We start from the raw sequence: 60,948 nt of genomic DNA, 5'->3' as shown, positions 1-60,948 counted from the left end.
CTTATGCCAAGGATACCACCATGTCTAACAGAGGAAGGATAGCTGCAGTTAAAACTGCTCAAGAAGGAAGAGGTCCTAAGATCTCAGATCTGCTTATTTTTGTGAACTTTGTTCCTGTCAGTTGCATACTTTGTAATAGGCTTTGCTTAATCTGTGTTTGGCTGCACGTTCCTAAAAAAAATTTACTGATAATTCCTTAAGCAGTGTTTGGTTGCACGCACTGAGAGTAATTCAGATAGAATTGGACAATGCCTAGATTCGAGATTGGACCCATAAATTCATCCCAACCCACATGCATGTGAGCTGGCAAAAACTCATCAAATGCGTGTAACATATTTGCCTGAGAAAATAACTTCTGTACATCTTAACAAGCTTGAAGTCACTCATGGAGTAGTTTCTCATCTGATAACAAGGGTACACGTCAGACTTTTCACATCTAAAGAGTGCAATTCTTGAGCTTATGCAGAAAATGTGCAGAAAACAATTCATGTTCAAAGAAAAATTCAAAGGTGAAAAAGGGAAGTATCTGCCACATATTATGGAGGGAAAGCAAATTTAAAATTTTAGTAGGAAAAAAAAAGCTAAGATACACCCATAAAGAGAGTAGCCAATAGCAAAGAATGGATTTATACTATATTCAGCTTCCAAAAGACGAGCACATTTCTTTTTCCACTTCTCCTCCCTGTTTTTGTGTCAAAGGATACCGGCACATTCCATTTACAAAATTTTATAAAAAAGAGCTATAAAATTTACAAAGAAATAAAGCAACAAAGAATAAATGTAATTAAGAAAAGAATAGAATAAAAACCTAGAGCAAGCTAGGACTGCCATGCATATATGATGCACTCGACTGATTGGTAAACGGTTCACCAAATGGGTTGGCAGTCATTCCCTGCTGTGGTGGATGGAATGAGTAAGGACTGTACATCATCGCCATTTGCTGCTGCTGCTGAGCCATTAAGGCCATTTGTACATTGGGTGGGGGAGCTATTCCATTTGACATAGCAAATGGATCACGTGCATCAAAGGGATTAGCCGCCCCAAGACCAACTCCATATGCTGGTTGCTGTTGTCTCCGTGTCTCTGCATCATCATAAAGACTATCCAACAAGAGTCTGTCGAATCCACCAGCCTGTTAACAAACAGAATGTCATCAGATAAAAAAGACCCAAGAGCAGCTAGTGTGCAAAATAACTTAATTTAAGGATACGATTTGGGTCAGTCTCAATTCCTCAGAGACTCAGTCTCATAGACCACGAAGAAGTCTAGAATTTTTAAATCTTAAGACTTGCTTAATTTCGGAGCTCTCAAATCTACATCACCCACTCTTCATTATCCAAATGCCAAATCCAGCCAATTTTTTTACTTGCCAACCATGACAAAGGATTCTTTAGGTTCTGCTTGTATCATGACCTTTATATATATATTATTCTTAATGGAAAACTGCACAAAAATGGCATCCTATCTTGTTTGGCGTCCATATGACATAGTCCACCAAACACCATATAAGACTGGCAAACACAATTATTCTATCCAAGATTTTGCCAAGTCCACCCAAGTCCATTTGTTAATCCCCCCTCCATGCAAATGATGAATTTGCCTGATGAGAAATTTGGAACCTCCTGAGTCTGGCCAAGCTCTGAACTTTTAAGTAAAGTCTTACAAGCTTCTGAAGCACAATGATTCATTGCTCATCTGTTCATCCTAATCGAGTATAAAACCCATAGACCTCACCGATAAGGGGAGGATGATCTAGCATAAGATGCCTAATAGCATAAAATGTGTAGGCATGTTTATTTGCCACCCTTGAGGTTATGATATAAAAGCCACGGTTGTTGACAGTTGAAACAGTACCATTTATGGTTTCATATTATTGACATCAAGTTAAAAAATGATGCAGGCAATCCTAGGAAAACTACCCTAGTATAGATGTAAACCGTTTTCTTTTTGTCCAACTTAATTTGACAAAAATAGATTGATTTCATGACAAGTTTGGCCCATATTTCCCTCATGTTGTGTCAATACTTTTAAAAGTTTCACGAAGGGAAAGAAACTGCTTACCAATTTACTTTCAGTCAAGCTGCTAGTGTTACTGGTATCTGTAGTAACCAATGCTAGCTCCCATCCTGTAGGATCTGACAAACTTCCTAAAAACCCATCAGATTTTGAAGCCTTTGTAACATCATCTACAACATTTCAAATAAGACATTGAGTCAACATGTATGAATTATATGTCAATACCGCAGATGGTGTGTGATGCCTAATTAATGTTTATAGACCAAGGCCCTAAGGATGCAAACCAGATGGCACTATGGCAAGAGCCAATGCATTGCTTTCTTCTATTAGTGCAGCATCAGGATTAATCTCATTCAGACCCTGCCAAAAAAAGGTTCACTGTAATTCCTTAAATATAAGAGAGAAAATCTCCTAGAGAAACTAGTGTTTACCAATAAATCTCCAGTATCAGGAGTTGGAACTGGCGGAGGAACATTCTCGTTGCTAGTTTGTGCAGTTTCCTCCTGGATCTCAACAACTGGACTCTTCTCAACTTCTACAGCTAGTTTTTGACTCTCAGGGGAGGCAACTTCTGGTTTGTAAGTTAACAAGTTCCTCTCCTGGTATTCCTGGTTGGGAAGAACTCAGAACATGAGAATGCAGCACTGAGAAAATACAGGAAAAATAAGAACCATGATAAGATAAGATCAGCATAGCTGTGAGAATCCATGAATTTAATAAACATAAAATCTTGTTCGCTTAGTACATAGTTAGGTTATTAACATATGTACATGTGCATCGTTCTCATTACTATTATCCTTGCAGCATTAAAAGATCAAACCTTTCTTTTCTGAAAGGCTATATAAGACTTTTCCATTGCTCACAGAGTCACTAATGTGATCTAGGACAAGCCCAAGATGAGTACACAGAAATTCACAAAAATTATAATTGGATCAATATAGTATAAAGGCTGCTCACTATGAAGGAATTTGTCTAGTTCAGGACCTTCCGTGACACTTGTTCCAAGTTATCAGAGCTTAAGCAAGCAGATTTCCATGATACAACCTTCAAAATGAGAGTTCTTTTAAGATTCGTACTTCACAGTCTGCCAGTTACTGACAACAAACGCCAGAAGGGGGGAACATCCTTCATCTCCATCCAGCAAGCAATACAATTCTTGCCATAAACACCAAGTTGTCAAGTACCAACTGCCCCCAAAAAATCAAATCTTTTCTCTTGTTGAACTTCGGTTTGCAGGTAACTATAGTTAATTTATAGCTTATTATGGGTCAAACCAGAAATCTACTGAACATGCAATGACCAGCCAGAGATCTAGACCATTGGACCGCTAACAAAAGCATGAGAAATTCTGCAACTGATAATTTTGTAGGTAACCCTAGGTCCTAGCTCATTGGCCATGGTAATTTCAACTCCCACGTTGAATAGAGCTCCAGTGACTGGTACAGCCTACTGACAGTTGCATGGTAAACAAAGTTCTAGGATATTTTTGCACATAAAGATATCCATCTGAAACCCTAACTAAATTATAAAAGCTTAAGCTCAACAGACAGGTTCATAATAATATAACATTTTTCCTCACATTAAAAGAAAAATTTACTCAACATACCTTAATTGCAAAAAAAATTCAAACAGGAATTAATAATAGAAAAGCTGAGAAAATAACAGAATCCAAGGAAAATTGCAAAAAAACAGCGAAAAAGAGAATGTGATGTGTTTATAAGGATAAAATGATAGAATGTTGGCTTACTCACATATGTATATAATTGTTTGAAATTCAAAAATTTTATATATGTGCCTGACAAGCTTAATGTTTCTTATTTGTCATTTCATGACCCAAGAACCCATGCCAGCTGCTTTCAATTCATGTAGCCATCATACTTCTGTCAAATATTTAATTGTCATAACTACAACAAGATACGTTGTTTACCTTTTCTGGTTTCAAAATCATTAGAAGAAAAAACAAAGTAGACAAGCCAAGAACATCACACTGACTTTACTCACACCAACACCACTTCAGTGACAACACTATTTGGCATCAATCCTGACAAATATAAAATAGTCACACAAACCACAATAGTATGAAAGGAACAATTTCCAAGCTGAGAGGTTGAGCTATATCCAGAGCAGAAAATGAAAAAACCTATTGTATTAGTATGTAATAAACATGCTTGCTACCGAATTAAGAAATTTCTGAGATGTTCATGCATGTATACACATGTATATCAATGCATCATAGGTAATATGAATATAAATATAAATAAACATACTTACCGGTCGCCAGGGATGTAAATGGAACAGACTCAGTTTAGATCTAGGCATTACTGAAACTGACCTAATCAGAGCTAGCCTAATCAGATCTGGCTTCAGTATTCAGAGTCAGAGGAAAAAAAACAATACCAAATCCGGATCCGATTAGTTAATCAGATATATTTTACAGTAATCAGCTCATCAGTCAGAGTCGGATTTGGAATTGGATTCAAATGAAAATGTGCACACAGAATCCAAAACCCATTATTATCCAGATTCAATCTGCTTTACCAAATCCGACTATCAACCAGGTTCAATTTTCTTTACCAGGTCCAAATCCGACTAATTGGATTTGGATTTGGTCGGATAACCAACTAATTGGATATCTGTTGACATCCCTGCCAGTCGTATAAATGAAATATGTCAGTGCATCATAGGTTAACCTTATAAATAGAACATACTCACCAATCGTTTACTTGAACCAGAGGCTGACCTAGGTGCTTCCCTTATATATTCTTCCATTGTTGCAAGAAATGAAGGAGGTGGCTGGAAAAATAAAAGGAAAATCAAATGAGTAAAAGTAAATCATAAGAAGGCATCTTAAAATGAACCATATATATGGACACAATACCTATAAAATTACAAAAGTATTCACATATAGAAGTATACTTAAATACATATGAATGCATGAACTGAAGAAAGTTTGTAAAACTATGCATGTGAACCTTTGCCCTCAAACCCAGATGAATGCCATTTGTAAATGTTAACCAGAGATAACCGTGTCATTCAGTTCCAATTTACAAGAAACAAATCATCATTAAATTGGAGAGAGAAGTTGTTTATTTTCCTAACTGAAAAAGAATAAGAGAAGAAGACATCAATGTTATTGATATTTTTGGACTAGTGAGATCCAATGAGTTCAAAAAATATTTGGTTCAAAACTTGATCCTGCAGAAATTCTTTTCCTTAAGTATAGGAATGATTATGCAGAAACAAGGATTTTATCACATGAAAAATGGGTAAGAAGTAAGAACTGTGATGAAATATAAAAACACAAGTAGATGCCTCTTATGAGCTTACAAGAACACAAGAGCACAATGACCACTTATGGGTCAATACAAGAGCACATACAAATAAGCCACTTATGGGCTGAATCACAAGTAAAAAATAAGGAATACTATTAAGAAAGAATGCTTGAGAAATCATAACTTGAGAGAAGGGGGAGATCCCCTTTATATACAATACACGGGTTCAATACAGCCATTGGGAGCAATGGCTAGAAATAGAGCCGTTAGGAGCTCCCAACAGCTCTATTTGGCTAATGACCAAATAGCGCTTATAGAAGGGAAATTACAAAAATCTAAAAATAAATAAAAAGGACAAATGTGCCCCTAATGGGCACAACCTATTACAGTGACTAAAATGACCAAAATACTCCTAACGGGTATAACCAATTACAATAATGTACACATAATATAATATATATACATATTTACTGTAATGAAAAGAGGCGGAAGCACCAATAGAGCAAAAGTCACTCCTTAAGAGTGACTACAAGAGCCAAGAACACAAACACCAAATGTGCACACACAAAAACTCACAAATATAGGAAATGACTTAAAGTCATAAGTTGGATTTATTGAAGAAAGGAAGAGAAGGGTGTAAAAACCCATACATTTAAGAGGGGAAGACCTCCTCTATTTATAGAGGAGGGAAGCACTAAAAGGAACCACAAGGGGGGCTCCCTTGTAGTCGTTGGGAGCCCCAACGACTACAAGTGTGGGGGCCCCTTGTGGTAATTACAAAAAGGAAAAATAAAGAAAAAAGAAAAAAAGGAAAAAGGGAAAAAGAGAAAAAATAAAAAAGAAAAAGATACATATGTGGTTTTACAAGAATACCCCTATCGGGTATTTATCTAAATGAGAAATAGTATATATATACATATATGTATATATATATATACTTATATATATACGGATGTATATATATAAGTATATATATATATATATATATATATATATATATATATATATATATATTTTAACACGCCCCCTCAAACTTTACGGGGAGAAGACCGAAAGTTTGCTAAGAAGGAACATAAATCGTGGAGTTGGAAACGCTTTGGTGAAGAAGTCAGCCAGCTGATATTCTGAAGAAACATATGGTAATGAGATAGTCCCTCTGAGATATTCGTCTTGAACATAATGACAATCCATCTCGATATGCTTTGTCCGTTCATGAAAGGTGTGATTGCTGGCAATGTATATCGCACTTTTGTTATCACTGCAGAGCTTGGTAGGAGTGGAAATGAGGACGCCCATGTCAGCAAGGAGACTTCTGAGCCATACGATTTCCATAGTTGTCATCGCCATAGCCCGATACTCAGCTTCAGTAGATGATAAGGAGACTTTCTGCTGCTTCTTGCATCTCTACGAGATGAGAGATTCACCTAAAAAGATACAAAGACCCGTAATTGAGATACGATCATTGGGATTGCCTCCCCAGTCAGCATCAGTAAAAGCAGTCAATTCAAGAGATGAGGAAGAGGATAAGAAGAGTCCCTTTGAGATGGTGTTTTTGATATATCGCACAATTCTCATTACGGCCGCCATATGAACCGTGGTAGGTGCGTGCTGGAACTGGCTTGCTGCATGAACCGCATGAGCTATGTCAGGACGGGTGATGGATAGATAAGTGAGGGATCCAATTAATTGACGGTAGGGAGTTGGATCTTCAAGAAGAACACCATCTTCAAGTCTAAGTTTTGCATTGATAACTTCGGGAGTCTCAACTTTCTTTTCATCAGATATTCCTGATTTGGTACAAATTTCAGCAGCTAACTTCATCTGAGATAAGATGTATCCACGTTCGGAATAAGCCACTTCAATACCTAAAAAATATCGCAAATAACCAAGGTCAGACATATCAAATGTATCTTTTAGCATAGACTTAACATCATTTACTCCCTTTTTGTCATTCCCAGTGATGATCATATCATCAACATACAATAGAAGCATAATAATGGAGTCACCTGTTCTTTTCACAAAAAGAGCAGTGTCAGTATAACAAGAAGAAAATCCTAAATTTATTAATACGTTACTAAACCTATCATACCAAGTTTTAGGTGCTTGCTTAAGACCATATAAAGCCTTTTTTAATTTCAAAATTTTTCCATTTAAATCCATACCTGGAGGTGGTTCCATATACACTTCTTCATTTAAATTACCATTCAAAAAGGCATTTTTAACATCAAGTTGAAAAATTGGCCATTTTTTAACTGCGGCTATAGCAATAAGAGCTCGAACACTAGTCATTCGAGCAACGGGGGCAAAGGTTTCATCATAATCTACCCCATACTCTTGGGCATATCCTTTGGCTACCAACCTAGCCTTATACTTTTCCAATGAACCATCACTCTTAGTTTTTACTTTAAAAACCCATCTACATCCGATGGGTTGCTTGCCATTGGGAGGATCAATGATTTCCCAAGTTTGTGCCTTTTTAAGAGCATTAAGTTCAAGTTGCATAGCTTCATTCCAATGAGCATATTGCTTAGCATCATTGTAATGAGATGGTTCATGAAAAGAGTGAAGAGCAAGAAGGCATGCTCGAAAGTTAGGCGAAAAAGAATCATAAGAAACAAATCTATTTGGTATTTTGGAAATCCGATTTGATCTTCTTTGAGAAGTCTCTTCGGTGAACTCATTTTGGGAAAATTTTTCAAGGGCACAAGGAGGATTCCTTTCATTCCTTCTAGAGTAGACTTGAATTTGTCTTGAAACATTTTCTTCAAAGTTTTGATCATCGTTTGGATGTTCAACAAGATCTTCACTAAGAGATTCATTAGAATCAATATGATCATCTATGATGTTTTCTTTAGGCAATAAGTCAAATAAGAATGAATAATCAATATTTTCATTCAGTTGGTGCGAAAAACCACTTTCCTCTTTAAGGAATGTGACATCTTTAGAGATATAAAGCTTATTTTTAAGTATGTCAAAACATCTATACCCTTTTTGTTTTTCGCCATATCCCAAAAAAATACATTCAATAGCCCTAGGGGAAAGTCTATCATTCTTGTGAGTTAAAACAAAACATTTACATCCAAAAATTCTTAGTCTTTTGTAATCGGGAGACATATTGTAAAGTTTTTCAAATGGAGAAAGATTTTTTAAAGAGGACGAAGGGGTTCTATTGATAAGATATGTAGAGGTTAGAACCGCTTCGGCCCAAAAGGATTTTGGAATGTTTCTTGAGATTAATAACGTTCTTGTAGTCTCTATTATGTGCCTATACTTTCTTTCCGCAAGTCCATTTTGTTGTGGAGTGTTGGGACAAGAACGTTGGTGGAAAATTCCATTTTCTTTTAAATAGTTTTGAAAATCATTGGACATATATTCGCCTCCCGAATCAGATCTAAGAATAGATAAATTTCCCAAAAATTGGTTTTTGACCATTGCATGAAATTCTTTAAAGAAGGAGAAAACTTCGGATTTGTGACTTAGGAAGTAAATCCACGTGAATCGAGTAAAATCATCAATAAATACCACATAATAAGAAAAACCTCCTTTAGACAAAATAGGGGAAGGTCCCCACACATCGGAATGAATAAGTTCAAATGGCCGAGTGGTAAAGTAACTTCTTTGTGGAAATGGAATAGCTTTAGATTTCCCAAAAATGCAATCTTTACAAGTCATGTGATTGTCTTTACAAGTATTGTTCAAAAACGGAAAAAGAGACATTTTTACAAAATTTGGATGGCCAAGTCTCTCATGCCATATTCCAATACTTTTGTCTTTTACAAGATTGCATGATGCCTTAGATGGGAGAGTCAAAAAATCCATAAAGTAGAGGTCACCCCTTCTATGGCCTTGCCCAATCAGCTTCCCTGACTGGAGATCCTGCACGGTGCAATCCTTAGGTGAGAAAGAGACTTGGCATCCATGATCGGTGATTTGAGATACGGAAAAAAGATTTAAATTTATTTTAGGAACGATTCTTACTTTAGGAACAAAGAAGTTTTTGAAATCAAGAGATCCAATACTTTCAATTTTTAGTGATGTACCATCGGCCGTTGAAACACAAGAAGATATAGGTTTGGAAAAAATATTTGAAAGAGAATTTTTATGAGATGTCATATGAAAAGAAGCACCGAAGTCTAGTATCCACATACCTGGAGGAGATGAAGAGTAGGCAATGGCGGCCCCGGATGTTGAAGGAGAAGTCTTGAGAAGATGTTGAAGAACTTCGGAGATGTGATTTAGAGTTTCTTTGATATCTCCTTCTTTGGTACTTTCTTCCTTCTTTGGAGAAGTTTCCCCAACCACGACAACTTTTCCTTTGAGTTTTGGACAAGCCGGTCTAATGTGACCCGGTTCATTACAATAATGGCATATTATTCCCCTTCTAGGCCCATTGATATTTTTGTTAAAGTGGGGAGGTCTATATGCTTTAACATTTGATCCGGGCCTATTAACGGCCAAAACTTCATCATTCCTAATGCTCAAGCCAAGTCGAGTTTCTTCTTGACATACCTCGGCAAGAGCATCTTCAATAGGTAGGGCTTTGCTTCTATGGAGAAGAGATGCCCTCACTTGTTCAAATTCCGGGCGAAGTCCATGAAGGAATTGAAAAAAGTGCTCCTTTTCAATTTGTTCTCTTCTTAGTTCAATGTCATGTGGAGCAACCCATTTGGGCTCAAGAAGGGCAAGCTCATCCCAAAGAGGAGTTAGAGAGCTAAAATAGTCCCGGACACTCATATCCATTTGTTTGGTGGAACGAATTTTTTCTTGGCAAAAGAATTGCCGAGCAAGATCCTTTTGGGTATACATACCCTTAAGAAAAAACCAAGCCTCATTGGCTCTTCTAAACTTGGCAATATTGGCACAATTTTTAAGATCTACGTTGTTCATAAACCATGCCAAGATTTTGGCATGGTTGCTTTCCCAATCCTCGATTTTGGATTGATGTTCATTAATGGCTTTGATGCGCTCATCGCCATCTAAAGCCTTTTCAACTTCATTTTCAATTTTGGTAAGAACAAGAGAGGGTTCGGGAGTAGTCCCCATAACAAAACCCCAAAGTTTCTTACCTCTTAGATGATTTTCCATAGCGGAGGCCCACATGAGATAGTTGGACCCATTTAGCTTGAAAGAGAGCTCCACTTTAGAGTCACGTTCCATCGGCACCAAATATACTTCCTTTCTTTAAAACTTTGAGAGGCACGCTTTCCAAGATGTCAAAAGAGAAGCCCAATCACCAACCGAGCTTTGATACCATGTAATGAAAAGAGGCGGAAGCACCAATAGAGCAAAAGTCACTCCTTAAGAGTGACTACAAGAGCCAAGAACACAAACACCAAATGTGCACACACAAAAACTCACAAATATAGGAAATGACTTAAAGTCATAAGTTGGATTTATTGAAGAAAGGAAGAGAAGGGTGTAAAAACCCATACATTTAAGAGGGGAAGACCTCCTCTATTTATAAAGGAGGGAAGCACTAAAAGGAACCACAAGGGGGGCTCCCTTGTAGTCGTTGGGAGCCCCAACGGTCAGAAATCTGACCGTTGGAGCCCCAACGACTACAAGTGTGGGGGCCCCTTGTGGTCATTACAAAAAGGAAAAATAAAGAAAAAAGAAAAAAAGGAAAAAGAGAAAAAAGAAAAAAGAAAAAGATACATATGTGGTTTTACAAGAATACCCCTATCGGGTATTTATCTAAATGAGAAATAGTATATATATACATATATGTATATATATATATATACTTATATATATACGGATGTATATATATATATATATAAGTATATATATATATATTTTAACAATTTACATGTATATATATATACATATACAAATATACAAGTATATATAGCTATATATACTTATATGTACATATTAACACTCTTCCTCAAACTTACGGTGTAATCACTGAAAGTTTGTCAAGTAATAAATGAAACCGGGGAGAAATAAGCACTTTGGTGAAGAAATCAACTAGCTGAAACTCTGATGCTACGTAAGGCAAGACTATAGTCTTCTTAAGATATTCTTCACAAACATAGTGACAATCCATCTCGATATGCCTAGTGCGTTCAAGAAATGTATGATTGCCAGCTATGTAGATGTCACTTGTGTTATCACAACACAACTTGGAAGGTGAAGGCATGTACACCTTGATATCTTCTAACAATTTTCTCAACCATACAATTTCTGATGTCATGGTAGTCATGGAACAATACTCAGCTTATGTTGACAATAAAAACACTTTCTGCTGCTTCTTACATTTTCAGGATACCAACAAATCACCTATAAAAATACAAGTGAAACATCTATCATTTGGATCTGCAATTAACTCAAGTGGAGAGGAAGAAGATAAGAAAAGTCCTTGAAAGACAAATTTTTGCAAATATCGAATAATCCCCATAACAACACTCATATGCATAGTGATAGGAGAATATTGAAACTAGCTGAATGTGTGTACGACAAGAGAGATGTCATGTTTGGTGATAATTAAGTTAATGCCCCAATTATCTATTGATAAGGAGTGGGGTCATCTAAGGGTGTGTCACCATTTATCTTTATTTTTGCATTGATCACTTTAGGAGTGTACCCTTTTTTATTTGTAATAACAGACCTATCAATGTTAGTAAAAAACTTCGATTGAGTTAAAAAATAACCATGTGCAAAGTATGCAACCTTAATCCCTAAAAAGTATATAAGAAAATTGAGATCGGTCATTTCAAAATTTTATTTTAAAACATTTTTAATAAAACTAACTCCCTGTTTGTCCCCTCTAGTGATGATCATATCGTAACATAAAGAAGGAGAATGATAATACTTGTATTAGATTTATTAACAAACATAGCAGCAGTGTTGTGAAAAGCGTTGAGGCGTAGCGAGGCGCTCCACCAAAATCTGAGGCCAGGCATAAAGCGTAAGCTTCAATTTTTTTTTAACTTAAAAAAACTATCTAAAATTATAAATAACTAAAAACATCTCTATTTATGAAGCAACAACCAACAAGAAATAAAAAAATCTCAAATAAATACTGAAAAATATGTGATTAACATGTAAAACTAACATTAATGCATTCACATTTTTATCAATTGTTGCAGAAAAAAACATTGACATCATGATATCTTCAAAATATAGTCAATATTGGTGACTGGTATTTGTATGTGTTCAACACCAAAACAACAGCCTAGTAGAAGTGCCCGCATCACATAGATTATATTAAATTTTTTATACCAATGTAAAAAGTGTACAAAAGACACTGATATGTAGAAAAAAACAATGGCATGAGCATCCTAAAATATTAGCAAATGGTTTGCCTCTTTGCTTATTTTTCTAAAATAACCGCGTTTGATGTCACCATTTTCTATAGCTACTATTATCTTGTAATATAGGGATGGGAATGAGTCGAGCAGCCTGTGGCTTGTCCAATTCAGCTAATTTTAAGATCTCATAAAAGGGGCTCGATTAGCCAAGCCACGAGCTGACCGTGAAGGGTTGTCAAGCTGAGCATGTGCAAAGGGAGCACAACTTCGCGAGTCAATTCTTAAACATATATATTATATATATATATTTACAAGATTCTTATGTCATGCACAATGTCGTAGAGCATTTGAATGGAGTATGTGGTTTGAAAAGGGGTGATCCAGCATGTCGATTCCTATTACTAACAATGCTAAAAGATACAATACTTTTCATATGAATCCAACTTGAGATCTACTTGTTGGCTCTGTTTGTCATGACTTCAAGCTCGGGTCAGCACCAACACCTGAGTCTGATCTCTAATTGGGTTTGACCCAAATGAACAAGGTTGAGCAAGCCAAGCTCGGCCTATGCAATCCTAACATGACCACCAAGATCACTCGACACTACTATGAATAGATACCAGCTCACTAACATCATCCAGTTCGTTCAAAAACAATCAAAACCACCTGGTTCCTGCCAACACCTGATGGCAACAAAGACTTAGTAGACCACATAGTTGCATGGATTGACACGGGCAACTCAAGCAAGCTGGTTGCAAGTTGACAGCACAACAATCTGCCAAAATTAGCCAAAATCAGTCACATTTCATAAGAATTTGGTGTTCTGCTCCTAATTGAATTGCTCCAATTCGGAAAACCTCCTTTTATGAGAGAGAGAGAGAGAGAGAGAGAGAGAGAGAATGAAAGGGGAAACAACATACCTGACCTCTAGGAGAGGGAGAGCGAGCGGGTGCAACAGTGGAAGTGGTGGTGACATGGGCGACGGTGGCAAAGGAGGAGCGTGAAGAGAGGGAGAGAAGGCGGGAGAACATAGCGTAAATGCCTCGACTTGGTTAAAACTGATTAAAAAAACCCTAATTTTTGGTCAAATGAGGGCTTTGACCCTCATTTGACTAAAACATTTGAGGCGTGTATGCCTTGGTTTGAGGCGTGCGCCTTAAGGTGCATAAGGCGCACGCCTCGGAGCTTTTGCGCGGCATAAAGCCCCTCGCCTTGAGGCGATGCACGTTTTTAATAACACTGCATAGCAGTGTTAGTATAACAAGATGTAAAACCAAATTTAAACATAACAAAACTGAATCTATCATACCAGGCCTTAGGGGCCTGTTTTAAGACATACAAGGTTTTACGAAGATGAAAATCCTTTCTTGCTGGAATTTCATATCCTGGTGGAGGATCCATATACACTTCTTTTAATTCACCATTTAAGAATGCATTTTTGACATCCATTTGATAAATGTCCTAATTTCTAATAGACCAATGAGGGTTCTAACCGAGGTCATCCTAACTAATGGCGCAAAGGTTTCATCATAGTCTATACCATATTCTTAAGAATAACCCTTGGTGACTAACCTAGCTTCATCACTCTTGATTTTAACTTTATAGACTCACATATAACCTAAGGACTTTTTTCTTACTGGTAGATCTTCTATTTTTCATGTGTTAGATTTGTCTAAGGCTTCAAAGCTCTGATTCATGGCATCTAACCATTCAAGATAACTTTTGGCTTGTTTGTAGGAATTGGGTTTGGAATAGGAAAGGATTTTAATTAGACATGCTCTATATTGAGTAAAAAATGAATCATAGGATACAAATCTATCTTGAGGTCTAGATTCCCTAGTTGATCTCTTAAGATTACTAGAATCTTGTGACTCAAGGTTAGAGTACTTATCTAAGGCATTAGGTTGAGTCTCATTGCCTCTTCTATAATGAAGGATAGGAGATTCACTTCTATCTATATCCTGATTCTTATTACCAGGAATATGAATAGGGAGTTCTTCATTCTAAATATCAATACTTAGAGAATCTTCCTTAGGAAGTAATTCAAATGAGAAAGAATAATTATTAGTTTTCTTAGGCATATTTTGGTCAAAAGAATTTTTCTTTTTCAAAAAAGTATTTTTTTTTGGAAATATAAAGTTTATCATTTTTGAGATCGTAACATCTAAAACCTTTTTAGGTTTCACCATACTCAATAAAAATACAGGGAATAGCCCGGGGAGATAATTTATCATTTTTGTTAGTGGGGACAAAACATTTACATCCAAAAGTTCTTAATCTAAAATAATCAGGAGAAATTTTGTAAGGTTTTTCAAGAGGAGTAATGTTCTGAAGCTTGACTGAAGGAAATCGATTTATAAGGTAAACATCGGTAAGTGCAGCTTCGTCCCAATATTCTTTCATGAACATTTTTCGAAATGAGCATTGTTCTAGTAGTTTCTACAGTATGCCTATGTTTTCTCTATGCAAAACTATTTTGTTCAGGAGTATAAGCACAAAATCTTTGGTGAACAATACCATTTAGCTCCAAATATTTTTTTAAAATCATTTGATATAAGCTTTGCCTAAGATAGCTATATTAGATTGAAATAAATTTTTGTCTAAGTTATGAAAAGATTTGATCTCAAATACTTTATTTTTGTACCTAAGAAAATAAATCTATGTCTACCAAGAATAGTCATCAACAAAGATCACATAATAAGCAAAGCTATCTTTAGAGATAACAGGTGTCAAACCCTATACATTTGAATGTATCAATTCAAATGATTTAAAAAAAGACTGTTCTTTCTTGAAAGGGAATGACCTTATTTTTCCAAGAATGCAATCAAATTTTTCATTACAAAATTTTATCAAATGGGGTACATTGGATAATTTAGATATGCTAGAATGACCTAGCCTTTAATGCCACAAAACTGTATCCAAATTTTGTACATTGAAACAAAAAGTAGTTTTTGGAAGAATCAATCGATCCATGCATTAGAGATCTCCTTCTCTATGACCTTATCCAATCTGCATCTCAGATTGAAGATCATATACCAAGCATTGGTTGGATGAAAAGAAATTCTACAATTATGATCGAAAACTTAAGAAACAAAGAAAAGCTTTAAATTGAGTTTTGGAACAAATCCAATTTTTGGTATAGAAAAATTTGAAGAGGTTATAAAGTCTCCAACTCCTTTTATTTTAAGAGAAGATCCATCCGCAATAAAAACATTTGATACACTTGAATTATTTTTCCATTCGGAGGAGAGCAAAGAGTTATTGGGGTCATACGGAAATATGCACCGAAGTCTAAAAGCCAAGAAATTTTACCCGAAGGAGAAGATGAGGAAACCATGACACTCGTGATAGAAGAAGATGAACCCTTGAGAAGCGGTTGTAGGGCCTCCACTACTTGAAACAAAGACATAGTTCTAAAAGATTTGGAATTTCTATTAGTTTCATTCTTGTCTTTATGTGATGAACCTACGTTCGTCGCTCTTCGCTCATCTCTTTCCTTAAAATTGGGGCAATAAGGCTTAATGTGTTATGATTTGCCACAATTATGGCAAATAATTTTCTTTCTCCCTTCATCGCTGCGTTGCCTCCCAAATTTAGATTTGATGAAATAAGGAGCCTTATATGTGTAAGTGTTGGCTCCGAGTTTTGAGATGGCCAACACATTATCCTTGGCTTCCTTGGGCTCGGACATGGTTTTCAATCTCATCTCTTCCAAACATACTTTGGCCAAGACTTCATGTAGAGGTGGTGACTCATCTTTGTTACGATGAGTAAAGTTCAAATTTGGGTCTAAGTCCTTGCATAAATTGAAAGAATTGCTCTTCTAAGATTTGGTTTTTCCTTATATGAACATCATTTGATGTGTCCCAAATAGGCTCAAATTTAGCCATTTGGTCCCAAAGTCTCTTTAGTGATCCATAGTCTATGTCACCTGTGAGTACGGGTGCGGGTATGGAGGGTACGACATGGCAATTTCAAAAAATATAAGTGTGGGGACTTGGCTAATATATAAAGAGAGAGAGAGAGAGTTTGCGTCAGGATTATATGGATCTATATTAAGATCAGAGTTACCAGAAGCTTCTTGGGTAGATGGCAAGCTCGCTTCCCGGAAACTCGCTTCGGAAGCACGATACTCCTTGCTTCAGAAACTTCATGGGAATCTCGATTCTCCCATGCTTCTTCTATGCTTCCCATACACATGGTCTATGCTTCCTATATGCTTTTCTAACATTTTTTCATGTTTTTCATGTATTTTCTCTCATGCTTTCACTCACTTTCCATGTACTTTCTTTAAATTGGTAGCCATCATTGCTAGATTTTAACAAAAATTTAACTCTTTTACTGAAAAATCATGAAATATAAGATTGATCAATTTTATTTTAGTTTTTATTTGTTTCTTGTTCGATTCCTATTCAGTTACCATATTGCTTCATTTTTTATTCATATCTTGCTTTTAAATTGATACTGTAATAACCTCAATTTTTGTAATTTATTTATTTAAATTTATTTGAAAATAACGAGTACTTTTCTAAATTTGGGCCTCGGATCCGTTACCGGATCCAGAAAAGAATGCATAAATAACCCACCATGGGGTATTAAAACTATACTTATAATAGTTAAATAAATAATTAATAGTATAAAAAAAAAGAAAAGAAAAGAAAAACCTAGTATTTAATGTTGGATCCGTGTTTGGATCCAAATGGATCCAACATATGGATCTAAGATCCATAAAATGGTCTTTATATCCATATTCATAATAAAACTAATAATATAATAATAAGAAGAATATATAAATAAAATTTAAATTTTTATTTATTTAATTATCCGAGGATCCACAGTTGGATCCATATAGTTGGGGGTCGGGTTACGGGCCTCGGGTCCGGACCCGAGCCGCGCCCCTGTAAGTTTTTTTTTTTTAAAGGCATGGGGGCAACCCGATAAGGGTTGCCCGATAAAACCCTAGCAAATCAGGAAAGAGGGGGGGTTACACAGGCGTAACCGAAACCCCACCCATCTCGGCAAGAAGGGGAGGGTTCGACGATAAATGGGAGGTGGAAGAGGGGGGTCTCACCCTCTTCCCTCATCTTTCTCTTTCTCCCTTCCCTCGTTTCTCTCTTTCCCCGTCTCTCTCTTTCTCTCTTCCCTCGTCCCTCTCTCTTTCGGTCTGAGAGGGAGTGCTTTGGGGAGGTGGAGGTCGCCGGAAAACAGCAGCCATCAACAGCCACCGTGGCTACGGTGGGTACCCCTGTCACAGCAGCCGCAAGGGACGCGACTGCAACCTTCGATCGTCGGAGAGTTCGCCGGAAAATTCTTCAAAAAAAAAGGTACGGGCTCTCTCTTTTGAAATCGGGTGAGAAAGGGGGTATAAACTGGATCTTATGTAAATTTTTTTGGGAAATCTCATTTTGATATTCTGTGGTTTTTGGCTTTCGGTGGGACGAATCACAGGGAGTTAAAGTGCGAGTTTTTCACATGCTAATATTTCACATGCTCCTTGAGAATAATTTATTTTCAGCAAGCAACGGAAGTTTCAAATCGAATGGGTTTAGGGTTTCAGGATGGCATTTTTGAAACCATTAAGAATCGGGTTCCTGGGTGAAAAAAAAATTGATTTTAAGTTGATCGGTGATTTAATATGAGTTTGGGTATGATTTGTCTTAGTTGGGAGTTTCGGATTTTAGGGTAGGATATGGATACATTAGTTTTTCTTGCTCTATGAGGTCCAAGTTTGCGGTTTAAACCTGTTTCCAGCTTAAGGGTATTCAGATTTTTTTATTATTCAGCATATTTCAATACATTTTTTTGAAATTCTGTTCAGACCATATAGTTCAATGGAAGCCTAAGATTTTATTTTGCTAAATGTTGGTGATTATACTTGTGTCTAGGGGTGGCAATCGGGTCGGGTTGGCGGGTCAGCATACCTCAACACGAACCCGACCCGTTTATTAAACGGGTCGACTGTGGCAAACACGAACCCGACCCATTTATTAAACGGGTCGGGTCAACACGACCCGTTTACACGACACGGGGACCCGTTTATTAAACAGGTCGACCCAATAACATAGACACGATAACCGATCCGAGTAACCCGACTGACTTTCAGATTGATGAGTTAAACTAAAAGTCTAAAACTGCCAATTGATGAAACAGAATGAAAAGAGCTGACAGAGTGAATGCATCAGGGTTCAGCTCTTCAAGCTGCATCTTTTTGAACAATTCAAATGCTCACCATCACCACTTTGTCAAAGACACCATCAGAAAACCCTTGTATAATGTTTCTTCACAAAGTGGTGCTAAAATTCCAACCATACCGCAGTACTGCAAGGTAGAATCAAGCAATGTCAAAACAGCCAATACTATTGATCTGTTTCAAATATGGAATATCCTAGCTAGTATAAAGATGCATTCTCCATATAAGTATAATACTAAAGACCTTATGTTTGATGTACCAATAAATGGTAACAGCCACAACAAAGGATCAGCCTGAAACAACATAAATAGTAATTCTTACTCACACTGATGAATGTGAAAAGGGGTGGGATATATAGCCGTGTGCTTCAAATGGTTTTTCCCTTTTATAAAGATGGAAGGCAACAACAAAATATTTAAACCAAAAACATGCCACCAACGATAGGTCTACCACTAAGCCCAAACAGGCTGTAGGTAAAAAACAACTTAATCTGATACATTGAGTAACCAAACTGGATAGGGCAGCAAGCGCAGATTAGCTTGAGAGCATACACTAAAAAACCATAAAAGAAACCCTCAAATTCCAGCCAAAACAACACCAACAAAAGGAAAAATGGAATTTTAGGAGGAAAAACTAAAACCCTACAAAAGCCTCAACCCAATTTGAGAGAAACCCCATGGATGTGCATCCTCCACAGTAAAAGATGCAGAGGCACTCGTAGCAGCCTGTTGTTGGTATTCCACTTGCTTGTGGACCTGTAAACGCAACTCAGCAACCCACAACGGAAGGAGGGAGAGTGGTGGATGCTGCAAGAAATAGAGAGAGAGACACCCAAAACAGAAGGAGGGAGAGCGGTGGATGATGTCGAGTGAGAAAGGGGTCTCGGACCTCTCGGCGTCTCGCAGCTCGCTATCGGCTGCGGCTAGGTAAGAAGGAGCGAGAACTGGAAAAGTGAAAATGCTAACTTTAGGGTTAGAATCATATATATAAAGTTATAAACGGGTTGCGGGTTGACGAGTTCGGGTAAACGGGTTGACCCGCCCGACTAACCCGTTTATTAAACGGGTCAGCCGGGTTGGCGGGTTGACATACCCCTAACACGAACCCGACCCGTTTAATAAACGGGTTAGGCGGGTCGACCCGTTTATTAAACGGGTTCATTTTTTCCAAACCCGAACCCGCCTAAGAGGCGGGTTGGCGGGTCGGGTTGGCGGGTCGTGTCAGGTTTTGCCACCCCTACTTGTGTCTAACCCGATTGGTTACTTGTGTGCATGTATTAGCTGCCTACTCTTTTTGTATTCAGACTATTTGATGAAAGGGTATTTGTTTCTTGCTTAGGGTTGATAACATAGTTCAGATGCAATCCAACAACTTAGAGTTCAATCAAGACATTGATAGAACAGTCAAACTTACATAATTATGTTTTTGTTTAGGAGGCTCATGGTATTATCATTTTATTCTCATACGAAAAGAGATCTGTTTCCATACCTTTTGTTGTATAACATATCTGATCCCAGGGCAGTCCAGGGATGTCTGGTTGATATGGGGCATGATTGTAGAGGTTGATAAAGACATGGGACCCAGTAACAAAAGAAGAATTCAAGCAAACTAGGTTTCTGAGTTACATGAGCATAAAGTATTGCTTAAATTAGCTGTCGTAAGTTAGTCTGGCAGTGCTAATAAAAATGTATTTTTCCTATTTGCCGTTGTTGGCAAGATCCTATCTGAGTTCTTGAAATCCGATTCCTTGAAAACAATCACATTGTGTCTCATTTACATCATGTGGATTAGACATATACTTTTTGCATTCAGAACCCAATTTACCAATTGAGGCAACCTTCTACATGTTAAGTTGCACTTTTAATGTAAGTTTACAAAAAAAAAGGGAGGCAGTCCCATTGGTGCCTTCCTAATCTCCCTCCTCTAGGTATCTTCGTATATGCCTGAACGGGTTTTCGGGCCCTCTTTGAAGAAAGGGCTGACTGCCAGGCCTTGGCAGTCTCCTGCGTGGGCTCTGGTAGAGTCTGTGCAGTGACTGTCAGGCCAAGCAGTTACCTGACAGCCGTGTTGGACCCCCCAAGCAGGGTCCGTACCAGTTGAAATATCCAGGTTTTGTTTTTTTTATATGCTTACAGGATCAATTCAGATTTCCTTAACTTGTAACTAGTTGCTTTCCAGGTACAATTGTTGGGCTCGATTGAGTCGAATAAAAGTTTGCTTCGAGCATGTTGAATTCTGGAATTCTCTCTATTAATAATGGAGTCAATTGTACCCCTGTGAAAGCATGAGTTATTCACGTGCATATGCTTAGATGATCATGCTTCAGTGAAAGTGTCGATTTCACGATTGTTCATATACGCACACTGAAATTTATGAGTTTTGCATGATCGTTCACATGTTATAATTGGAATGATGCATTTGACAGGAATTGTGCAATGAATGAAAGTATGCATTGCATGTTGGTGTGGGAACTCGTGCTTATGCATTTAAATATTATTGATTTTGTCATAGATGAATGTGCATTGAAAAGCATGTGAAAAGAATGCATAGTGGCATGTGATTGAGGTTTTTGCTTATGAATGCAGTGATGATCAAATTGGATCATCAGGGGCCGGGTGAGCCTCGAGAACCAGTGGTTCTCTGTTTTAGTTATTTTGATGCATTGCAACAAATCAAATGTGATATTATTGTTTTACCACACTGTTCTATCTTGTCATGGGCTGTGGTCCCGTGAAAAGCTTAGCATGCTGATGTGCAAGCTTATGTTATTAATTCTGCATGTAAATTCGCAAATGTAAAAGAAATGAATTAATAACCAGATAAAAGAAAATAAAAAACAGTGTAATTCACTTTCTCCTTGATGTCCTTGCTTTAGTGTGGGAATCTTGGATGTTGCGGTTTAGGGGAAACTGTGAGGATACAAAAACTCCGTGTGCGTTTTGTTGCCCCTGAACCTGATATTGAGGTTCTTCTCCTAGCCACGGTTTTAGGGAGAATCCGCCACTTTACCCTGGAGTGGTGTGTTAGTCACAGCTGTGAGTTTGTTTTGGTATACCAAGAAAGTGGCGCCAGTGGATGCTGTTTTCCATGGTCTCCCCGACTTTGGATGCTGTTTTCCAAGGTTCCGATGGATGGTGTTGTTTCCTGATATCGGTCGAGGGCTAAGTTTGGAACCCGGTAATAAAATACAAATTTTGTGTGAAGTTACCCCGGGAACCCTACTTGACCTCGGGGTTTGTACCTGTTTGGTGCATCCACGGGCCACTGTAATTAAAAAGAGGAACTTAAGGATGTGTGCATTTAATAGGACATGCATATGGAAAGAGGAAAACTTAAATGGAAGATAATAAATGGTTCATGCATTGCACATAAATCATGCATATTCTTGCTATGCATTAGTTCATGCATGTTTACCTGTTCACTTGGTTGTTTATGTTGATCATTGTATGATGTTGAGCTCTTTTGCATTTAATTAACTTATTGATTAAGTTGTGATCAATGTTACATATTTCGTGTTCCCTCCTGTTAAATGTTTAATTATGCATGAATGGTTAATTGACTTAGGAATTGAGTATAATCGTATTCCTCAAAATATTACATGGATCTTATTTATGCTCTTTTTCTTATTTGATTCATTAGGGAAACCTGTACGCAGAATTCTTCGGATTTTTGACCCTCTTATTTTATTGTTTTTTCCCAGGCACAGGTGATCAGTGAATGCGACTCGCTTCTGAGGGATACGAGGGTCACATTTGTTTCAGACGGCTTCACTTACGGACAGAGTGGCTCTACTGTTATTTTCTTTTAGTTCTTCTGATTTCCTGCAATTTGATATTTCACTTTTGACATGGAACATATTACTCTTATTGATTCATTAATAAAAGAATTCAGTGGATTGGTTATGATTGATAAATGTAAGTTGCTTTGTGGTGTGTGGTTATCCAACTGAAATTGGAACTGTAGGGACCCCAGGTCTCTGGGAAGTTTTCCGCGACTCTTAGAAAAAAAAAATATTCCGCATTTTTCAAAGGTAGGAGTTGGGGTCGTTACAGATACTTCGCTTCCCGCTTCCTATAAATTTTAAAATGCCTCGCTTCTCGCTTCCGCTACCCGTATCGTTTCCCGCTTTCGCTTCCTAGTTTGGCAACCTTGATTAAGATCCACATATCCATATTTAAGTCATGTTATAAAAGAGGGCCCTTCCCTCTTTCCCTCTCTCTCGCCCTTTCCCCTCTCTAGCCCTCTCTAGGTTTGTTGCAAGGAGGAGGTACTCTCTCTCTCTCTCTCTCTCTCTCTCTCTTCTTCTTCTTCTCCTCTTAATGCCCAGGGTAGGAAGGGGAGGGTTTTGATAGGAAAAACAAATAAAAAGACAAAACATGGTTTCGAGTTGGGTCTTAGTGGACCCAACCCAACCCACAGGCCCAAGTACCTATGCCGCATGTCGGGCCGTGTTGATATGGGTACTTGGTTTGTTTTATCGTGTCCCGATAACATAGTCCATAGTATTCCCACACACTTTTGTCATTTTGCTTACAATTGTGGATCTTGCTATGAATTTTCCATTTATGGGCACCATCTTTTTGGGTGTAGGTTTACTTGACAAAAATCCAAGCCTCATCTGCTCTCTCAAACTCTAAAATGTTCTAACATCATTCCTCACACATGCTTCCCATGAAAAGAGAAAAAACTTTAGCCTGGCCTACTTCTCATGCTTTATAGGCTGTTTTGTAATCTAAGAGACTCTTATCTCTCTCTCTCTCTTGTCCTTTAAGGATTTCCTCCTTAGACTCACCATCTTCTCCCACAACAACTTTTGTAAGAGTGGATTGAGGTTCTGGAGTAGAACCATCAACCAAGTGCCATAGCTCTTTTTCCACTAATATTCTCTTTACCGCGGTGGCCCGCATGTTGTAGTTGGTCCCATCAAATTTGATGAGAATAACGGTTACAACTTCCTTGTCGGCCATGAAAGCAAAGAAAAATAAGTAGAGAAAGAGAGAATACAAGATGGAGAAGATAAGAAAATGAGAAATTATAGAAGAAGGATGATGGTGCGCTTCTCGAAGCAACGAACCGACGCTCCTTCGATCTTTACGGTCCACCACTCAATCTTCCAATACAAATATCAACAAGAAAGCACCAAAGTCCTGATACCATGTAATGAAATATAAAAAACACAAGTAGATGCCTCTTATGGGCTTACAAGAACACAAGAATACAAGAACACAAGAACACAATGACTACTTATGGGTCAATACAAGAGCACATACAAATAAGCCACTTATGGGCTGAATCACAAGTACAAAAATGAAGAATATTATTGAGAAAGAATGCTTGAAAAAACATAACTTGAGAGAAAGGGGAGATCCCCTTTATATATAATACAAGGGCTCAATAGAGCCATTGGGAGCTCCCAACAGCTCTATTTGGCTAATGACCAAATAGACCCTATTAAGAAGGGAGATTACAAAAATATAAAATAAATTAAAAGGACAAATGTGCCCCTAATGAGCACAGCCTATTGCAGTGACTAAAATAACCAAAATACCCCTATGGGTATAACCTATTACAATAATATATAAACAGTATTATATACATATATATATATATATATACATACACAAATATATAAGTATATATAGCTATATAACTATATATACTTATATGTACATATTAACAAGAACAAGCATCCATAAGTAAGAATTCCAACTCACTGCTTTTCCAGTTTTAAAGAAAATTGATAACAGTATCATTTATGTCTGTTCAAAATTCAACTGCTTGTGCCGTCTGGCTGTAAACAAATGAATATGAAAGCAATCTGCTGTGGTATGCCAACATGACTAGATATTATGCACATGCATTTGCTTGAGCAGGTCCTATCACCCAAAAAAAGTCAAGCCTTTGGATACATCCAACATGGCCAATTTGCTATCCCATAATCTATGACTGAGATGAGCAGGAAAGTAATGTCAATACCCAATTGGTTATAGTAAGGCACAATATAAACCTTTAGTTTCATAAATGTTGTAAATGAATTTTGAACTGGTTGGTTTAATCAGTCCTACCAGAATACCACATCAACAAGATCAATTCATACCACACACGCACAAACAGCACCTCCATAAAAGCACAACAGAGTACAGTTTAGCCAATAGTAAATAAGAACTAGATTTCCTACATTTCAACAAGGAGAACTAGGTTTACTGGATTTCATCATTAACTGCTTAAATTGTTTTTTTATCATACTTGTGTGAAACACTCTCTTTCAGTGGACAGTTGAGGCATACACACATTTGATAGGCATTAACCAGTTTCTGGCTTTCAAACTTTTGGTGCCTATGGATGCGCAAAAAGAAGTCACAGAGAGCAAAGTAAGAAAATCTTCTAGCACAAGACCTGTCTCAAAACTGGAAATTGGAAGTTCCTTGCAAGCTCCAAACCTTTGCAAAACTCATAGAAGTCGGACAGATTTTCAGCCTGCAAAAAATATTGCCATTACTAATCTATCTCTGAACAAATCTAGAAATATGTATATTTGAGTGTAAAGTCTAAAAAACCATGTTTAAACGGTCATCTTAGTGAACAGTTCTATGCATTCATGAACAGCAGAGATGAGCATATATGGATCACAGACCTGTTGTCCAGCTCTTTTATAGATATCAAGAGCTTTCACAGCTTCATGTCTAGACATCTCAAAGAACTGCAATCAGGGGACAAGATTAACATTTTCCCAGAACAAGGTCAGGCACATAAATAAAGTAGCAATGGAATTGACTGATCACCATACCGCATCAACCAAATTAATAATGCCATCATTGATGGCACAATAGATTTTGAAGCTCTCTTTCAGTACCTGCAAGCCACAGGAAACAACACAGGACTGCATGAAAAATGTATTCAACATAGTGCTATAATAGAAACAGTAAAACACAAGCTCTTTTGTGTTTTCAAATACAGTTCAAAGCTGATGCATGGTCTTACGAAAATTGGCAAAAATAAAAAGTTCTCTATGAGAATGATCACAACCACTACAGTGATAAATATGTTAAAGATAAGATCAGAAAATAGAGAAAATAGTTCAGTCTGAAGCAAGATGATCACACCAAATACCAGGAAGCCTGGTCTATGTGGATCCTGCTTAAGGCCCCAAGTAAATATCCTAAAGTTATAGAGTGAAAAACATAGCCATCCACAACTAGTTACTAACCAGATAACAAAGAAGCTCTGACAATTTTGAAAACCATGGTATACAGAATGCCTATCATATCAGCTCAAAAAGGTGGTAAAAATAATCTGGAGAAACTAATAGATAAGCATCAATTTTATTTCATTGAGTTTTAGGAAATGCAATAACATAATGCTTCAGTATTGTCTACATTTATTGTTAAATAGAAGTATCTTTTATGAAGTTGATTTTGACATGGATCTTTGACTTCATGGGATTATAACAAATAGGTCTGTTGAACAGAACATACCAGGGCCAAAGCATACTGTATAAGGTAATTGCCAAAAGCTGCTCCCTCAGGCTAGAAAGAAAAACTTAAGTATTAGGACACTTGAAAAATAAAGTGAACAGAGAAGAATACTTGCATACGCAAGGTTCGTAAAAATATCATAATGCAATCAAACTACCTGGCAACCTACAAGACGGTATAGAAGTTGTTGCAAAGCAGGCAGTTGCTCCAAAAGTGCTCCACTGCTCAAATCCCTAGTTCTGCAATGATTCTGTCATTGAACAAATAGGCGATCAATTAATCCTTGTATGTACCCAACTAAGGTTAATAGTTGATATGCTAGAGCTGCATTATTCTAGCTGAGGGATCTCGGGTTCAAATGACAAGTAGCCATTCTTCAAGCCGATGTGTTTACCTTTGTAGATCCTCCAGATTTTGTAAACCTTTCAGCTTCAATGTCATACTTCAGGACTCTAAAACACTCCAACCTCTCCTCTAGGAAGAGGGCATAAGTACGAACCCATGCAGAGCAGTCCCAAGCTGAAAAAGAACTTAATCGCTATGACTTGCAAGAGAATAGACACTAATATAATCACACATGAGGCCTGAAGTGTATCCTCCACAAGGAAATACTTACCAAGAGGGCTAGAGTCATCTTTAAAATTGGAGAGCTGCAGTATGTGCCCCCGCTGTGAATAATTAAGCAGTTCCTCTCTGAAGGTAGGATCACCTTCTCTAAGTGTTCTGTGGATAACTATTAATGTTTTCAAAGCAACCTGTTCCACCACAAATTCGGGGACCAAAAGAAAGATGTGCATTTTACATTATCAGTATCCTAAGATAGCAATGTTGACAAACAAACTGGTCATATCTAATATGTAACCCCAAAATGACATCATTATTGTAAACAAATGTCTACACCCAGATGGTTCATGTTTCAAGACAAATGTCAAAAGTACTTATTCGCATCATGTGACAAATTTCAAATTTCATGACATCAAGTATCTTACGTATTCTTATCAAAAGAAGGCACCTTAGGTATCCATTTCAACATGGCTTCAGCATAGAAACCTTATAACCTGAATATAACTTGTATATGAACAAGATGCTGAAAAAACAAATATAAAGTTTGAAATTTTGAATATATGTGTAATATCGTGAGTTTTTATACTGTGTTAAACTTTGAAATTTCTGAAAATTTGGCTAAGTGTTGTAGAAACATCGGTAAAATGCCTGATGCTAGATTATGATATTTGAGTTTGGGCTTAGTTCAGGTCTCATCGACAAGACCTAAACGAGCCAATTAATATGTGATACAAACTTTTATTTAGACCTTTAAAATCAAGCAAAATTCAGGTTAAATTTAGGCAAAATTCGACTTATATATCGTTAGATGCGCTTCAAAATTTTGAGTTCAATGATATTTTATTTTTTTGAATTCGGGCTACGGTTGGCTAGAAAATCATATTTTTTTAAAAAAGGTCTGCCTCGATGCGACTGGGTCTGGATTAGATCGGACTGGATCTAATCCATATGATCCAAGTTAATATGGATCTGGACTCAGTCCAAGACCCATATTAATTAGGATCCGATCCACCTCAGGATCCATATAGATTTTGGATGTGGATTTGGATCTTGGATCCAGATCTATATCCAAAATCTAGGTTCAACGAAATTAAAGCTTTAAATTTAGTACAAAGGTTTAATTTAAGATAATTTGAAGTTAAAAAGACTCTCAGAGGGATAAGGCACCCTCTAAATTTTTTTGGATATTTATTAATTAATATTAAAATTTATTAAATTCCAAAATTTTTAGATAAGGTAGTTAAAAAGTAATTAGGGTTCTCTAGAAGTGCCCCATCTGGTTGAGTAAACCAAAAAGGTAAATCTTTAAAAAAGGTAGGAATTAGAAAAGTAAAAAAAAAAAAGAGAGTTGAGAAAAATTAGGACAGTAGGTTGGAGATAGAATTCCATATGGAAATTCTATCTCCAGTCCTCATATGAGAAACTCTAGAGGGGGGTGTTACCCTCTAGAGGCCCTCTTTAGTATAAAAAATAAAAAAAAAGAGAAAAAGAAGAAAGAAAGAAAGAAAGAGAGAAAAAGAGAGAACGTGGGAGAGGAAGAAAAGAGAAGAAGAAGAGGAAAAGCCTTCTTCCTCTCCGGTCATCCAAGATTTTTTAGTTGTTTTCGAGCTTCGAAAAAAAGTACGGGTTCCACTCTCTTGGTTCGAATGGAAGGGAATAGCCTAAATCAGATTTATGTGAGATTTTTTAAGGAAACCATGAAACTGATTTTGGTTGTGCATGTTCAATCTGTGGAAATCGATATATGTATGGCTGATAATATGGATATCTGATTTTAAACCTTGATTTCATAACAAGAACATGCCTTACATATGACTATGCTAATATGTATATACTATATACATATATTTATATATATATATGTGTCAAAACACATGTATGTATATATATATATATATATATATATATATATATATATATATATATATATATATATATATATATATATATGTGTGTGTGTGTGTGTGGGGGGGGGGGGGGGGGGGGGGGGGGCTCGGCCAGGGTTAATCTTAACCCGACGGGTCTGATCCAAACTAGGCCTGTCAGGCCGATTCATCTATATCAGCCTGTATTTAAAAAAAAACATAAAATTTGTGCTGATTGTGTTATGTGTTAATAGCTGTCATCAAAACATTCTTTCCCATGCTATGATTAGAATAAATCTTTTCTGCATTGAATATGTGCAGTCCAGACTTTATGTGGCAGATAATACCTCTTTTCTAGCTATGCAAACTGCTGATAAGTGTGCTGTTGTTTAATTCGATTTTCGCTGGGATGAATGGGAAATCCTTATGGGTGTCGTTAGGCCCAAAAGTATATGTATGTTTATATCTGATGTTTCAGCAGAATGGACATATCTTGGACTGGTTGTTATTAAGTCAGAAAATTTCGTAACAGGTTACTGTTGTCATTAAAATTTTGCTCACATATCAGTTTGAGTATTCGTGGTTTAGTAGGTGTTAATGTTATCGATCAAATATCATGGGTTCATGCCCCAGACCTGTTGATGATTAACTGTGTGCATGGGTAAGCCCAATTGACTGCAGTCGGCTGGGCAGTCTCTAAAGGGGTTAAGCCCAGCCGACTGTAGTTCGGTTGGGCAGTTTCTAAAGGAGTTAAGCCTAGCCGACTGCAGTCGGCTGAGCAGTTTAAAAAAAATGTGTATATATAACACATGATATGATTTGGTAAGACAAATATATATATATATATATATATATATATATATATATATATGTTAAATATTCAGATTTATACCTGTCGAATGCTCAAATTTATACATGTCACATATTCAGATTGATACATGTTACATGTTCAGAATTTCACATGTTAAATGCTCAGATTTTACAAGTTAAATGTTCAGAATTTTTACATGTAAAGTGCTCAGATTAATGCAAGTTAAATGTTCAGATTTTATATGTTAAATATTCAGATCTATACATGTTGAATGTGCAGATTTATGCATATTGAATATTCAGATTTATGTGTTTGCCCATGTCCAGATTATGTATTTTTATGACTGGACTGTTATGTATGTTTTCATATAATTATTATGCATGCTTCAATGTAATTGTTAGGAATATTCTTATGTGACTATCATGCATACTTATGTAGCTATTCATGAGTCTTGAAATTTCACTAAGAGTATGTGCTCTAGTGTTGTAAAAAGGGGTCATCATACATATGCAGAAATTAACATTAGACTGCATAGGGTCGTCGGCTAGGGCTGTGACCGTGTTGTCTAAGCCCAGTCAATTGCCAATGGAGTCCCGTGTGCGGGCAACATAGCTGCGGGCTCGGTAGCTATGTGTCATAGCCCGAGTTGCCTGATTTGACAAAAGTAATGGTTGTTTTCATGATTATGAGATTTAACACAATAATGGCATAGATGTGCATATTATGAATACTTAATTTTTTTTTGTAGTTTCTTACTGTTGCATCAATATGATCATGTGCATGCTTGAAGGATAGTTATGAGATAGAACATGAGAACAAAATGTATGTTCCAAGTGTGTGTTCATATGCATATGCATATGAAATTGTTGTACATGATGTACATTCTTATTATGTGTGTATGAATGTGCATTTGTGAGTATGTTGATTACATAAGTTGCATGCTCATGGTGGTTTTTGCATAAGATACAATAGTGGTTTAATGTGAACCACTGTAGGCCATGTGGGTGACGAGTAGGTGTTGCTCTAAGCTTTGTTGAATGTATTATAAAATCCAAAAAATTTATTGGTTTTCTAAATTAATTACACTGTTAAATATTGTAACAGGCCAAGGTCCTGTGTTGTGTTTTGCATGTTGATTTACAAAACGAGTATTGTGTGAAGAATTTTTCTTTTGATAAAAAGATAAAAGAAATAAAATAGTGTAATTAATGTTGTTCTTCGTGGATGTCCCTTCCACAGTGTGAGAATTCTGGATGGTGGTTTTGGGAAACCATGAGGATACTAAAACTCCATGTGCGATTATATCCTTGAACCCGATATGCTGGTTCGCCCCCCAACCACTGTTTTAGGGAGATTCAACTACTTTTCCAGGGGGTGGTGTGTAGACATAGTTGTTGTTTTGGTATACCAAGAAAGTGACATAAGTGAATGTTGATTTTCCTAGTGTCCCGACATTAGATGTTGATTTCTAATGTTCCGTTGGATGGTGTTGATTCCTGATATTGATCGAGGGCCAAATGTGGAACCCAGTAATAAAATACAAATTGTGTTAAGCTATAACTAAGAACCTATTTTGAATTTCGAGAATTGTTTTGCCCGTTTTTTAGTATCCACAGGTTTTAATGAAGAGTGAAACTAAAATTGTATGCATTTAATAGGGACATGCATACAAAAGAAAACTCTAATAATAACTTAATAAGTTATTCATACATGTGCATTGATTTCATGCATATTTACTATTCTGCATCAGTTCATGTAAATGTTACTTGTATTCCCTATTAATTATTGTTAATGCATGATATATGATTTTAAATGCTTGAATGGTAAATAAATTATGGGATTGTTGTAGTTATGTTTCTCTAAAAATGTTATATGAATTTAATTTATGCTTTCCTTGTCTATTTGAATTGTTAAAGGAATTTGTATCCAAGATATTTGATTTTGACCCTACGCCTTTTATGTTTTTCATAGCCTCTGAAGCCCAGTGGTGAGACCAACTACCATGGAGAGCCTACGAGACTGCGTGACTGCGTGACTGCGTGACTGCGTGACTGCGTTTGACATTTTCTTTGGGACAGTGTGGCTCCATTATTATTGATATTTATTTGATCATTGTTCTTAAACTTGAATTACTGATGAATAAAGATATTTAGTTTGGTTGATGGTTAATGTTAGATTCCTTATGGTTTGGATTGTGTTATGTCTGTAAGGCCCCAGATCTCTGGGTATGGTTTGCGCAATTGTTTAAAAAAAAATCACTTTTCAACGGGGATGAGTTGGAGTCGTTATAATATGTTATCTTATTCCTCAAGCTATGTCACAAGGACTCTTCAACTAGGTGCCGCACCCGCACCCGATGCGGTCAACCTGACCCTGGGTGCAATCAACGCACCCAGGGTCATTTATGTCCAACTTTTGGACTATATATATATATAATTTTTTTATATTTTTGCCGCACCCCTGCACCCAAGTTTTTTGAAAGTGCCGCACCCCCGCACCCCCACCTGCACCCATGTGACATAGTCCTCAAGATACCAACATGATACGCTAGAGAAACTAAATGTTTCCTTGCCAGCTCATCTCTTTTGCATTTCATGTGTCCGTCATGATTAAGTGAACTCATAAACCCAGACATGGAGAACACAAACTTATAAACCCTGACAGCATCTTAGTATTTTATATTCTAGTTTTCTGTAGATATACTTGTCAAGAGGAACAACAATGTCAAGTTTGTGAAAATAGTGAATGCTAGCTCTCCTTCCAGGGTAGTTTGGCATAATGCAATCCTCTTGGCAAGATAAACACGATGATCACCATCCAAATCTAACACAAAGTCCATATATGTACCTTCCCAAGACGTGAAATTATATATAGCTCATCTGTCGTAAAGTCCAATTTGGATATATTTCCAGATATAAGAGAAAAGAACCTTTTACTTGGGTAAACAAAAATGAAGATTATTTCCATCTTTCTAAAGAGTTACTTTTCATAAAAAGAAAAGACTCAGAAGTTTTTATCTCATCCACAAACATATTGATGGCATCCCTAAGAATTATAGCATGTGTCATATGTAACAATAACTAAAGAATAATAAAAAGCTATCTCACATACACCAACACACACACACACATGAAAAAATTGCATGATTATGCTACATGTTACAAAATACTCTAAATATGTTATAGACTGTAAATTATGAACTAAAAGTCTAATGCATATCAAAGGTATATAATTAAAATTAAAAACAAGTAATTTGTTATATCCCATGCTTAGTCATTAAACTGAATCCATTATGTTTTCGTGTCACCTGAATGATCTTGGATTTCCATGTCATAAACTGTGGCAAGTAAACTATGTGAGTGCATCATTGTGGTTGCTGGAAAATATTTTAGCATTGAGATGTGGACCGCTTCTTAGTTAATAACATATTTGGTGGCACCGTCTTAAGGGATAACATGTCTGGCAAAACTCCACACTATGATTCCAATGTCAATATTCCATAATCCTTCCAAAGCATATCTCATACAAGATCTGACATCACAATCCCCACTCTGAGGCACAAAATACACCTTCTCCCTTAGCATTTTGTAACCAAGTAGACCTGTACCAAGTGGCATGAACCATTACCATGGTGTCTTTGGAAAAGGGATTGTGCCATATTTAGTCCCAGTAGCTAGATTTTATGGAAATAGTTCCTAGGATCCAAAATATTCATTCTCTTGTCTCCCAATTATTCTCCTTTCGACCACTAATAAAGCAACTCGCTTCTTTTGTTCTGCCGGTGAATTATAGGCAGTAAACACAATCACGACTAAAGAGTTCCCAGCAGTTAATAATTGAACAGTTTAACTTAACAGTATGACGTGTGCAAGGAGTAGCAAGGAGGGGGGGGGACCTAACATGTTGCTTATTACTCCATATGAAATTCTCTGTGTCAATGAACTTATAAGAAGACTGGTTTCAGAGATATCGAGTTCTATATCCAAAAAAATCAACTCTAATGGTGTAACCCAAGGAAGCTCTTAGGACCAAGCTTTTCTGATAAAGAATTGATGGAACCTTTGACTATTTGTTTGTTGAGTCATATTCATGATTATTGATGAAATCATTATTTACTTATATTATACTGAAATTTCATATAAAAGACATGCCTATAGAACAAATTGATTGAATAAACACTTCATTGATTCACATGAAATTCAAATCTGTAGGTATTGGCGCTTTTAAGGAAGCATGACATAGATCACAAAGTCATCATGCTGATCGGTTCATTGAAAGGATACATATATAGAATGCTTTACTAACATGCATATACATATTTGTTGAATGTATGAGGCCACAAGGGTGGTCTACATAACAAGAGGAGGTGAAAGAATAGCATAAGAAGGATGGATTCAACATAATCAACGAACATGAATAGAGTAAAAAAAAAAAGATCGAAAATTGAGCGTACTGTCCAATTATGTGTCTTGGCTAATCGCCTCGCAAGCGCATGGATACAATACGCTACATCTGCACGCGGCCGAACTATAGAGGTAGCAGCAAATATTTCTGGAGATAAAAGGTAAAGAAGATAAATCATACATAGACATATCAATTAATGATACAAGGACAATCAATATCAAAATTGAAATAAAAGATGACCAGAATAAACTGCCTACCCAATAATCAAAGACACTAATGAATTAAACGAATTGACGAACTATCACAAAATGATATAAGGACAATTCTCAGGCATATGAACACAATCTAATCGGCAGAAATGAAATGAAATGAATAAATCGATCAACTGAGAAAATTACTCACTCCGAACGTGGCGCTCTTTCGGTGGGCATTCAACGTGATTCGTTGCTTTGACGATGGCAACATCCAAATCCTTAAATTCAATCCGAACAACAAAGAATCATGCAACAAAAACCATAACAAACCAATGAATCCCATCTTCCACACAAAACAGAGAGACCATGATTGATCCACGAAACGTGTTCAAATTTCCAATCCAAACAACAAACCAGCAAGATGGTAATCGTAAACTCATTAGAGAAGAGAGATCGACCGGTCGATAGATCCAAAGACCCACCTTGAATTCGCTATTGACCTTGGCGAGGCCGACTTTGGTGGAATCCTTGAGGGCTCCGTAGGCCTTCCTCCAACTCTGCAGAGTGCCCATTTCCGCCTATGGGGAAATCCTCTAACCCTGATCCAAATCTTCCTTTCTGGTGGGATGATGGGGTAGAGATAGAGAGAAATCCTTCCTGGTGCAACAATGCTGGATTAGAGAGAGAGAGAAAGAGACGTAACGGTTCGATATTCAACCAACGAACTTTTGATTCTTTTAGAGAGAGAGAGAGAGAGAGCTCTAGATGGTCCAATTTATCTTGTTTATTTAGGTGACACATATGTCCCCCTCTAATTCATTTTTGGGGCATGGTTAAATTTGGTAAACGTTATTATTTTCCAGCCAAAAATGATTCAATTGTGGGGCTTTAAGTGGCTTACAAGCCGACATGTTGGTCATTAAATGGAGCGGGGTCTGATATGATTATTATATTGTATAAATCTGCTTCTCTAGTATGAAAAGCACACCAAAATTCCTGTCTCTGTAATGAAAACTGTTCCTTTGAGTTCTTATACATTGGTTAATGCGGTTTATCGAGCTGACTAGTTCTTGTTAGACCTTAACCATGCATGCAGGTTTGGCTGACTTGCAATACCTTGGTATTTCTCTCTTTTTTTTCTTTATATATATATATAGTTTGGTTGGAAAATCACAGGGGGAAATTGTATTCACTCAATCTGACCTTATAGATGGGTTCAACATAGTTTCTTAAAAAATATACATTGGATCATATTTTTTGAATGTAAATATATGATTTTTGGATTCATGAAATTTTGATGCATGAATCTAAAACCTAAATCATGGTTTGTTTAGTAAGAAAGTTGTTTTGAATCATGTGATTATAACAAGTAATTAGGTTTTTAAAGAGGTTAAAAAATTCCAGACTCAAAATGTACCAAAATTTCATGACTCAGAAAATCATGTTTTTATATTAGAAAAGCACCATCCAATGCATGATCATTAGTAAAAAAATCATGCTTAATATATGTGGTTAGATTGAGTTGATACAATTTTCACCTATGATTTCTAGCTCACTGGTTTCTTACCTTCATTAGTTGCAAATATTTTTTCATATATACATATATGATCCATTTACTGGAAATGCACTTTGGATTGGATGGTTTAAATGTAAAATTCTGATTTTCTTAATATTAAGATTTTCAAGTATTGCAAACGGTTGAATCTTGTAGCTAGTAGAAAATCTGCTTATACAACATGATTGGATGATCTAAATCAAGTTTTTGACTAAGCAAACCATATTAATCATATTCACGAAAAAAACAAAAAAATTATGAAAGAATGGGTGTTTTTTTATTAGAGGAATACAATAGATATATATAGGTGTAGGTGCTTAATGAAATATGCTTAATAATATGTGTTTAATGGGGTTTTCAGTTTTTTTTTTTATTTTGTTTTTAAATTCTGACACGTGATCTATGTACTTGATTTTATAGGGATCAACTCTTGAGGTGTTCGATTCTGACACATGGGTGAGTTTTTATAAGGTTTGAAAAATCAACGGACCAAAATCTTTGTAAATTTTCAAGGCTCCAAATATCATTTTTTCATCAAAAATATATGATCTAGGTGTGGATTCCTCTTAAATCGACCATGCCCAATATATTTATAGGGTCGCAACTGCGAAAAAAATACTGAAAGAGCAGAAAAACCTATTAAATGCATATCATTAAGCATATTTCATTAAATACCTACCCAATTATATATATATAGATAGGCTACTAATTAAGGTAAGAAACTAATGAGTAAAATCACCCTATTCTGCAAAAAAATCTAGAATTTTTTGTATATCAGACGTTATGGATGTGATCTACATGGTTTGTTTAGTAAGAAACTTGTTTTGAATCATGTTATTATGACAAGTAATTAGGTTTTTAAATTTGTCCAAAAACCACTGACTCACAATGTGCCAAAATTTCATAACTCGAAAGACCATAATTTTATATCAAAAAAGCATGATTCAAGGCTTGATCCTTAGCAAACAAACCATGCCAAACAAATCTACCTACAAGATTGACTCAATACAACTTGCACCTATTATTTCTAGCTCATTAGTTTCTTACCTTTATTAGTAGCAAATATTTTTTCTCATTATATATATATATAGAGAGAGAGAGATAAGGGTAGGTGCTTAATGATACGTGCTTAGTGGGTTTTTCAGGTAGTTTCATTTTATTTTTAAATTTTGACCGCACAGATGTGAATATCTATGTACTTGATTTTATAGGGATCAGCTCTTGAAGTGTTCTATTCCGATACATGGGTGGGTTTTTATGAGGTTTGAAAAATCAACCGTCCAAAATCTTTGTAAATTTTCAAGGCTTCAAATATGATTTTTTTCATCGAAAACATATGATCCATGTGTGGATTCCTCGCAAATCAACCATGCCCAGTACATTTATGGGGTCGAAACTGCGAAAAAAATACTAGAAGAGTACAAAAACCCATTAAGCATATTTCATTAAGCATATTTCATTAAGCACCTACCCAATTTTCTCTCTCTCTCTCTCTCTCTCTCTATATATATATATATATATATATATATATATATATAGAGAGAGAGAGAGAGAGAGATGCTACCCTACCCCTTAATTAATACTCAGAGATGTTTTGATCAAATCTAACCTCGTATATGTGTTTAGTATGATCAAAATAATAGAAACTGACCCTTGAATCACATCTTTTTGATATAAAAAATGATTTTTTGAAGGTTTAAAATTCTGTATATTGTAGATCATTGCTTTTTCAATCTTTGAAAAATTATGATACAACGGCCGGTTTCTACTATAATGAAACGTGCAGATCATATTAAAGGGTCAAAAGTGCAAAGAAAACAAAAACTAAAGCTTTCCGTTAGGTTATTTGGAAACCACAGAAGGTAATAAACAAGCATGTTTCATTTAAATAGAAAACCTATCCATGCATAGAAATCAAATGCTCCAAGAAGTGGTTCCTATAAAAACAATCATATAGTTAGCATCTATACAATCAAAATTTTGGAAAAACACCTAAAATCAAGTAGCATGTTTCATTTAACACCATGTCCATTTTGTAGGTTTCCATTTTCCTATAAATAAATAAATGAATATATATATATGATAACATTTGGTACTTATGAATGCCTTTGGATTCCTATAGCACTGGTTGTGATGATCCAACCCGACCTCATGGATGGATTCAACATGTTCAAAACAGTGGGGACCAATAAGGATGCACTCGAGTCGGGTTCGAGCCAAGCTTGGGCTGACTCAGCTCAGATCGAGAAGAAAATCTGTTTGTTCAAGCTCGGCTCGAGCTCGAGTCGAGCTTGAACAACCTTTACCTGGGATAGGCTCAAGTCCAGCTCGAGCAAAGCTCGGCTCGGGCTGAACACCTTTAATTTAAAAAAGTTTTCAAATCTTTTAAAATTTGTGTAAAATGTCTTTTTGAAAGAGAGAAAAATGGTGGGATTTGAACCCACACCACTTCCAAAGGTAACCAACGACTTACCTGTTAAAGTAAGACAGCTTTTTGTGACCACATTATGAACAATGTGCATACATCTATAAAATCTAATTTCTTTATATAACTATGCGAGCCAGTTTTAATCAGGATTACCAAGCTTATCAAAGCTGGATTGCCTGTTCAAGCTTATCTCGTTTACGTGTATTGAGCCTTGTTCAAGCCCGGCTTATTTATTTTTTTGAAATGAGTTCAAGGCGAGCAGGTCGAGCCCAAGCTAGCTTGGCTCATTCTGCATCCCTAAGGACCGGCTTTTGGATGATTTTTTTAATGAAAAAACCCAATTTTGTGACCCTGAAAAGTATGCAAATTGTAGGCTGTTAATTTTTGAAGCCTTATAAAAACCTGCCTATGCATCATAAGTAGACTATTGAAGACCCAATTCCCACTAAGAAAAACCTCAAGGATAGTTCAAAAAAACAACCATGAAACAAAAAACAAAAAAATGAGGCATTTGTACCTCATATATATATATATATATATATATATATATATATATATATATATATATATATATATATATATATATATATAGAGAGAGAGAGAGAGAGAGAGAGAAAGAGAGAGTAAAGGGTCCATGCTAAACCGCATGCTAAATGAGTTTTTCAGCTTCTCCAGTACTTTTTATGCAGTTCCGGCTCTATAAATGTGTTGGGCATGGTTGATTTATTAAGAATCCACACCTAAATCATGTGTTTTTGATGAAAAAAATGATGTTTGGAGTTTCTAAAATTTACAAAAAAATTTGGACCATTGATTTTTTGAACTTTATAAAAACCCACCCATCTGCTGGAATCAAACACTTCAAGAGCTGATCCCTATAAAATCAAGTACATAGATCACATCTTTATGGTCAGAATTTAAAAATAAAATAAAAAGCCCAAAAAACCTATTTAGCACCAAATGTGTTTAGCACCGACCCATTACTCTCTCTCTCTCTCTCTCTCTCTCTATATATATATATATATATATATATATATATATATATATATATGTGTGTGTGGATGGGAAGAGAGAGAGAGAGAGAATTTTCTTTGCTTGTGCGTTTACCGTGTTGGCCATGGCTTAAGGAGGACTGGCCCTACTGGGTTGAAATCTGAGTGGTTAAACCTGGATTTGGGTTAACTAGGTAAAGTCCCTTTTCAAAAAGGATCTATATATTTGTCTTCCGATTAGATCCAGATCTTATGTCAAGACTCAGATCTGGTCCTTAAACACCCAAACAATGTCCACATCTGGGGGTTACTACATTTTACGTGTAGATCTAACCCTGTTATCTAGTTGAACCAGACCAACTATTATTGAGTCAGTGTCAGGTCTGGTTGGGTAAAACAAAACCCATTAACGGCCCCGCTGAGACAGATTTTTCAGATCTTTGTTTCCAGGGATCCAGACGAAGTTTCACCCATCTTTAGCCAAGCATCTTCCCTCCCTTACACAGTGTTTGAAATGTAAAATTATCAGAACTCTCAGTACTTGAGAACACTTCAACTGTGTCACAGACTCGGGTACGAACCTTGACTGGACATGAGTTCTCCAGATTTTTTTTGGGACAAGGATTTTTTAATTTAAATTTGCACAACAGTTTTTTCAATATGACCATGGGGGGCTCTGCTTGTTTGGTAGGCGCAGTTAGTACACATCACCTGTGTTGGGTCGTTGCAAGTTCAAAACCCAATGGTATGAGTTGTGTAACTGGTAGGGTCTGCCCTAACCCTAGTTATATTTGTCAAAAATACATTTTTGATATCTTATATATAAAAAAATTAGTTTTATTGAAATATTAAAAATAATACAATATTATCCATACGTGTCAGGGCTATGTCATGTCGTGGTGTCACGTTCCATGTTGTGACACGTGTCAGTAAAAATGGTATGTCCCTTGGACACAGCACTTCAACTGTCTTGATGAGGACACTAAAATCAAAGTGCGGCAATGATCTTCTCAAAGATGTTAGAGTTGAATGCAGTGTTGTGAGAGGCGTACGCCTCAGTACCTGAAGCGTACGCCTCAGAGGCGAGGCGCACACTGAAAGTACTGAGGCGTTGCTGTGATGCGCAAATTGCCCCTCATCACAGTTCCCCGGTTATAAATTCCCCGGTGCCGAACTTCGCCGTTGGCTGCTCAGTCTTCTCCGACCACCGGACGCGCCCCCCGGCCCCCTCACTTCCGTACCAGCTGGGCGCGTGGTCCTTCTCCTACTGCCTCCCCTCCCACCGCTTCACTTCCAGTCCAGTTGTGAGAGGCGTACGCCTCAGCAGAGGCGAAGCGCAGGCTCAACGCCTCGCTTGGCCTCATCGCATTTAACAACCTTGGTTGAATGTGACTATAAAAATGATAAGCTATTGTTTTTATTACACATTACTACCTTATGAGGCCACAACAAGAATTCTAAAAATTAGCCCACAAGGTCTCGGCTCCAGTTACCTGTAAATGTCACCAAGTTGATGAGATGTCACAAGTTTGAAATCCACGAGTGGCGTTTCTTGCCATAAGGTCAAAGCTGGGTGTACTCTCGGGTAGGCAGGACTGATTGGAGGCCAGCCAATGTGTAGTCGGAGATTGGGGGCATTGTTTCATGAATTATCCAAAAAAAAAAAATTCTAAAATTTCGAAAAAATAATGGGCCTCATTAACCATGTAGAATCTTCATGCTTTTCCTAGAACTCTCAATGAAGCGGATTCCTAATTTTCACCAAGTTTCTTCACTCAACCATTTATTCAGTATGTTTGATTAACTGATAGCCAATGTGTGGTCGGTGATGGGTTTTTTTCTCTTGATCCCTTGACTTATTTACGTCATTCTAATGGAGAGGGGGCGATGAAGGAACTTCTCCATGGGACTTAGAAACACGTTGGATTTGGACCCAATCTTCAAAAAAAAAAAAAAAAGATCTCGTCTTCAAATGATTAGGGATGGCAATGGACCGGGGGGAAATGGGGCCCCGCCCTCCTCACCCCGTTTGGACTGGGGATGGAAGACATGAAACAAGAAAGGTGGCAGAATGAAGGTTAAAATCAAAACCCATGTGAGGATGGACTTATGCTTTCCCCCGTCCCCGTCATCGATCCCTGCCTTGCCCCGCCCTGCCCCAGAGAAACGGCCCCCACCCAGACTGGCCCCGTTTGGACCGGAGATGAAGGACATTAAACGGGGATGGAGATTAAAATTAAAACCAGTGCGAGGATGGAGGCAAGGATTGAGGATAAGATTTTGAGATGGGGTAAGGATGGTGACCTTGTCCCCCGCCCCGGTCCACTACCATCCGTATCAATAAATGCACTCAGACATATTTGAGTTAATCCAAGGATTTTTACCTTTTACATTGGCAAGAAGTTAAACATCCCACATGAGCTTTGGACCACCATCTGATACAAGACATGTTGAATCCTGGATGTTGAACTGGCAAAATTAGCATAAATATTGTTGGGGGTTCATCAACTTGGATTGTTTTGCGTGATGCTTCCAAATTTACATTAGTTCAGGCCTTAGGTATATCAGCATATTGGTTATTTGGTAGGTCAAACAACGGTTGGTAAAACCTTTGAAGTTACCATGTCCACCAGAGAGTACACCCAGCTTCGACCTTGTAGGAATAGATGTCCCTCATGGGTTTCGAACCATGATCATCCCATGTCAGGTGGCCCGATCATGGTCGCCGCTAACCAGGAAGGTGGGCCCCAAAAAAAAGCTTGTGAATGTTAATATTACTATAAATCCAAAGAAAAGGGCAAACTTGAAGTTGACATCCTATTGGTTGCTTTATAAAGTTCAACAATAGGAGATTCTAGCCAAGGTAGGGTGTGCTTTGCACACACACCATGTGACATGGTTTGGGCTTTCAGTGGGGAGTTTCTTTGAACAATGGTCTCCCAAAAGAAAGTAAGCAGGGCATGACATATATGCGTGCATTTTATGGATGAACAAAGTGGGTGGCTCCTCCCCCACTCAATTTAAAGGACTCAACAATTCACTTTTGAAACTTTTATTCTCTTGCATTCTGATAAAGATGCATTCTTCCAACTCAGTGCTTACAGAACTTCCAAAATATTGTTCTGAGGTTTTGGTGTATTTCTATGAAAAAATGAACAATATACATACTCGCACAAATAGATGATGGATGAGCCAGAATAATAGCCTGCATTACTTTCCTTTTTTGTTTTTTGTGCCGTGAAAGTTTATGCAATATATATATATATATATATATAGAGAGAGAGAGAGAGAGAGAAGCCCATAACAGTGGAAGAGCAAATCTTTCACTGTTATCGAACACTTTTCCAACCGTAACAGTGGACAAGTTAAAAGAGGCATTAGTGGCGGTCTATTGCTCATTTTTCACCCAAGTCATTAGTGGCGGTCGTGGCTGCAATGACCTTAAATCTCATAAAATCGACAAACAAGCTCTCATTCATCATTAAACCCATCCAAAGTCACGAGTATATATATAGTAGTGCGCTAGTTCTGCCTGTTTTCTCGTCACGTTCTACACCTTTAAAAAGTGTAGTTTTTGGTATTTTTTCTCATATCTAACACCTTAGATGTGATCAATAAGTTTTATTTAGTGAGAACTGACTTTTTGATCACCGGAATCTAACCGGTATACAGGTTTTTCTGGTGATTCAAAATCAATGGCTATGAAGGCATCAAATTTTTCCGGGTCATAAAAATACATTTTTTCATCCAAAAAACATGATCCAAGAGTCGATTCTCCACTAAATCGAACCTGCTAAACACATCTAATGGTTCATATCTATCTTAAAACACTTCAAACTATGGAGCCTAACAGGGCAGAACGAGAAAAGGGAGCCTAATATGTTCAGTTCTCTATGTACGTGTGTTTGGGGAGGGGTGCTTCTATGGCAGTTGGTATACACTTGATTTACATAGATCTAAGCTCCAAAAGAAAAATCTAACAGATGGATCATGTTTAACATATTCTATTTATCATTTTATGTATTCAAGTTGACTTAAATATGATGTTTTATACCATTTTTAGATCACCCTTATTTTCATGAATTGTGAGACGTTGATTTTCACCATCTTAGATATAAAATCTTATGGTGTATTAAATATGATAAACCCTTTTAATATACTAATTATTTGAAAATGAGATCTATGCAAACAAGATTATGACTATATGATATCATGGTACACAACCATATATATATATATATATATATTGATTTTGAAAATCTCCCCAATGGAAAACCCCCTCCCAAACCTTTCATATTAATATTTTATTGAATTTTTGTTTTTTTTTTTAAATTCCAACCTGATGTGATCTATATGCTTGCTTTTATATGAATAAATTCTTAGAGCATTTGATTATGATGCATGAATAGGTTTTTATAAGTTTCAAAAATCAATAACCTATAATTGTCATAAAATTTTGAGGCTCCAAATATCATTTTTTTCCTATCCAAAATTCATGATCCAGTGTGGATTTTTAGTAAATCAATCATGCGGAACACATTGTATGGTCAGAATTTTGAAAAAATAACAAAAATTTCCATTTGATAGTTTTAGGACCGTTTTCATTCCTATATATATATATATATATATATATATATATATATATATATATATATATATATATATATCCTCCCATCGAAACCCTAGGTCATTTATTCTCACCTTTAAAGAGGAGAAGTTCTCCGGTAAATCTAACTATATGGATGTGTTGGCATTGTCAAAAACCTATGAAATAGCTCTTGGATGAATTTTTTGATGTGTAAATAAGATTTTATAAGGATTTAAAAAAACTATAGTTGTGAAAGTTTTGAATTTTTTTAAGTTATAAAATTGTATTTACACATGAAAAATATTTGACAAAAAAACTGATTCTTAGATTTTTATCATAGAAATCATATTCATACGGCCGCAGTAGCTGAAAAACATCTTTAGATATGATTTTTAAGGTAAGAACAAATGACCTAACTTTTTAGTGAGAGGACAAACCATTTTCTCATGTATACGTAAGGAAGGGACACTGCTGTTCAACCAAAGGAAGGTACAAACCATGCAAACTATTTTTTTTATATTTATACCAAGAAACCACTCTCAGGATCAGAGAACTAGTTGTGCTGACTTTGCCTGGCATACTTACCCCTTGCCCCCAGGGAGTCTCCACGCTCAGGCTTGTGCAAGGGGTGACACCCATGAGATTTGAACCTAAACCACCTGCCTAGGTGCCTAGTTTCCATCCGACTATGCCAAACCCCTTTGGGGCCCATGCAAACCACTTTTAAAATCATGTTTAAAAACATTTTTTGGCATGGAGAGGGGATGGGGGTAAAAATTAAAAGAGGGACTCTCTCTCTCTCTCTCTCTCTCTCTCTCTCTCTCTATATATATATATATATATATATATATAGAGAGAGAGAGAGAGACTGTCCAAATTGACCAGAGAGTACTGATTTTTTGACAGCCCAAATTGGTGGTTGGTGAGAATTGGATAAAGAGGATTTTGGTGCAGGACAGCCCTAAATTGTTTGTCAGGAAGGCCCTAAACTTTTGTGAAAGGAGACCCAATTGGATCGAGTGTGAAATAGAAAATAGGCAGTGACTATTTTGCAATATAATGTAAGCTCATTTTCCTTTTCCTTGTCTTTAATCAATAGAAAGCTTAGCATTTCTAAAAGTGGACAATACTCGTTCTTCACTTTTTAAGTTAAAAAAAAAAACGAAAAGAAAGTAATTTACAGAGAGAGAGAGAGAGAGAGAGAGAGAGAGAGAGAGAGAGAATTTCACTGGTCCACAAGTGGCAGCAAATGAGCTTCCATTTCATGTACTACCAAACAAAATAAAAATAATAATAATAATAATAATAATATTGTGTGCAAATTTTCAAGATAATCCATTACCCACAAGATGGACAAGGGAAAAAAAAACTTGAGGCCAATTAATGGCCACCATCCTCATTGATTGATTCAACGGCAACCATAATCAAGAAAATGAAAGAACGAAAGAAATCCCTAATAATGCAAAAAAGCAAGGTGGGCCACTACATCTGAGTGCCATTGTGTTTATTCTGATGGCTTCCTTCGTCACCCACTAGTCTAAGTCTTCAAGTAAAAAAGAAAAAAAGAAAAAAAAAAGAAGACTTATAAAAACAAAAATGTCTCAACAAAATTAAAGATAATAGGAATGAAGGAGGAGCGTCCAGTTTCCGTAGGCCCGTGACTTGCTGAGTGGGTCTGGACCCAGGCGAGCTTTTTTTTTTGTCAGTGTAGCAGAGAAGGCCTCCTCACAAATCGACCCTGCAATAACACTTATTAATTGACCATACTCCTTAGATTTGAAAATTTTCAAAATGAGACAGCAATTTATGTGTGCCATTCCAAGTGGGACAATATTGGATTAAAAGTTATCATGATTCACGTTTACTAGTAAAGGCTCAGTGAACTTGGTACGAGCCTTGTCTAGGCTCACTAGGCTCGCAATGACTTGGGAAGTTGACTCATCAAAATAAATGACAAGTAGCTCGTTCAGGAGCTGAGTTAACTCCTAGTGGTTCGGGCAGCCTTTTGAGCGTAGACCCTTCTAAATAAGTGTTTGGTAACAGTTGAAATATGGCAAAGTTCATGCGTTGCATATTTACTGCATCTAGGGTCTCATAAGAATGAAGTCATGAACCCTAATTTATGAGAATCATAGACTTGGCATGTCTTATGCCATGATGACATACACAAAAGTTACCCTAGGGGTACTTCAGAGGGAAGTTTTATTTATTTATTTATTTATAACCCAAAGAAACTGCAGTCGGCACGAAGACCTGATTGCACTGGCTCAGCCTGCCATACCTATAGTCGTCGTGCCGTCAACATAAAACTCCGAGGTTAGGGCCCCTGCCTCCCAGTGCCTATGCTACGCGTTGGCTTGTGCAGAGGGGTGACACTCATGAGAATCAAACCTTGATTGCCTGTTTAGCAGCCACGGCCCTACCCCACTATGCCAACCCTCCTTGGGGCACCAAGAGGGAAGTTGACTGTGGTTTTGTTCTACACCAGGTAGACTGTGAGTACCAAGACATCAAGCAGAACATGACCAAAGTCATGAAAAGAGATCAAGTTCATGAACTTAATCACGTTTCACATGGCACCAAACAGCAGAAATCTAGAAATTTAGATTTCGAAGTTGGTTTTTCAGTTTCAACAAACCTATATATCCCAAAGAAACAAAACCACCATCTTAATTACTCTTGCATTTTGAAAAGAATAGAAGATACACCAATTAAAAGAAATGCTTGGCTAAGTGGGTTTAATGATGAAAAGAACATCCCCAACCAAGTCTACTACAAGACCCCAAAGGGTTTTGGTGTTGTGGGATTGGGCCTAGGCTGCTAGTCAGGCGGTCTAGGTTCAAATCTCATGGGAATCACCTCTTGCGCAAGCCAAAGCGGGGCAACTCCTTGGTGGCAAGAGGCACGCCAACGGAGTTTTAAGGCCAGGACAGCGACCGTAAGTACGGCAAGCAGAGCCAGCACAGCGACCGTAAGTACGGCAAGCAGAGCCAGCACAGCTAGGTCTCTGTTGGGATGGTTTCTCCATGTAAAAAAAAAGAGTCTACCACAAAAGGAAAGCGATTTTACCTTCATTCTCGGTCTCTTGTCAGCATTCACTTTCCTAACTTCGTAGCGTATTTTCTTTGAGAAAAGCCTATTCCTCTTCTTCTCTTTGTACCTCAAAACACTTGCCTCCCTGACCCCTCCACTCTCTTCTCCCACTTGCCCCCACATCCCCATGTCCGGAAACACATCATATTGCATAAGCCTGGCCTGCCAAAATCCCTTTATCAATCAACATAGTGTTATGTATTAAAGTATGGACCTACCAACATACATAGGTATATATATCGATACAATAATTGAATATAATGTCCAATATGATACATATACGCATACCATTTGAAAAGGACACATGCATATGACATAAAGTTCTTAAACATCTCTATCCATGGACAGGCTAATATGTTCTGTATAAACTTTGCCATCATCATAACAGAACAACAGATAGCACTAAATGCACCATTGGTCAGAAATGAACAAAATTTTCTTGAGCCATTTTGTACAAAGTTTGGTTAACATGCACAAAATGGGGCACATGTTTAGACTTTAGAGCATGCTCAGACATGCAACCAATATGAACACTCAAATGTGCATAGAAGTTCATGAGCCATCTTTCTTCTGCTCATGTGAAGAAGGAAAAGCTGTTCACATTTGCCTTGCACTTTCTCATGTTCCAATAAACAAATCCCACTTTAAATTCCTTTGTATTCCTAAAAATTCAGTGAAGAATTTAACGTTAAGTATTTTGGAGATTCTACTAAGACAAAAGGGTATAATCATAAGAACCAAAGTGGAGTACTAATCGGGTCATTTTTTCAGCAACGCTATACAACAGTGAAGAAATCCGTCCGCCAAAATTTTGAAAATCTGAGAAAAATAAAACAGAGAGTCGTGCCGGAATTCCCCTGTCCAAACAAAAGGAGTCTGGAAGTGGGAATTCCCGGGTTAAAATGGGCTGAAAACTTCCAATTGGACCTTGTTTGGGTTAAAATGATGGAACTGAGAAAACCCATTGTCTGGAATTTGAATTCCCGAAAACAAACGGGCTTTCCTGGAGCACCGAACAAAACGGGAAAAGACATCGCTTAATAAGCATAACTAAAGGGACCATTAAGCTCTAATTATACTGATAAGTACGTACAAATGCATCGGGTGATGAGGACGACGGCAAGCACTCGTCGGCCGCTGGGTTGACGTCGCCGGCAGCATAAGGCGGACCTCGATCCGACCACTCGTTAAAAACCTTATCATAATTGAGCTTAAGGCTTAATCCAGATGGAGAATTATCCTCCTTCTTGACCCACTCAAAGGAGCAGAATGCCATTGAACTCAGCTCCTCCTGAGCCATGATTTTGTCCACCAACCTCAACCTTGGCATGAACTCGGGCACCTCCATCTCCGGAACCCAGTCACGGGCCCGCCGGAGTGCCCATAGTTCCACTCCAGCTGTCCGGAATCCGGAATTCGCCACCGAATTATAACTGTAATCCTGCTTCCTCATGTCCTGGTCGTAATTGCCATCAGATCCGTTGCTTCCAATAATGCTGTCAATTCCCTTATCGACCTCTCCATGGAGGATCGATCCAGCTTCGAACTCATCGTCGAACTCTTCGACATGGGATCCGGCATCATGACCTGAAATTGGTGACCTTGAAAGGGCATACTCTGTTTCTGAAAATTCATCACTCCTGGACTGGTTTTCGATGCCGGACTCGGTCTTTTTGTAACTTTCAGACTGCTCTGAAATCAGTGACAAGTGAGATGCATGCTCTGTATCATCCATCCTAGATTGGTTTCCGGTACCCAATCGGGTTCTATTCTCAGAAACAGGGTGCTCTGTTTCCTTCCCGGATCCAGAAGGGGAAACCAGCAACTCCGAATCCGAGAACTCATCCCTTTGAGATTGGATTTCACTTTCCAAACGGGTTTCGTCATCGGAACCAGAAGGCTCGCAGCCCAACCGGAACTCATCACTACTGCCGGAAACCGGCGGATGGAGGAGTGAAACCTCTGAATCATAGAATTCCTCACTCTGAGATGCGTTTTCGACGGTGGAATTGGTTTTCTCATCTGCGCAAGCCGATTCTGACCCGGATTGAATTCCGGTGTCATGTCCGGAAATGGGTGTCTGGAAAATGAGCAGTTTGGTGTCTGCAGCGATGAACCTGAGCGGTTCCTCCAGCAATTCCGGTGCCTCATCGGGGAAATTCCGCGATTTCGCACGCTGCGGCGGCTTCTTAGGATTGTGAGTGGAGAACACGTTCGGGTAGACAGTCGATAGGAGCGCCGTGGCTTCAGTGTACACCTGATTCGGCCTCTTTCTTGGCGCTCTCTGCTTCTTGGTGGTGATGGTGAGGGTGGCGGTGGTTGTACTAACATCTGAGAATACAGTCGATGAAGAAGAAGCAGGCGACCGAAGGGACGATGAAATCGTTGGTGATTTAGAAATAGCTGTGTTTTCGAACCCATAAGTACGGGTTCTTCCTGTAAAACAAGACGACATTTGTCGCTGCTAGAAAAAACCCTAAACCCTAAAAAGCTCAAAACCAAAACCAAAACCAAAACTATTTTAAGAGAAAGGTGGTGGTGGGAGAACTATCGAAATTTGGTAACACCGAGTGATAAAAACGATGGGAATTTGCTGATTTATTGAACGAGGAGAAGAAGATGTGAATAAAAAGGGAAGAATACAGTGCAAGGGAGGAGCGGCTGAGTCTGTAGGGCTCTCTGCCTCCCGGCTGGACCACTGACAGGGTCTGTTTTCTGGTTGAAGCACCATCTTGGGGTCTCTTTCCACTCACTGGATTATCAAACTGCCCTTCCCTCAACCAAAAAGTCACCCTTAGGGACTTGCCCTCCAACGCCCTCATGGGGACCCTAATATGGCTTTTCACGTTTGGGCCTTGACCTTTCTCTGGTTTCCCATGAGTCTTGTAGGTTCTTGAGCCCCTTTGATTATTTGACTTAGAAACTTGACTAGTTGGTTCAGGTCTAGTTGAGTTTGGCACTCTTGTGACTCACAAAAGATATGACCAAGTGAACCTAGTTGAGCTAGAGGATATGACCAAGTAAGCCAAGTTGAGCTTACCATGTGCTATTTGGGTAAGTGGACTCTAGGCACTCATGTGTTTGATCAAGGTCAAGATGACCTGAGCCCGCCAAAGACTTGACTGAATCCAGGAATAAATATCATGAAAAACAAACCACTTGCCCTTGAAATGAGTCTAGCCGGTCTGTTAAGGCCTTAGCCCAGCCATGTTTCCATGCAACTCTGGGCTCAGACCCACCAGGGGGACTAAAACCATACATCTCAAATATGTGAAATAAAAAGGCCAGCTTGGTCATTCATAAAAGTAGCAATCTTTCCTGCTGCTTTATTTAGATGTAATATGGTCATTTTACATAAAATCTCAAGGAGGGCAGAGCTCTTGAATACCCTATCATCAAGTGACCATAATACCGCCATCTATAAATTATCTGGCGTCTGGAATACCAGATATGCCTTATGTCAAAAACCCCAAGTCTAGGGCTATTTTAGTCAACAAAGAGGCACGTTACACCGATGGCAAACCACGGTAAGTCTCTTACACATACAACGTCAGTATTTCTCTCACCGCAGATTGAACTGGATGGTTGGTGCCACGTGTCAGGAAGTAGGTAAGGCTAAGTTTGCTTATCTGCTTACGTGGGACACTTTCATTGGGTGATTGTGATTTTTTAGCCTACGTGGCGTGCACTTTATTGGTTGCGGACTTTCACGTGCATGTTGGATTTTTTTTTTGTGGGGTACTTTTCATTTTACGAAATGACATCATCATCCCTGTTTCTTTTCATTATTTTATAAAAAAAGGGAATTAATGTATTTTTGGTGCTTTCTTGAGCAGTGGTAAGTGTGTGGCAGAGTGGAGTTATACGTTGTGCCTTTTGGGATCAGTCACTCATGATTAAGGGAATCATAAAGATAAGGAAAAGGATAAAAAGAGAGACCCACAGAGAAAAATGATCTTAGAAAAACCCTAGAAAGGGTTGGCAGGATATATTCAGCACCCCTTTTCTCACTTTCAAGTTTTTATTGCACTATAATTAAGATTTTTCTCCATAATATTCATTAGTCCTTTACAATAAGTAAACCATGTAAAAAAAACCCTCAAAATATACCTCTTTCTAAAAAAACCCCTCAAATTATAGGCAACAAAAAGAATGGACCTATGTGAGTGAATTTCATAAATGGTGTCGCATAAATAAAAATTATACCTTGTTTTTTGGATTATCAAATAAAAAAATAAAAATTAGACCTAGTCAAAATAAAACCATAACTTTAGCAGAAAACGACTGAGGTTCGTTTTCTAACCATACTCACAAATCCCATTATCAGGATTTTTTAAGCAAATGAAAATCTCGTGATGAATTAACAAATTTGTTTTCTTCAGGAAAATATCGGTTTAAAATAATTTTAGAAATATATCTAATATATAAAATATAAGAAACATTTTTAAATGTATGCAAATATAAATGTTGCATTAATATTGCAAAAATGTTGAGATAAAAGTATGATGTTTTCAAAATATACTATATGTTTTAAAATTCTCGGGGTTTTTTTGGATTACAATGGTTTTTGAAAATTTCATGATGAAAACATGAGATTTTCAAACTGTGGATGATATATGTGAATATATTTTCAAGTTCTACAGTGATGAAAAGATTAAAATTAACAAGTTAGTAAGTTGATTTTCAATTAATTTATCGACTCTATGGGGACAAGGGGTTAGCCCACAAAGTTTTACGCTGCCAGAACAACAACCATAAGTACGACAGGCAGAACTAACACGACTAGGTCTCTGATCTTAAAGGTGGTTTCTTCGTGTAAATTTTAAAATATATATATATATATATATATATATACATTTTATTGAAATTTAAGAACCTTTACGCTAGATATTTAGGCTTCAAGACTTGTGGGGTTTGCTCAAGTATAAGAGAATATAATAGCATAGAAAAAGGTTTAACCCTATTCATGGATTAACAAAAATGTGCAAAAGATCTACTGACCTAGCACTCTCTATATAATGGTGAACCTTCAAGGCACAATACTTGGTCAAACTAGATCAAATATAGGTGGATACAATTCAAATGAAGATTGAGGATATTAGAAAGCCCCAACAAGATCACATGTATTCCACAATTATCATTAAGTTGATCATCCGAAAATCAGATAAGATCTTGATTCTTAAAAGTAGCTAAAGTATTGTTGGACTTGGACCTTGATCCAACCCTTTGACTCCCCTAATCCCATTTTCTATTGTTGAAATTTTATATTAATTTCTAGTGCATATTATTGCAAAAAAGGGGAAAAAAGTTTGGGAATCACTATGCATTACCAGCCTATCATCCAAAAATCGGATGTATTAGACATCCAAAAAAAAATTATCATTAAGTTGATCATCCGAAAATCGGATAAGATCTAGGTTCCTAGGTTTCTTTAATTATTTTCCAATAACATAATGACAAGAAATACTACCAAATTATCTCATAAACCTCACTATGCATTCATAAGGGATTGTGGATATCTTATCCTTTCTTTGCGAATGGGAATCAGCTTATCGGCTTTTTCATTAGGTCACTATTAGGGCCCTCCAAATATCATAGTTTAAGTGTTTTATGCTCCAACTGAACCATTAGATATGTTTTTATTATTGCTTATTTAATGATAAACGAGCCTTGTAATTTTAAAGTTGTTTGATGAAAAATATGAATATTTTATCATAAAATTTTAGTATAACATTAACCACTGATCTTTTTACTTCTTTAAAATACACATATGATCATAAAGATGTTTAATTAAGTACATGTTCTCTGTTGGGTAAACAATAATAAACACATCTAACGGTTCAGATCGAACATAAAAACCCTAAAACTATGATCGTTGCAAGGTTCTGATGGTGACCTAACGAAAAAGGGGCAGGATAATCCCTACTCTCCCTTTCTTGTATTAACTGCCGAAGTATATTATTGTAAAAAGGAAACTAAAAAGGAAAAAAAAGTTAACAGCATAAATTTTTTATTGTTTTAAAAAAAGAAAAAGAAAAAAGATAACATATTATCGTATTATCTTACAGAACTCACCATGAAATCATAAGGGACGGAGGATATCTTATCATTGATGAGTTGGGCGTACCATGACCCCTTGATGTAGATAATAGATCCAAAACCTAATCTCTAAGATGCAGACAAATGTGCAGTATGGTGACTTGATCGTACGTGTGGCTTCCACGCTGCATCTCTTCCCACCTCTTGAGCCTCCTTTCATATTTACCCACTGCACCATTATCTCTTCCATGTCTCTTTAGGCCTCATTATAAAGATAAGAAGAAAAAGTACCTTTGTGAAGAAGAGGCAGGCACATGCATTTGGTCCATAAGTCTGGGCATTGCCTGCACTGTGAAAGCATGGCAGTAACACTCACAGTTGCCTTGGCACACCACTAGGCATGTCAACGTCGCAAGTAGGGCTGGGCATCATGAAAAAAAGCTCGTTCGAAACTCGTAAAATAGGCATGGCAAGCTGAATATAAACAATGGGTAGCTCGGCTCGGCTCGGCTCAACTCGACTAGACTGGACTCAACTCGTATAAGCTCTTTAGGTATTAAAAAAATTGTAATCTTGTTTCTTTCAGTTCTAAACCAATGTATTTTTTCCTATAAACAAGCCAACTCAAACTCAGATAGTTTAACTCGGGCTCATTATGAACTCAAACTCAGCTTGGCTTATTAGAAGAATGAGTTACACCTTCAAGCTCGGCTTCAGCTCGTTTACCAGCCCTAGTGGCAAGGCCTAATTGTATCCTTGCATAAGAGAGAGATAGAGATAGAGAGAGATGATATATGTGCATGCTCACGAACACACATTGTACTAATAATAATTTATGATGGTGCAACCTTGATTTTCATAGATTTAATCTCTAGAAGCAAAATCTAATATGCGGGTCATGTTTATAAATATTCTATTTACTATTGTCCCATATTAAAGTTGGCACCAATATGATATTTTGTACCATTTCTAAATTATCTTTATTTTCACAAATTACGAGTAATTAAACGAGTTATTAACTTTTCACCATGCGAGAAATCAAATCTTGTTGTGTATTCGACATGTCAAAATCTCTTAATATGATAAATGAACCATGTTAAAACACTTGCACAGTTAGATTTGACATTTGTTGGCAAGATTGATACAAACAAGTGTGATATATATATATATATATATATATATATATAGAGAGAGAGAGAGAAAAATTCAACATTACTACCGCTCATGAAGATCAACAAAATGTTGAACCCATGAACTGAACAAGAGCAAAAGCCAAACAAATAAAGAAAGCAGAAGAGAAAAAGAACATCAGACAGACAAAACGAGCTCACGCAGGAGCCGCAAGCCCAAAGGACGGCAAAAGAGAGAAAGCGACAGTAGGAGGGAGCGGAAGATCACTAAGATGCATATGCAAGATCGCATAAACATCTACCAAGATTTTATGCACCAGGTTATGAATGTTAATCGGAATTTGACGAAAATGAGCATCATTTTGCGCCATCCAAACAAACTACCAAGAGGTAAGCAACCACGTCCGCCAGATCAATCTCCACCTCGTGCTACGCCTAATACAAACAGGGCCCAATATCAGATCAAGCGCAAATGACTCCTCCTTAACAAATACTTCTGGATGCCTCCAGGTCCTGCTAAAGAGTTCCACAAATATAGGGCAAGACCAGAACAAGTGAAACATAGTTTCTTCCGCAGCCTGACAAAGCACGCACTAACTCGGGAGCTGAATGCCCCACTTCTTTAAATTACTGTGGGTCTGGATCCTATCGTGCAAAATTAACCAAGCCAGGACTCGAGAACGGGAAGAAGGACCCTTCGCCCAAAGCACATTGTCGGGCAACCAATCAGCTCCCCGAGGGAGCAACAATCTATAGACTTTTGAGGTGAGGAACTCTCCGCTTGGCACCAACGCCCACTTCAACCACTGACCAAAATTTCTGGAGTCTTCAAAATGGTCTCTAAAACAGGCTAAAGCCCTCAACCACGATTTACGCAAGTGCGAGAGCGCCAAACCCCGGGTTCCCAGACGAACCGGGATAAGAGTAGGAGCCTCATATTTAGCAAGAAGCAAACGAGCACAAGGGTTATCCGATTGGTGGGCCAACCAACATTGCTTGGCGACAAGAACAATGCTCCACAGTCTGAGCGCAGGAATGCCTAAACCAGCCATACGTCGAGGTAAAACCACTGAACGCCAACCAATCAAGTGACGCTTACCCTTGAGTTGACACCCAGACCATAGAAAACCTGTCAGCATGCACGTCAGCTGCTTCTCTACTCCCACAGGCATCACAAACATAAACATAAAAAATTCTGGAATAGTTGAAAGAACATGTCTGACTAAGGTAAGACGGCCAGCGATGGAGAGATAAGACAACTGCCATGAAAGCAATTTACGCTTCACTTTTTGAAGCGTCAGAGCTCATGCAACAGAAGAGAGGTGCTTCACTTATAACGGTAAGCCCAGGTACATAATAGGCATGTCAGAAATAGTGCAATTAAAAATTATCATCCCAGCTGCAAGCATATTGGCATGAACATTGAACATGGTAATAGAGCATTTGGTCTCATTTAGAGAAAGCCCAGATAGAGAGAGGATGAACTGAATGATAAGCTTGAACCTAAGCATCTGCTGAACATTTGCACGACAAAACATGATCATATCATCAGCACAAGTAAGAATATGACCCAGGAAGTCTGGAACCTGCAAAGGATCAGTGAAACGCAATACCGCAACCCGTTTAAGAAGGACCACAAAACCCTCAACAACTATATTGAACAACAAAGGGGAGAGGGGTCACCCTTGCCGCAAACCCCGCCCCAGCTTGAACCGTTCTCCTCTAACACCATTGATATTTAACATGGCCTAGGCATTCGAGATCAGCTCCCTCACTCAACCAAAAAAACGATGACCAATACCGAAATTTGCTAAAATTTGAAATAAGAATGGCCAATGCACAAAATCAAAAGCTTTATGAAAGTCTAATTTAAAGACAAAGTAAGGTTGGCCGCTATGCTGTAAGGAATGAACAACCTCGGCCGCTATGATGAACGAGTGTTGGACCCTCTTATTACGGATAAAGGCGAACCGAGAGTCTGAAAAAATTGGTTAGCCACCGATTATAGCCTATTAGCCAAAACCTTGGCAAACATTCGATAGAGAGCACTCATAACTGAGATTGGGCGGAACCGAAAAATATCAGTGGCCTCGTCATCTTTTAGAATGAGTGAAATAATAGCTACATGAAAATGATAAGGCAGTCTGGAGTTACGATAGAACTCATCAAACATGCTCACCACGTTCGTTTTAACACATTCTCAAAAGATTCTGAAAAAGTCGACATGAAACACGTCAATGCCTGGCGCTTTCTAACCCGACAGATCCTTAATGGCCTTAAAAATCTCATTGTCAGAGAACCTCCTTTGCATAGATCTGGCTTGCTTATGCTAAATTAACCCAACTAGGACATTACCAAAGGCACCCTCCACAGTTAACGAAGCAGAATATAAATCCTTAAAATATAGCGAGCGAAAGAGAGAGTGGTAACTGCTTAATTCATAGGTGCCTAAATGAAACACACTTGCACTGAGCGTCCATCGCATGGACATGATGAACAGTTAATGCTTAAAACCACAAAAAAAAACCTTTTAACAGTGCTTCAAAAGCACCACTAAAAGTTTTGTTTTCATCTATCACGCATTCGCGATGGACACTCAGCACGAGTGTGTTTCATTTAGGTACATATGGATTACACAACTACCACTATATATATATATATATATATATATATATATATATATATATATATATATATAAAGAGAGAGTAGGTGCTAGCTGCCATCCACTTTTCTGGTCTACCACCACCTACTAGGTTTTTTAAGAGTTTTTCATGTTTTTCATAAACTTAAGCATACAAATGTGTTCTACATGCTTCATTCCATAGGAATTGACTCTCGAATTGTGGGACATGAAGGTAGGTTTTCATAAGCTTTAAAAATTGACAGTCTAAATTTTTTATAAATATTCAAGGCTTAAAACAATATGTTTTTTTTATCAATTTCTTAGCAAATTACAATGTGAGTGCATCTGCAGGGTTAGATTTGCGAAAAATAACTTGAAAACACCTTTTCACATGTGATAGGCTGGCGGTAGGCAGCTACCACTCTCTCTCTATATCTATCTATCTATCTATCTATCTATCTATCTATCTATCTATATATATATATATATATATATATGCGGTAATATTTGCTTCCCTAGTGGGTAAGAAACCCTAGTGAAAAAATGTAATACTTTTCAGTTTTTCTGTTCTTTTACACATTTGACCTACCAATGTGATCTAGATATTAAGTTTAGTAGAGACTTACCTTTGCATTGTATTTTTCTGACATATATTTCAGACTTTAAGAAGGTTAAAAAATCAATGGCCTACAATGTACAAAATTTTTAAACCTAAAAAAAATGTGCTTTTACGTTGACAAACTATGATCGAGGGCTCTATTGCTACTATTTTGCCATGCTCCCTATGAGTTCCGAGTAGGCAGTTCCTTACCCATAAGCAGTGGCGGAGCCAGAAGTTTTTTGTTGGGTGGGCAGACTTCGGGTGGTGATCATCGACCTCTGTCGGTGGCGCAGTGGCACGAAGCTTCCATGGTGGTGAAGATCATACATCGAGATCGAATCATCGAAAGTCTGTTTCGGTAGTTGAGCCACCTCCTTCTCGGTGGTGATCCAGCAGCAAGCTGGAGGTCTTCCAACTGAGGTGCCTCCTCAGCTCTCTCTCGGAGGGGACGGTCCTCGCCACAGCATCAAGGCAGAGCAACTCTGTATCGCAAGGAGGCGTGATCTCCACTCATGCACGACCCTGCTCTGATCTTCTTCGACAAGCATTCGCAAGGAAAGAATGCAACCTCCAAATCGTGGGGAATGAAGAAGAAGACCCGAGTCATATCATATTTCGACTCGGTTTCTAATTCTAGGGTGGGCGACCGCCCACCCATGCCCACCCCTGGCTCCGCCACTGCCCATGAGGGTCTCTCTCTCTCTCTCTCTCTCTCTCTATATATATATATATATATATATATATATATATGAAAAGTGGTAGCTGCTTAATCCATAGCTGCCTGCACAAAACACAAGTGCGCTTAGTGTCCATCATGTGCGCATGATGGATACTACAAGAAACCTGTGGATTAGCGATGACCTAAATCCGTCGCTAATCCATCGCTAAACTATTTAGTGACGGATTAGCGACAAAAAAATTTTATCATGAATTTTTTGACGCTAAGTAGTGCCAGAACTTATCCGCTGCTACTTTCATCGCTAATTTGTGACGGATTAGCGATAGGCATGATCCATCGCGAGTCCTTCGCTATTTTAAATTAGCGATGGATAATATCCATCGCTAATCCGTCGTTAATTTTTTTTTAAAAAAATTGCTCTCTGCCGGCGCGTTCTCCGACAGGGAGCAAATTTTTTTGCACAGAACCGGCGCGTTCCTGCGTCAGAACGCTCTTCCGCAGCGAGCCAGTCACGGCGAACGTAGATAGGAGTTGATTTTCGGGGGCCAACGCCATTGAAGAGGCCAATCCCCGCAGAGGAGGAGACGCAGAAGGGCCTGGGCACGAGCTTGGCGAGCCTCGCACGGAGGCCCACATCGGAGATGAGGAGGAAGAGCAGGCCCTCGACGAAGACGGCGGCTAGGGCGATCTTGTAGGAGATGTTACCGGAGCCGTGGAACCCGACGACGGTGTAGGAGAAGTAGGCATTGGTGCCCATGCCAGGTGCGACCCATGATGAAGCAGCCGACGAGCGACGGTGGTGACGATGAGGTCCTTCCTTATGCGGTCAAGGTAGGCAGCGTAGCCATGGTTGATGGGGGAGAACTTGCAGGAGGCATCGGGCTGGACGACGACGCGAAACTTGGAAGTGTCATTGGTGCCCGAGCAGGAGGAGACGAGGACGGTTTAAATCGAACGGGGGGAGGGAAAAATGGAGGGAGGGAAAATTTTGTGCCTTAGGTGGGACAGTTTAAATAAAAAATTAGCGATAAAATTAGCGAGGGAATTTTTCCGTGGCTAATTAGCGACAAAAAAATTTCCTCGCTAATTCCATCGCTAATTAGCATTTTTTGTAGTGTTTTGGCGACAGAAAAATGTTGTCGCTAAATCCATTGCTAATGAGCGATGAAGATATTTTCGTCGCTAATTTTGCAAATATTTCGAATGTTAGCGACAAATAGTTTTTTCTCCCTAATCCGTCGCAAATTTGCGACGAAAAAAATCTGTCGCAAATCGCCATCGCTAATTAGCATTTTTCTTGTAGTGGGAGGCTCAATGTTTTTTTTTTTTGCTCAAAAACACTTTTAAGGTGCTTCAAAACACAGCTAAATGGGCAAGTGACATATTTAATTTTTTGTGTTTTAGCAGCATTTTGAAGTGCATTGAGACCTTTAGTGGCTCTTCAGAAGTGTCGTTAAAAGTACTTTTTTGCCCAAAACTTTTGTGCAAAAAAACACCGAGCGTCCATCACGTGTGTGATGGATGCTCGACGTGATTGTGTTTTCATCATGCATGTATGAATTAAACAACTATCACTCACTCACTATATATATATATATATGAGAGAGAGAGAGAGTTGTGTATTTCAATGATGGGTAAATCTCCAGAAAAAAAACGATAACTTTTATGTAGTTTGTGATTTGATGTAATTGTTAACATTTTTTTCTTAAATAAATATTTTAATAGATCACTTCTTGTTATTCAATCTTCAAGGAATTCAATGTTGTGTTATTGAAAGTTTTCTCTTCTGAACTTTTCTTGGAAGTGGCCAGCAAGTTTTAAATTCTAATGCAGGCATATGTCATTGAATTCACCAGGCACCGCGTGGTTGGTAGGAGCTGTCAGTGAATGTCTACGTGGCGAGACTTTGCAGGTTCAAAACCCTAGTGGTACGTTGAATAATAACTGGTGGGGGTTTGCCTAACCCTCATCTTGCGTTTAGAAAAAATATATATCATTGAATTCATTTGGCTACATGGTGTATAATAGGAGTCAAACCCCCTCTACTGTTGGTTGGCAGGTAATTTCTTACTTAGTTTAATCCATACTTTCTTTCAACCTCATTGGGTCGGGTGAAGGAAAAGAGATGGTCCGTCTAAGAAAAGCGAGACACACATATAGTGAGTGGTAGTTGCTTAATCCGTGGGGGCCTAAACAAAATGCACTCACGTTGAGCATCCATCGCGTGCACGTGATGGACGTTCAACACAAAAGGGACCTTTTACAAAAGTGTCGCTAAAATACATTTCTTTAATACCCGGTGTTTCAAAAGAAGTGTTAAAGGGTATTTTTTGTGTTTTTAAGCATTGAATGTCCATCACGCATGCGTGGTGGACGCTCAGTGCGAGTGTGTTTCATTTAGGCACCTTCACACACACACACACACACACATATATATATATATATATGGTTAGTGAGAACAGTGTTGTGAGAGGCGTACCCCTCAGTACCTGAAGCGTATGCTTCAGAGGCGAAGCACACGCTGAAGGTACTGAGGCGTTGCAGTGATGCGCCTAAGATAAATATCTGATTATTCAGGTAACTTTTATTATATGAAAGGCTACACCCCAAACAGTTGAAACATGTTAAGTCAATAGATTTCAGAAAAGTGGTATTTAAACAAAGGACCCACGTGTTTAGACATCCAGGCTCAACGCCTCGCTTTGCCTCATTGCATTTAACAACCTTGAGTGAGAATGTGTAACTGCCTATTGTCAGTATATTAGCAAGCTTCTAAAGGGTTTTTTCATGTTTTTCTCAAATCTAAGCGTATAGATATGCTCTACATGGTTGATTTTATAGGGAATGGATGATCACGATGTTCCTAACTTTTTCATTTTTTAGGTTCTTTTCTTCTAATCTGAGCTTAAAGTGTGATCAACATCCTTTGTTTCGTAGGAATTAACTAGAAAGGTTTTATAATGCTTCAAAAATCAACAATCCAAAATTTGTATAAATTCTAAAGCTCATAAAATTGTACTTTTATAAGAAAAACACTATCTAATTGTCAATTCCTAGCAAATAAAATATGTTGAACATAGCAGTGAGGTCTAATTTGCAAAATGACTTGAAACATTGAAAATCAACACTATTCACACCATATATATGAAGCTATGTTTGGCAAATCCTACTCATG

General features: G+C 37.6%; 2 protein-coding genes across 3 annotated transcripts; both read right to left on the bottom strand.

Moving 5' to 3' along the window:
* Positions 1-611: 611 nt before the first annotated feature.
* LOC149833906 (putative clathrin assembly protein At5g57200) lies at positions 612-34,732 on the bottom strand. The gene is made up of 15 exons (XM_090009894.1): positions 34,527-34,732; positions 34,253-34,322; positions 33,900-33,997; positions 26,823-26,961; positions 26,601-26,725; positions 26,364-26,456; positions 26,207-26,257; positions 25,519-25,584; positions 25,366-25,431; positions 25,128-25,208; positions 4,729-4,809; positions 2,448-2,624; positions 2,301-2,376; positions 2,062-2,186; positions 612-1,132 (listed from the first exon to the last, which is right to left on the bottom strand). Exons 1-15 carry the CDS (start codon positions 34,614-34,616, stop codon positions 809-811), a joined length of 1,662 nt encoding a protein of 553 aa, XP_089866020.1. The 5' UTR covers positions 34,617-34,732; the 3' UTR covers positions 612-808.
* Positions 34,733-44,959: 10,227 nt separating this feature from the next.
* On the bottom strand, positions 44,960-49,386 carry LOC149833905 (uncharacterized). 2 transcript variants are annotated; one of them, XM_090009892.1, is made up of 3 exons: positions 47,794-49,386; positions 46,677-46,862; positions 44,960-45,345 (listed from the first exon to the last, which is right to left on the bottom strand). In XM_090009892.1, the coding sequence occupies exons 1-3, from the start codon at positions 49,153-49,155 to the stop codon at positions 45,310-45,312; spliced, it is 1,584 nt and encodes a 527-aa protein (XP_089866018.1). In that variant the 5' UTR covers positions 49,156-49,386; the 3' UTR covers positions 44,960-45,309. The 2 variants fall into 2 exon arrangements, with proteins under 2 accessions (XP_089866018.1, XP_089866019.1); XM_090009893.1 differs by lacking the exon at positions 44,960-45,345 and having other exon boundaries at positions 46,718-46,857.
* Positions 49,387-60,948: the final 11,562 nt, after the last annotated feature.

The sequence above is a fragment of the Nuphar pumila genome, chromosome 6 (assembly GCF_984573655.1).
Source record: "Nuphar pumila chromosome 6, dmNupPumi1.hap1.1, whole genome shotgun sequence".
Classification (NCBI taxonomy): Eukaryota; Viridiplantae; Streptophyta; class Magnoliopsida; order Nymphaeales; family Nymphaeaceae; genus Nuphar; species Nuphar pumila.
The sequence above is the reverse complement of the archived record's forward strand: the minus strand, read 5'-3'. Positions and strand labels throughout refer to the sequence as shown.

Excerpts from the sequence above, each read along its gene's own strand:
- LOC149833906 (XM_090009894.1), bottom strand. The coding sequence starts at position 34,616 with ATGGGCACTCTGCAGAGTTGGAGGAAGGCCTACGGAGCCCTCAAGGAT. Across the intron at positions 26,962-33,899 it reads CCAAGACACATAATTGGACA|GTTGCTTTGAAAACATTAAT; the intron begins GTACGCTCAATT and ends GTGGTGGAACAG. Across the intron at positions 26,258-26,363 it reads ACCGTCTTGTAGGTTGCCAG|CCTGAGGGAGCAGCTTTTGG; the intron begins GTAGTTTGATTG and ends TTTTCTTTCTAG.
- LOC149833905 (XM_090009892.1), bottom strand. The coding sequence starts at position 49,155 with ATGTCGTCTTGTTTTACAGGAAGAACCCGTACTTATGGGTTCGAAAAC. Across the intron at positions 46,863-47,793 it reads CCTCATCACCCGATGCATTT|GCCAGGCTTATGCAATATGA; the intron begins GTACGTACTTAT and ends GGATTTTGGCAG. Across the intron at positions 45,346-46,676 it reads ACAAGAGACCGAGAATGAAG|GGTCGATTTGTGAGGAGGCC; the intron begins GTAAAATCGCTT and ends GTGTTATTGCAG.